General features: G+C 39.1%; 1 protein-coding gene and 1 long non-coding RNA gene across 4 annotated transcripts; one reads left to right on the forward strand and one right to left on the reverse strand.

The window, feature by feature from the left end:
* Positions 1–8,436: 8,436 nt before the first annotated feature.
* On the forward strand, positions 8,437–33,818 carry LOC134797928 (uncharacterized). Of its 3 annotated transcripts, none has more exons than XR_010145134.1 (5): positions 8,437–8,587; positions 9,668–9,854; positions 21,239–21,348; positions 31,646–31,774; positions 33,594–33,818. It is a non-coding gene; the product is annotated as an uncharacterized LOC134797928 (long non-coding RNA). The 3 variants fall into 3 exon arrangements; XR_010145135.1 differs by having other exon boundaries at positions 9,674–9,854; XR_010145136.1 differs by lacking the exons at positions 31,646–31,774; positions 33,594–33,818 and adding an exon at positions 33,486–33,593.
* Positions 33,819–38,232: 4,414 nt separating this feature from the next.
* On the reverse strand, positions 38,233–48,102 carry LOC134797929 (nose resistant to fluoxetine protein 6-like). Its single transcript, XM_063770271.1, has 11 exons — positions 47,906–48,102; positions 47,349–47,494; positions 46,740–46,854; positions 46,151–46,238; positions 44,756–44,922; positions 43,586–43,771; positions 43,022–43,195; positions 40,735–40,888; positions 39,755–39,941; positions 38,944–39,086; positions 38,233–38,451 (listed from the first exon to the last, which is right to left on the reverse strand). Exons 1-11 carry the CDS (start codon positions 47,932–47,934, stop codon positions 38,290–38,292), a joined length of 1,551 nt encoding a protein of 516 aa, XP_063626341.1. The 5' UTR covers positions 47,935–48,102; the 3' UTR covers positions 38,233–38,289.
* Positions 48,103–59,567: the final 11,465 nt, after the last annotated feature.

Here is a 59,567-nt window from a genome sequence, read left to right on the forward strand (position 1 = left end):
TGTCTGTCCATATGTCACAGCAATTTTACTCAAAACTATAAGATAATGAAGGTAAGGTCACTGTGGGCAAGTCCGGCTACAAGGCAAGCCCGGCAACATCAAAGAGATACCTAATCACTACGTTTTAAGAGACGGGACTTCCATACTAGCGACTGGAATCAGTTTTTGTCAGTCTGTGTGTGAGTTTGGTTCTCCAACCATACCAACATGTACGACAAAGAACTGTCAAAGAACAATAGTACCAACATAACAGAGTCCAGGGCTCGGAACCGGTATTGATATACCGGTTAATATCGTTCATAAACCGTTATATTATTTCGTTCATTAATAAACCGGTTAATTGATGGAACGCGAACTTTAAAATTTAGTTCTCTCTTCTAACCGGTTAGTTGAGAGAACCAAATGTTTTCGTTCTCGAGGAACGATATAATACCGGTTAATCTCAGCCGTCTACAATATTAATCTTCGAGCAACACCGGCTTCCGACACATCGGAAGGGAGGGGCCCAAGCGATATCTCACCGTACAAATCTTTCTGCCATTTTTCGCGGGGGGAAAGGTGCACACAGTCGCACTTCTCACACACTTACATACAAAATCCAATCTGTAATGACGACACAAATACATAGGAAATGACACACGTCAAAGACAAATCTTGCAAACCTCGATCTCTTTTTGTGTACGGACGAGTGACAAGTGTCACAACACGCACACTAACAAATTTTCGTTGAAGTATGTTATTGTATTCTGAGCTGAGATGAGAAGTCGGATTTGTCGCTCGACCGATCCGCAATTTGTACTGAGCGAGCAAAATCGATAAATCCAACAATTACATGAGACTAAAATATAATAATTGTGTTTGAATGTAATTAAACGTATGATATGTAAAAAAAAATATTACATGTGAAATGTAACACTTTACTTAAAAAAACGGTCACCTCTCTTTTTTAGTAATTTCTGTATCGATATCCAATTTCCTTATCCAAAAAGTCACGCACAGGCCTACATTGCTAAAATCAATAGATACAAGCTGGCAAATATAAAAAAAAAACACTTTGGAAGCGATACTTCAACAAGTAAGTAAAATTTTTGGCGGTATGGGTCTTACGACAAAATTAAGAACCTTTAATTATGTACTCTTAAACTAATAACGCATAGACTGATAATCTCCATACGGCTAACCTGCCAAAAGTGAAGCCGAAACACGATCGATGTGTGCGTGGAACGCTCGTGTTTTACGCTCAGCAAACACACACATATATACAAAATATGTTGCCAGTATTCATTTACTTCTCTCAAAGTAGGGGAATTTTAACAACATCACACTTGGTTATTAATAATTTGGAAGTGTGTAGATTCGATTTTGTAGCAAAAGCTTTTTGTTTATTTTGGGATTTGTTGCATTTCTGTACTTTGTGAAATAAGGATTAAATAAATAGCTGATAAGTTTTTACTATTTTTATTTATTTAACAAATGTGCATAAAATAATAAGAATAAATTTAAATAGGACAGAGCATATTCGACTGTGTTGAGTCCGTTTCCAATGTTTCCATATTGCGTCATTCCGATTTAGTCTATTTTTTTCCTTCCATCTCGCAGACAGAAGTAGATCAGTCAGAAAACTGAAACGAACATGACACAAAATAAAAATAAGAAAAAAGTAAATACTTACCTAAATAATTAACTTAATTATAATTTTCTATAATTATACAATGAAATTTAATGGAGCGTATTTATTTTAGAATGTAGACGTCATGTCCCATTTGGAGGAAAAAATATTCACTACACTGGCAACATTTAGAAGAAATGGCGGCTGACGAAAATTTGGATTTTTGTATTTACGATTATGTAAAAATATCACATTAAACACGATACTTACGCGTGAAATGTAATATCAAGCGGTTTGTTTTTATTATATGATGTGTTGTGACACCCATTCACTGTACAAACAACCATCTTTCCTGTAGTTTTTGATTTTTAAACGGGAGGTGTACACAGACCGATTTGACTTTGAGTACTGCGAGGGCCGTTCGAATACGATGATGCGAGTGTGACGTGACGTCGCACTTGAAATGGCTTCACTGGGGGTGTACGAACTAGGAATCTATGCCTTATAAATCTATGTATGTACTTATCAATCAATTTAATAGGAACAAAACAAATTTTTTCAAATGTTTTACTTGTTAAAAATTATCTTAGCTTAGCTGTTCACGTGACTTTCTTCCTTCAATTAAAATATAAAGCGGTATTGTCCGTGATTGTACATTTTATTAGCCTTTTGTGGCCACGAGTCACGACAAATCTACTGCCAAGTGCGTACAGTCAGAATCGATGTCGTAAAATGGAAGCATTACCCTCCTTAGATAGGCATTCGGATAAAAAAAGTTATTTAGACAACGCATCGGATACCGATGAGTTACTATTGTGTAGACCTGAAGATGGTCGCGCTGTTATCGTCTGAAATCGTGGCTGTCACTCAGTAACAAGCATGCAAGTGCGAGAGAGAAGTATCATACGATAAATAATAAAAAATGTGTAACCGTTATGTTCCTTTTTACACGACTACCCAAAGGAGTGTATCGTTTTTAGTAGGTAAATACCTTTTTCATATCTCATGCTCTGAATCTCATTTTTGTTCTAAAAGGTGTGCAGAAAATGATACGTTTCTGCACTAGAGCTTTTTAGGTTCCAAGTACGATTTACGTACGAACTACCTCGGCAGAAATGAGTGCCTTTCATCCCTTGGTTAACAATATACTATTCCAGTGCAGGGTCTCTAAAACAGTACCGTATGCGTAATTGTTAGACCGCAGTTGTCTCCTGTACGGTTACCATCAGTTTGTCACTGACATAAACGCCGTCGAGAGCGTAATTTACTTTCTATACATCTCGCTCGCACTCGCATATTAGTGCAAAAGGGACGTATAGAAAGTAAATTACGTTCTCGACGGCGTTTATGTCAGTGACAAACTGATGGTAACCGTATAGATCCTTGTAGCAGGACTCCCAGGATTCAGAAACTTCATGTTGCCAAGTTGCTAAATTGCATTATCTGATTGATAATGATACTAATTTAAAGTACGTTTAATTACGCGTGCCTTTACACAGTTTACAGTTTGTGTTGTAAATACAAAATAATACAATACAATACAATACAATACAATTCAATACAATACAATACAATACAATACAATACAATACAATACAATACAATACAATATAATACAATAAAATACAATACAATACTCTTTATTGCACACCTCACATACACATAGTTTACAATAAATGTACAATAACATAAACAAATACAATAGAGGTAACAACAGGCGGTCTTATCGCTTAAGAGCGATCTCTTCCAGACAACCTTTGGGTATCGGAGACATAAGAATTATTATTTTATTTTTGAGTTTGAGACAGTTGAAAAAAGTTGCACCTCCCTATACTTTTAGTAGATGTATTGTTGTAACCGGCGGCTTCCAAAAAAAAAGAGTAGTCAGAGTGTACAGTCAGCATCAAATAGATAGGGACGGCCAGAGTGGCCAAAAATATCGTAACACACCTTTGTTACCATAGAAATAAGGATGTGCTCCGCTATATTTGGCCACTCTGGCCGTCACTATATATTTGATGCTGACTGTACTCGTAAATCTAAAGTCAATTTCATTCGATAGCGTGACGTGCGTTCGCGTTGCCAATTTTTGTATGGGATTTAGAACAGCGCGCCAAGCGGGACTTTTTGGAAACTCAAAATCCCATACAAAATGACACTTAACGCAAACGCGTACGTCACGTCACGCCACGCTATCGACTACAGGGGGCTTATTCGACATGCCACTTTTGACGTCGCATGTTGAACTTCCGTTGAATCGAATCATTACTTTTCAAAATTTGACATTAGCAATCTACAGTTAGGTGACAACCAAACCAAACGATTATAAACCTTAAAGTAATAATAAAACAAAGTTGTTTTTTGTTAAATTATTGGTTGTACCAAATGAACTTCCGCACTTGATGAACTTCAAATGAACTTCAACAGTTGAATTTCAATTGACGCGAAATCCGACAGTTGTACATGTCGAATATGGCCCCTGCACTAGGTACCCCTAGTGTGCCTTAACAGTGTGGCCGATTATAGAGATACACACAAGTAATACCTTACCAAATACAAATATAGGCTTTCTCGTACATTAAGTGCATTTCCCTCTCTCAATGGTAATGCCAGAGACATTCCGGACTAGAACATCTCTATTAAATAGTGGACAAAAAGTTATGTGTCGCTGACAACATAATAATTGTAGAGGTGCTATTAGTTTGTATCTCTAGCATGCGTTTAGAAGAAATGGAGTAGATTAAGTCATTATTGTTACTAAAAATTAGATATCTTTTTGTATTATTTTGGTTAAGTACCTACCTCCAGAAAAGGCAAAATAGACAGGATAAATTACGCTTCATTAATTTGCTATAGGTACTGTTGTTATTTCTAGAGCCAGATATCTGGCAGTTGTTCATCGGCGATGGCAGGCCAAAATAGCTGGTAAAATCAATTGAATGTGTTTCTTTGGGTTAAAATTTGTTAATTCCAAGTTTGAATTTCGATTCCATTCATTATTCTATTTCCATACATTATCAGGCGTGGCTCACTCCGCGATATCGTCGCTTTGCTACAGGTAGCTAAAAGTACATCCGTTCGGCCCCAATTTTGGGGTTTGCCATAAGCCGCGCGTGGCGCTGTCGCCACCTAGCGGCCATATCTGTCCTGATCGTAACAGACGCGTTTTGTTAGAGAGTGAGTCTTCTGTACCTAGTACTATTATTTATTCTGTGACATTATTTAGTAACGTAACGTAAACGTTTTCTATCAATAATTTAATTTTTATCATCTTGGCTAGACCCCCTGTAATCGCAGATGAGACTCAATGTCATGCTAGGCTTCCGGCTAGTAATGGCAAAGAAATTGAATGACCCGTGGGAACAAGAAACAGAACACAGCAAAAACGTAAATGTATGTACGAGTATGCTGTCACAATTTCAATGATGAACTATCGCCCCATCTCGCTTGCTACAGTGGTTGCTAAAGTGTTGGATAAAATACTGGACGTTCATCTTAGTCAACATATAAAACTATGCAATGCACAGTTTGGTTTTCAAGAAGGATTAGGTACTGAATGCGCAATCCTAACACTGAAGCACACTGTTGATTACTATATCAATAGAAAATCGCCTATATACGCATGTTTCCTTGACTTGTCCAAAGCTTTTGATCTCGTGTCTTATGATCTACTTTGGAACAGGTTAAGGGAGACAGGCGTGGCACCTGAGGTTGTCAGTCTTTTTTCATATTGGTATGGTAATCAAAAGAACAAAGTGAGGTGGGCAAATGTGTATTCTGACGAGTATTCACTCAGCTGTGGGGTAAGACAGGGAGGGTTAACATCGCCAAGGTTATTTAACCTATATGTTGATCAGCTGATTGGCGAGCTGAGTAGCATGCATATCGGTTGCCGCCTGGGGGCCAATTCCAGAAGGCACATTTGACGTTTCGATGGAATATCCAGTTGACGCGGATAATTCGTCACTTGTCGAATTGCGTACACTTGCCATCTGTCAGTGAACTATATCCTCACTAGAGGTGGGGCGTTGTACTGAAATAGTTTTTGGGACAGGTTTTTCTTAATGGACGACTTTTTGTTTGTCGAGTATTTAAAAGCACGGACTTTAATTTTCAAAATATAACAAATATGAAGTTGCCAACACCTCGTACCTCCATTCTTACCTTTACTTTAAGTAAAATATTTTTTTGTTAACTGACAGTCGTACGGGTATCTGTTGGATCAAAAAATAATGGAAATAATTTTTACATTGTTAATATGTCATTTGATTAATGGCCTTGACTCAAAACGTCACGATACGTCGGATCCCTACTAATGAAAAGTCGATATTTGCATAAATAACCCTTATTTGTAAGACGCTTAAGTACGGTAAACACTTAAATTGCCTATTTGGGGTGGTACACGTAAAACTGGTATTTTCATAGAAACGTACTTTTGGTACGCATTTTGCCAACGTGTCCCAGCTCTAGTTAGGATCGCAATGGATCGCAAGTTGTTGCATTTGACAGCGTGCGATCGTAACTGTCAATGAAATCACATCATCACTAGACTTTTTTGTCGATGGGTATGGCCGCCATATTTGGATTTATGACATTCAAAAGGGGATCCTACGGCATAGAGTAAACTGCATTCTTATTTTTCTACAATATTTTGATTCTTCTACTGGACGCAAGATGGAGTTAGCATCTTGGCGTTATAAAAATAAACCGCAAGAACATGACATGCAGTTGCGTGTGGTTGCGTGGGTGTAGATCTATCATGAAAACGAACATGACTGTGACAATTGTCTACGATTAAAAAAATAATTGACAAATATCATAAAGCAATACATATACTCCAAAATGGCAAAAAGAAAACAGATTTATTATAAACATACTTACAAATGATATAGGTAAAAAGTTTGATTTGTAAACCAATGGTCGTGGGTCCTAACCCCGGCTATTATTAACAATGAACTTGTTGTAACTATCTTAACCGATTGCTTTTCGGTGAAGTAAAATATCACGACACGAGGAAGACGGAGTAGCTACTATAAGGTATATATTTTTCCCCTCTGGGTTAGATGGCAGGGAGAGATAGTGAAGAATGCCTGAAAATAAGCATTTATTTTGTTGTTAGACTAGTTTTCTTTTATAAAAATTTTAATTGTCACAACAGCAAGCTAAAAGCCCTAAGCCATGAGCCAGGGTATGTTAGGTGCAGGCTTAGGGGCTAATCTCGAGGAAACCGGAGCTTCGGCGACTAGCTGCCAACTTTCCCAACTCACTTTTACATCAGCTCCTTTGATTAATAAATTCAGGTAAAATTCGTAAGAACTAGTGCCTGTGCCATACTCTACATTGGACGCTATGCCTAATTAGTTGTTATTAATGTTGAATTTTCAATGGCATATAAGACACCGGTCGTATACCGACTTAGAAATTTGGATTTTCTCAGTTTGAATGAATAGCAAACTGGAGAGTTTTAGATTAATTTAAAACTTTACTTATTATTCATTTTAGGTATTTTGTGAAGAAAGGTCTTCACAGACATTGACAGAAAATCGGGAAACACCGGCCAGGTGCGTCAGACCACGCAAAATGGAGGATTCCATGCCTACTTATTTTACCATGTATATCCATATATCATTAAAATACCGTTTCTTCGCAGCACTACACTTCAGTCCTTTTATTAGAAAAGTAATATGTTTACTTGTTTAGGTACCTATATGTAAGTAATTTTGTTCTGTGAAACTTATTGTTTGTGTTACGAGACTTACGAGTAGGTAACTTTGGCACAATAAAGCCTAGATCTCAATAAGGCCTAGTTTACTCTCTGGGTTGGAAGGTCAGAAGGCAGTCGCTTTCGTAAAAACTGGTGCCTACGCCCATTATTGGGATTAGTTGTCAAGTAGACCCCAGGCTCTCTCTCATGAACCGTGGCAATTATGCCGGGATAACACAATAAAGAATATTTGGCTAAATAGTTAAATCCTTATTTGATTAGACTCGTGTATTTAACCTACTCGTATTTTGCCACCTAGAAGGCTCGAATTGGTTGTTATTTGTGGCTTTCCATAAAATAAGGGCACGTCTTTATGCTTCAAGTGCAATAAGGACGTTTTCATCTGAAATTCCAATAGAAATTGGACTAAATTGAACCAAAAGCCACATTTTTACAAGTTTTTATGTAGTTTCACTTTCACCTGTCCCGTTGTCTGTTTGTAACAATCAAACCTAAAGACCCAAGTAATCAAGTTTTCACAGATGTTCCGAATAAATATAGTTTTTTCAAAGGACTGTCTCATTTCAATCGTATACAGAGACAATCATAGGTACTATCTTTGTCTTACACATTACACTAGTACTAGCATCCAAAAGAAAAGGACGACTATAGTTTTCCCGGTTCTTACTGACTGATAAATTGGTTTGACCAACTATATAACATTGATGGATCAAGGCGGTTTGTTTACAGAGGGCTTGCGGCGAAACCCGAAAATCGAAATTTCGTTATCTGCCACTCTATCGCTCGGATATGCAAGAGTGATAGAGAGGCAGTTAACAAAATTTGGAATTTCGTGTTTCACGGTAGGCCCATTGTTTGTGGTATTTTTTCCGCAAAGACGAAGTACGCACGATAAACGCCAAAAAGTTAGTATTTAAATGTTTTTGATATTCATTTAAATCAATTTAAATCGTCGTTGGTGGTTCTTGCTTGTGTGAGTTATAATGTCACTGTACCATTGCTGTACCATCACCTGCGTACTCAACCTTCACGTTATAATTTTTATTTTTTTAAATATTAACGCTGTCATAGTAACGAAAATAATAAACACGTCAATCGAAGTAAAGAATTTAATATCCAAGAAAAAAATGCTGAATATATAAAGCATCATTTATTATAGAATTAAAATGATATACCAATTATACGGGTTACATCTTAAAAAAGATGATTATCTTGGAAAGGATACACAGGTGAACAAAGTTAAGGTAAAATAGGTAAGTACATAATTCACTCGGCTTGAAACGTGGGGGCCCGTAGAGGCAACGCGTGCTAGGCCCCTGGCGTGGCGGCCTAGCACGCGTTGCCTCTATGAGGAGCTGTCAAAGCGCCTTAAGGCCTGCGCAAACCGGCGGAGCGCAGCGCAGATCACTTTAAAATAAAATTATCAATGTATTTTCTTCCCTATTTCAATTACCTTCAGGTATGAATTTAAATGCTTTGAGACCGACTTCGGAGCATCACGGAGGATTGTTACTCCGTGGCATCGAGGAGCACGTTAGAGGATACCACGGCGGTAGGCGCCGGCATGCCGCGGCATCCCCCGGCATGCGCCGAGGCCTCCCGCGGCGTGCGCCGGAGTAGCGCCGGAACGACGGGGGAGAACTCGTGCAAACTAGTCACTAATCCCTTGTGATAGAGTACACGCGGCGGCATGCCGCGGCATTTCCCGGCCTGCGCCAAAGTGCTCTCTGGTGCGCCGGCCGCCAGCGCTTGGGCTGTGCGCGCTCGCGATATCGCGGGGGATTTCACCTCGCCGGTGTGCGCTGCGCGGCGTAAATCCTCCTCGGTGATCTGCGCTGCGCTCCGCCGGTTTGCGCTGGCCTTTATACCTATATGCTTCTGGTAATGCTCTAGGTAATGGGACGAACATCCACTTTGGTGGACACGTTCAGAAAAAGGAGAATATTATACAATGAGCTTTATTTCCATATGACCCAAGACTCTTTCGAAGATTTCAGAAACCAATATCCAGCAAGCACCGTCTGGCTTTCCGCTTGGAAGATATGGAAATACAATGCACGTACCTACATATATAAATATGTGTAATCATGTGCCGAAGCATATTAAGTTATTAAGAGGAAAGGGGATGACCGGTTCTCCATACAAACGTAGTCCCCATTTTCCTCTCTGGATATTTATATTATGGAATATAGGTAGTTAGCCATCAACAAACTGTAGTGCCCAATGCATTTTGCTACATTGTACAAATTTAGATTTCAGCTTGTCAGGTTTTGGCATTATTTTCTTCCATCAATCCCACGTTCTTCAGTGTTCATGTGTACAGATTTTTTCAGTTTCAGGAACGCGTGAAAATCGAAAGTTTAAATAAAAGAGAAGAAATTTCCGATGGCTGTGGGAATGTAACAAAATTTTAAAGTAGCGATTTAAGATAATCAATCATCTACAAACACGTTTTCGGCCACAGCGAATACGTTCACCACTAAGAATGTCGGTGGTGCACTCTCAAAGTAAAAAAAATGAGTAAGTAAATATTAACTATTAAGCTCATTACACTAATTGTCTAACAGTTACAAAAAATAAACTACATACTTATTGGGAAAAATATTTTGTTTGTCGATAATAGGTAGTTGAAATTTACTAAGCACTGTAAGTTTAGGGTTCCGTAGCAATAATGGCAAAAACGGAACACTAACAGTTTCGTCATGCATCTGTCTGTCTGTCCATATGTCACAGCAATTTTACTCAAAACTATAAGATAATGAAGGTAAGGTCACTGTGGGCAAGTCCGGCTACAAGGCAAGCCCGGCAACATCAAAGAGATACCTAATCACTACGTTTTAAGAGACGGGACTTCCATACTAGCGACTGGAATCAGTTTTTGTCAGTCTGTGTGTGAGTTTGGTTCTCCAACCATACCAACATGTACGACAAAGAACTGTCAAAGAACAATAGTACCAACATAACAGAGTCCAGGGCTCGGAACCGGTATTGATATACCGGTTAATATCGTTCATAAACCGTTATATTATTTCGTTCATTAATAAACCGGTTAATTGATGGAACGCGAACTTTAAAATTTAGTTCTCTCTTCTAACCGGTTAGTTGAGAGAACCAAATGTTTTCGTTCTCGAGGAACGATATAATACCGGTTAATCTCAGCCGTCTACAATATTAATCTTCGAGCAACACCGGCTTCCGACACATCGGAAGGGAGGGGCCCAAGCGATATCTCACCGTACAAATCTTTCTGCCATTTTTCGCGGGGGGAAAGGTGCACACAGTCGCACTTCTCACACACTTACATACAAAATCCAATCTGTAATGACGACACAAATACATAGGAAATGACACACGTCAAAGACAAATCTTGCAAACCTCGATCTCTTTTTGTGTACGGACGAGTGACAAGTGTCACAACACGCACACTAACAAATTTTCGTTGAAGTATGTTATTGTATTCTGAGCTGAGATGAGAAGTCGGATTTGTCGCTCGACCGATCCGCAATTTGTACTGAGCGAGCAAAATCGATAAATCCAACAATTACATGAGACTAAAATATAATAATTGTGTTTGAATGTAATTAAACGTATGATATGTAAAAAAAAATATTACATGTGAAATGTAACACTTTCTTTTTGTAAATTTGATGTCCCCGACCTCTTTTTATAACAAAAAACCGAGCAAACAGGCATTTTTGTGCAGCAGTGTTCACGCGCGCGTCTGGACTCGGTCTAGTGAAAAATCCAAGTGCAACTAGTTTTATTACCCGCGCTAGATTAGATTGACGCGCTAATCTTGTACCTCGGCAGAGGGGAAATAGTGCGAATGCCGCCTCCCTTCCGTGTTGCTCGAAGATATTAATACATTATCCGGCTACCCACTCTAAGTACTCGATCTCGATGTTGACTTGACGGTGCTGCTTGCTGACTGAATTGTTTATTTTTAGGGTTCCGTACCCAAAGGGTAAAACTATTACTAAGACTTCGCTGTCCGTCCGTCCGTCCGTCTGTCTGTCACCAGGCTGTATCTCACGAACCGTGATAGCTAGACAGTTGAAATTTTCACAGATGATGTATTTCTGTTGCCGCTATAACAACAAATACTAAAAACAGAATAAAATAAAGATTTAAATGGGGCTCCCATACAACAAACGTGATTTTTGACCAAAGTTAAGCAACGTCGGGCGTGGTCAGTACTTGGATGGGTGACCGTTTTTTTTTGCATTTTTTTTCCGTTTTTTTTTTGCATTATGGTACGGAACCATTGGTGCGCGAGTCCGACTCGCACTTGCCCGGTTTTTCTTATTTATACTTTTTGGGCGTGTGAGTTTTGACTGTTGGTGTTGGTGGTGTTTTGTTACATTTAAAATGGATTCACAAAGTTGTAAATATATTCCGGACAGTCAACCATTTTTCAATGAAGAAGAGACCGATAATTTCGATTCTGACAACTGTAAGTAAAATAAGTGGGTACACATTTTTTTGATAATCCTAGTCTGAAAGGATATAACGCTCTGAATTGTATTAGCAGCTTCTCCTCCTCTCCTCCTTGCATTTTGTATGCAAATTAAAAAGAATATTAAATGTTACGACGTAATTAAGCAAACAATGCTGACACGCTGGCGTGCAAATTATTTATTGTCTATAGATATTCATTTTGAATTTTGTTAATCCTTTTTAACCGAGTTCCAAATCCCAAAGGAGGAGGTTATCAATTCGATTGTATGTTTTTTTTTATGTTTGTTACTCCATATCTCCGTCATTAGTGTCATTACTTAATTACTGGACCGATTTTGAAAATTCTTTTATGATTGTACGTATATGCATACAGATTGGTCCCGTTTTTGTCAAAACCCAGTTCTGATGATGGGATCCATGAGGAATCGAGGGAACTCCTCAAATCTTAAGGGCATACATATAGTGATTTTTGGGTTTTTATCAACAAATTAAGCATATACATCCAAAAAAGTGACATTTGATGAAGTGGAACTGCTGATGATGATCAGAACGGAACTCTTCAACGACGCATAGTTCACGTTTGGCGATTTGTCGTCTTCGTTATGTTTGTTAAGCAAGTTAAGTTTTTAAGCCACATTTTTGTCAAGCTCGAGTTCTGATGACGGGATCCATGAGGAATCGAGGGAACTCCTCAAATCTTAAAGGCATGCGTATAGAGATTTTTGTATTTACATCAGAAAATCAAGCATTTTCATTAAAAACTGTCGCATTTGATGAAGTGGAACTGCTGATGATGACTAGAACAGAACTCTTTAACGACGCATAGTTCACGTTTGGTGATTTCGAATTTCGATTTTGACTTGGACTGCGACCCGGACGCGAAACCAGAACCGGACTCATACCCGGATCCGGTTCGGACCTGGACCCGGACCTGGACTCGGACCCGGATTCGGACCCGGACTCGGACCCCGGACTCGGACCCGGACTCGGACCCGGACACGGACCCGGAACCGGATTCGGACCCGAGCTCGGAACCAGACTCGGACCCGGACTCGGACCCGAACTCGGACCCGGACTCGGACCCGGACTCGGACTCGGAACCGAACTCGGACCCGGACTCGGACCCGGACACGAACCCGGACTCGGAACCGAACTCGGACCCGGATTCGGAACCGGACTCGGACCCGGACTTGAACCCGGACTTGGACTCGGACTCGGACCCGGACCCGGCCTCGGACTCGGACTCGGACCCGGACTCGGACCCGGACTCGGACTCGGACCCGGACTCGGACCCGGACCTTGACCCGGATAACCACTATGATACCTTAGGAAAATCTATTAGAAATGTGCAGTCCAGCGGGAGTCGGACTTAATTACTTCGTTTTTGATCCGACCCTACGGGTTTTTCACTCACGTTTCACATAAAAAATACATTGTTAAAAATTGTGTAATGTTACATTTCTAATGTACGAACGGAACCCTTGCAACGCGAGTCTGACTCGCACTTGGCCGGTTTTTTTTTAAATTTTCAAGCAGATGGGCTAATTGATGGTGGCAAATATGAAACTGATTAGTTTTCTTGTATAAATAAATAATTGGTTGATTTTAATCAATAATATAAATAATTAATAATACCTTCTTCTATAATCATTCTAAAGCTGCTATAAAAAAAATTATTAAATAAAATTATAAAATAAAACATCTGAAACTATTATTTATTAACAAACAGGAAAAACATGTAACAAACATACACTAATTAATTAATAAGTAGAAAAGTAATAAAAAAACAATAAACAAAAAACACATATTTCGGCGCACACAGCGTACTGCAGGACGCAAAAGGATTCCTACGCAGCGATACGCTTCGCTTTTTCGAGGAAAGCACTGATATTCTGCCGGTGACAAATAATAATACTCATTTTATCTTGCTGCGACGTTTTCAATTTAACCGGTTTATTTCGTTCCTCAAGAGAGCGTAATTGGTGTAAACCGTTATTTCAAAAGAACAGTTCTTTAACCGGTAACCGCAAACGGAAACGAAATCCATTTCGTTCCCGGGCAAATGAACGAAACCGGTTTGAGCGTTGAGAACGGTTTCCGAGCCCTGTAACAGACTTAAATAGTGTAGTATGCTACATGCTTGCGTATTTTATCGATATCGATAAATTGGGGAGGGTTGAAACATAGGCCTGGTTAGGCATAGGTTAGAATCGATCACTGCGCACGACGGCCTTTCAGTCTTGCTTGTGACCAGTTAGAACTGTTTGACGGGATGACGAATAGGAACAGATTTGCCGTGTGACCAATAGCTACAAAACTATGATGTGACTTAATGACTGACGCTGACGCTTTTGTGATGATGCTGATGATGTGACTTTTTTTTGAGAACTCAATTTACTTGTGAAGAATTGAAACAAATAATTTCGCTTTTGGCGGTGTGACAGGTTATAACTAGTGTCCGACCGAAGGTTCGGTTTCGGTTTCGGTTTCGGCCAGTTTCGGCCAAAAAATCATGTTTCGGCTGTAGTTTCGGTTTCGGCCAAAAAACGGCCGAACCTTTCGGCCGGGCCGAAACTTACGAAATGGTACTTCAAATCAGACAAAGACCAAAAGTTGGGCAATAAGTAGGCTACGCTCAACTAGTGCCGCGAAGTTGATTTTCTCAATAGTTAATATTTTGCGAGGCTGAACAGCCGACTATTGATTAAAACGAAGAAAAAACCCTTAAAAGTGTCCCAGTACAGTTTTTCATACGAGTGCTCGACCTTAGCCTCACTTTTTACCTCGATTTACCATTTTTTTGTGTTCCACATGTCCTCTACTTCAGCTTAGCCTTTGGCCTCGCTGGGCCATGCTCGGCCTGCGGTCTCGCTTTTTAATACAATGGACATTGGTTGGAGTCTGTGCTCAACTACTTATCCTGAAGCCTGAAACACGGCTTTGACTTCGCATGAAAATTCGCCTCACTGACGCACTTCGGACTTTTAGGCCCAGGTTAAGATCGGTACCCGGCCTTTCAATATTGTCAACAAAAAATTTCGCGCTCGCTACGCTCGCGTTTTTGGTTCATTCTTGGTTGACCCTGTATCTACATGTTAGCATACGCAGCGTAACTGGTGCAAATGTTATTTATACGTCATAATTACATAGAAGTTTTGTTGTTTAAAATAACACTTGCACTGCGTGTGTTATCAAAATCGTTGCAGAATTATCTTGGTCTAACTCTAGTAATTTTCTTAAAAAACTGCTTAAGTATCATCAATTTCAAGGACATTGGGTGTTGACAACCCCATAATATGAGTGTAAAAGCGGTTTTAGGAAATTTTTTCAACGATTTTAACAAGTCTACAAAAGTTTCGGTTTCGGTTTCGGTTTCGGCCGAAACTAGAACCAAAGCCGAACATTCGGTTTCGGTTTCGGTTTCGGCAAAAAAACATGTTTCGGTCGGACACTAGTTATAACAAAATTTTGGTGTGACGAGTTGATGCCTGAATCCTTTTCGCATGGTGTTAGGTACTTTATTAAATTTTGATCTCAGTAAATTAAAAGAAACGATTGAAATTCAGTTTAAATGACTATTGATCCTTTATTTCGGAAATCAAAAAAATAATTACCTACGTGTAATTATTTGCCAAAAAAGGTTTACCACCCCATTTTCGTAGTATATGGCCTATATGGGCGACTTGCCTTTGTATTAGAAAAATGGTGTTTATTTCTAATCTACACCCCATATTAACAAGTTTAAAGTACACTTTTCATTGTCTTGATTCGTTCCTTTTAGGAATTTGACTACGAACATAATATACGCACCCATAGATTGGCTGATATCATTACTAGACGGACTTCCCTTAAACTGCACGGGAAGTCCGTCTACTCGCCAAATTTAAAAAAAAAACTATTGTTTTTGCTTAATTTGTGTTTGAAATGATCTGTCACTAAAGCTAAACTATTAATCGAACGAGCGAGCGAAGCGAAGTACTTACATTCGACTTTGAACACGCGGCTGGCTAGGGGCACGTCCTGGCATTTCGATGTTTTTAAGCTGAACTGGCAGAAGATAGTTTGATACTCAATAACTTAAGTAAATTTGTTCTAATTTAAATGAAATTAGGTAAACGTGTAGTCGAGGGCATTATATTTTAGTCATTAAATTATGAGCAGGCCCGATCAAGGGGTTATTGAGCTAGAAGAGCTTAGAAGGCCAAAAAGCTGTTTGTAAGAGGTCTTGCTATTCTGGTCATTTTAATTGCAAGAAACATGGTCGAGTTTAGTATCAAATGAAAGTGCTTGGTTTACACTTTTATAATATCGTTTTTAAATTTACCAGTTTGGAATAATTAGCAAGATAAAAATAAAATAAACATAAGTATTTGACATTTGACAGGAAATGTTTCAGGGTAGCACAGATACAGTTTATTTTTATCTCTATGGTGGTGACTTAAGTCCAGGGGAGGGACAGCCGTATACAAAGCCCTTTATTCGAAAAAATAGCGCCATCTATATTACTTAACGCTAAACTTTTTTTTGTTAATATGGCTTCACTTTATTTCGTCAGAACGTCTTAAAAGTCTTGTATCCAGGGCATGAAACAAACAAATAAACATCGCGTTGCCATACTTGCCATGGAGGCAATTGTCACAAAAAAACAACTTTGTCGAATAAAACTCAAAATATTATAACACCGTATTTATAGTCTGTACTACGACATAATTCATATAAATAAAAATACTTTCAGTTTTACAATGTTAAAAGAAACAAAGTTTTCATACGCCATCACAGTTGCTGAGAACTTTATTATCAGAAAATTCAGAAAAAATCAGGGCGGGTAGATTCACAACCTGTGCTGCGTTCAATTGTGTTTCGTGGTCAATTGTGTGTTATTCCAGCCGTGTATGATAGGTATTTTATTTACATCAACAGTCAAGTTAAAAGTACCTGTTTTCGTGTATTAATAAATATCCTGAAGCCTTTCTTCAAAGTCGAAGTTTTTTACGTTCGCAACATAGGTCCTTAGACGCTATTTATGCCCCTTCACCCCTGATATTGACGTTGATGTTTCTGGTTAAGAATTACAGATGGCGCTTCAAAATTGATGCAAAAAAGTTCCACGAGAAGGTCTCTTTGTCCTATACAGGGTGTCCCTAGCCATTGGACAAAGCCGAAATGTACATATGCATCAGGGTATATAGAACCAGTATACAAAGTATCATAACAATCGGTGTAGCGGTTACGAATAAATTAACAAATTACAATTTTTTTACTTTGGAGCAACCTCTGTGTTAATAGCTCCTGAGGTAATAAATAGTATAAAACCTTCTTGGACCGTTTTGATTATCTTTTTTATTTATGACATTAATAAGATTCTGACTTTTGACAAATGTCATCATTGTCGCACATATTCAAAAAAAATGCCAAAAGCACTGCCAATGATTAATAACAATTAACACGCGTTCGACAAGGATGACGGTCAGGGCATGAAGTTATCTAGATCCGAATTGTCAAATGTGACAGCGCTATCCTGTTTTGCCAGTAATGTAAACAGAATTACCCGAACGTCTGAAATTTCTTTCGTGAATCGGAAGATATTGCTAACGAATAATTAAAATTGACGTGTTATTGTAAAATTTAAGATAAAATACATTATAAATGAAAATTATAAAATTATAAAGAAATATTTTAACTTATTAACCATAGCTATAATGTACCCATGTAACATGTTATGTTGAAATAAAGTGGCAATGTTATTGTGACGTAGGCCCGTGTCACTCTGGGAATAGAAGACCATGTTTTATTAGACCATGATTAAAATAATAATAACCGTTAGAGCATTTCTGAGAAGTAACCCTACGTGGGATATCAGGGTTTGTCCAATGGCATAGTCTAATAAAACATGGTCTTCCATTCCCAGAGTGACACGGGCCTACGTCACAACAACATGGCCGCTATATATAGCGCTATCGCATATTATCATATAGCGCTGTCGCATGATGACGTAGGCCCGTGTCAGTTAGGTGACCTAAAAAAGACGGGAATGGAGTACCAGGCGGAGTATATTATTATACCATGGTCCAATGGCTAAGGTCACCCTGTATATAGATGGTCAAGCAAATCTTGTCAGTAGAAAAAGGCGTGAAATTCAAATTTTGTATCAGACGATATCCCTTCGCGCCTACATTTTTCAAATTTGCCGCCTTTTTCTACTGACAAGATCTGCTTGACCAACTATTTATATTATACATACTACTCTTTGCTTAAATCTGTCAGTTGCCGCCTATAGTGCGACATAAAATAGTAGAAATTAAATAAAATGGAACTCAAAAATGTCCATACTAAATTGTTGCCATGTGTAAGCATTTTACGTCAAAAATGTGACAGTTACGTAGAAACTGGCGCCCTCATTTATTTTCTATTATTTTATGTCACTATACGAGTACCTAAGTAGGTGCAACAAAGTCAATCGCTATATAATTTTTGGTTAACCGCGATTTCTCAGTTCGGGGCGAACTACTAGTTATTAAATACTTCATCGTATGCGATTACAAGCGTTAATGTAGGTTAATAATTAACGAAACTAGATCACTCCAAAGTGAAAAAAAAATATGCCGGTCTTGCCTACAGTGACCTTAAGTATATTTAATTTTGTAAACCTCTACTTAGGTTACAAGTTCAACCGGTTGGTGGTGGTGAACCGATTTGGAAAATTAGTTTTTTGTTTGGAAGTATATACATAGTTCCAAGTTGGTCCCGTTTTTATCCCAGTTCTGATGATGGGATCCATGAGGAATCCACGGAACTCTTCGAATCTTATAGGCATACATATAGCGTTTTTTGTGTTTTCATCAATAAAGCAAGTAGGTATTTACATTCAGTTTTTATTTATATCAGTTAAAGTGACAATTAACGAAATGGAACTGCTGACGATGATTAAAACGGAACTCTTTAACGATGCATAGTTCACTTTGGCGATTTGTACTCTTGGTTAAGTTTACTAAGCCCGTAAGATTTATAAAGAACATTTTTATCAAGGTTTAGTCTGATGATAGGTTCCATGAGGGATTGAGGGAACTCCTCAAACCTTATAAGCATACATACAGCGAGTTTTGTATTTTCATCAACTAAATAACTAAGCATTTACAGTTACAAAGTGCCATTTGATAAAGTGGAACTGCTGATGAAGGCTTGAAGTCGGTTTTACTTTTTTTAGGGTTCCGTACCCAAAGGGTAAAAACGGGACCCTTTACTAAGACTCCGCTGTCCGTCCGTCCGCCCGTCTGTCACCAGGCTGTATCTCATGAACCGTGATAGCTAGGCAGTTGAAATTTTCACAGATGATGTATTTCTGTTGCCGCTATAACAAGAAATACTAAAAAGTACGGAACCCTCGGTGGGCGAGTCCGACTCGCACTTGTCCGGTTTTTTCTTAATTATCTTAAGCCTTTTTACGTACATAATTATATACTTTTTTCGACTTTTAAATATTTGACGCTGTCATGTTTTTCGAATAGTAAAATAAACATGTCAAGAGAAAAAATAGTGATCTTATTTATAGAAAGCTACTAAAGTATGAATAAATACCTACGCAAGAGTAACATAACAACATAAGATGTACTAATTAAGGTATTTGCTTAAATATGATATGGTGTAGGTTGTTTGTGTTATCCGCCTGTATTTTAGGATTTCGTTATCTATCCAAAACATGCGCACCCAAGTTATTTCCATGTTTTTGTCCCCCAAAACCCTGATCGTGTGAAGAGATTTTATTTACTTTGACAAATAGAGCATTTGCATTAACTACAGATATGAAAAAACGGGACCCTTTAGGTATCACTTCGTTGTCCGTCCGCCTGTCGGTGGGTCTTCCGTCCGTCTATCCGTGTATCCGTCCGTCCGTCCGTCCGTCCGTCTGTCAAGACCCTTGATCTCGGGAACGGGTGGAGGTATCGAGTTGAAGAGGAATAAAGTAAATACGAGTATTATTATTTACTAGGTATACAGTATGTCCAAAGGAAGAGTGCTATGATAAGCAGAAGTAATTTTTTAGGGTCCGGTACCTCAAAAGGAAAAAACGGGACTCTTTAAGGATCAATTCGTTTTCCGTCCGTCCGTCTGTCCGTCTGTGAGTCCGTCCGTCCGTGTGTCTATCTGTCTTTCCGTCTGTCCATCCGTCCGTCTGTCCGTCCGTCCGTCTGTATGTCAAGACCCTTTATCTCGGGAAAGGGTGGAGGTATCGAGTTGAAGAGGAATAAAGTAAATACGATTATTATTTACTGTACAGTAGGTATGTCCAAAGATTTTCAAATCTTTTATATACAGGTACTTATAGTATATTTTTTCCACGACAAAGCATGGTTTCATGAAACATTTCCCGAAAACGCGTAAAGAGGCACAATCCACCTGATGATGCCGACATGGCTCCCAGCTTCAACTGCCACAAATGCGGTCGCAAATGCCGGTCCCGCATTGGCTTATACAGCCACGAGAGACGTTGTTCCTCGCTTACAGACGCTGCATAAATCATCTGTCAAGATGTTAAAGGCCTGAATGATGATAGTATTTTTTTTAAAAAGCTTTTATTAGTTCGACCTGTATGTAACTAACTATGTAATGGAATCTAAGGTAACTAATTTAACCATCTTCCAAGGATCGTAGCGTCATGAAAATTGGCAGCTGTATGTAGTTCTGATGACAATACAATAATATTATGGTACTGTCGAACTGATCTGATGATGGAGACAGCAGGTGGCCATAGGAACTCTGTGATGAAACAAAGCAACCTAATTGTGTGTGTAGGGAACTTGTCCATGACAAGTATTTAATAGGTGTTTGGGCTTAGGCTTTTAATTATTTATTATTTATATCCTCCCGGGTGGGGAGAGACGAAGGAAGAGACATTGACCAAATTCCACACGGGCAAAGCCTTGGCCACAGCGAGTATATAATCACTCCACCTTATAAAACAAAGTCCCCCGCCGCGTCTGTTTGTGTGTCTGTTCGCGATAGACCCAAAAACTACGGATCGAATTTTCATGCGGTTTTCACCTATCAACGGAGTGATTCTTGAGGAAGATTTAGGTGTATAATTTGTTAAGGTATTGTGTAACCCGTGCGGAGCCGGGGCGGGACGCTAGTACCAAAAATGGCGTAGTTGGTGTCAATTTTACGTAGGTTTAGGTAGAGAATCTTCAAAAATAAAACAATAGATACCTACAAAGCAGTTGTTATTGGCCCGTCTTTATACACCTGTATACAGTTATACATACACCATACGGAACATTTCATTTAATTGGATGGGTGATGGGAGGCATGTTTGACCTTATAAATGACTGTGCCCAAACATTTCCGAAACATATCGAACGTTTTAGTTGCAGTTTTCAGTAGTGTAAAATAATTTGTATATTTATAGTACCTCCTGTTATAAATGTAAATATAATATATATTTTTTTAAGGTTCAATGGACTGGCACTGGTTTCACCAAGAACGATGAGCGAGAAGCGATTGGAGCTACAAAATAAGAAATGAGTTGGCGCGCGAGCAGCGAGAAGCGAGTATAGTTCTGGTACTTACTTCTGATAGTTTTGTCGCCCGGCTATAAAGCGAGTGGTCGAATACGAGTTTGACGTTTTAAACACTGTATTTAAGGTTAATAAGGTCTACAAGGAAATATCAGCCTTCGTGAATTAAGTATTAATTGTAACCTTAGTCACAGAATAGAAGTACAATGGAACCTCGATAGCACGGATCTCAAGGGAAACGCCAAAAACTTCGTGTTAACGAGGTTTCGTCTTATAGAGGGCATCGACTTAGAGAGGTTCTTGTAGGTTTTTGTTCGTCTTAAAAACGCATTAAAAATTCGTGTTAGGCAGGTAATTATAGAAACGTAGAAATACAGTTTCTTTTTTTCGAGTTACAGAGGTTCGTTAGTAATATCGATATAGATGTGGTAAAACAATACGACTATTTTTTCTAGTTGCATGGTCTCTCCGACCGCCAAGCGAACATCGCTTCGCGAGTACCTACCGCTGAGCGATTTTATCGTTGACAGCTTTTATCGCTGCGAGTAAAGAGTGTAATAGTGCACTGCCTTATGGGAATTTAGTTCAGATTCGGAAACCGCTACCAACTTTTAGTATGTTGTTGGACATGGCATTGGGTCTCGAAAACTGCCGGGAAACAGCGGCGCCGACCATCTACTTCATTCAGCCTCGATTAGCCTTTTATAGAAGCAAATTTTAACTACGAGCGTAGCGAGTAGTTCGAAAAGTGGAATCTTGAGTGTTGCAAGGGCTTCAAGGCTGTGAAGGCTGGCAGTATTTTCCCTCTGATCCTCTGAAATACATACAGGTCAGACTCTTCTCTTTCCGCACAGAGTTTATAGTTTATATTTGTAGTGCCAGGCAATGATAATAAAGGTCTAATTAATTTTAATCTTTTGCTCGACTACGGCAGAATTTGCTGTCTATGCGTGCATGTACTGTTTACATGAAACTACTGAACTTATTTAATAAATGAGGTGTCAATTCATTCGTGTTTGTAGCCCAGGTGACAAAAACCACATTTTAACCAACTATCAAAGGAGGAAGGTACAGTTCGTTTGCTTGTTTAAGAAGCAAATTCAATTTATAAATTAAGATTCCAGTCGAAAATGTCGTTTTCATGTATTTTATGTAATGTCCTTTCATTTAATACTCGATAATTAGAACAATTCTTTGCATAATAAGAGCGCATTAAGATAGAATTGTACAAATACAAAAATAATAGAATTGTTGGCGCGCTTTAGTTTTTTTTCTACAACTTTCACAGTTTTTATCGGAAATTTAAAATTTAAATTGTAATGTATAGTTGAATAACTGGTTTCTTTAATATTATACGCAACATTTTATTAACGTTTTTAGTTTAGCCAGGGGTGCGAAACTCCTGACTTCGGCCAAACTCGGCTCCACTCGGCTCAGCATTGCTCCGAGCAATTATTAGGGTTGGCACCACTTGACTTCCTTTTGCATGCACGACCACAGATAAGATAATCACTTGAATTTTGACAACCCTAAATAGCAGAAAGAGATAGTGCCATATATTAGAAAGGGATAGCATGATTCGACCCTGAACCGCTGTCAAACTTCGGTTTTCTAGGAAGTTTCCTTTCTGTACGATAGTACTATTATTTGAGTCGCTTAAGTTCAAACTCGGGTAAATCCATCTGTCAGATTATGCGATTTTGGTATTAAGAAAAGGTAATAGGGTAGATATTTGCTGAGAGGGTCGAATGGATTTACCCGAGTTTGAAGTTAAGCGACACATTTATTCTGTGGTTTAGCTATAAAATCGATATACACCTACTTTTTTCATAAAAAATGGTATTCCTGTGTTTATACCTCTTAAACCATTTTTTTTCTGCAAACAATGTTTAGGTGACTTATAATACATTTCATTTCATAATTTCCACATATTTGGTCAAATTTGGATTTTTTTGATATCAGTGTATGCCTTGAGATGTCATCTTTAATGTTGTGGTACATTTCTTTAACGTCCGACTTTTGGTTTGGTTATAAAATCCAAATAATCGAATATTTTTTTACCTCATTTTGTTTATTTTGTAAATAGCTCTTAAACTGTTGTATATTTTGGTACACACTGTATAAATGAAGTATAGAATATTTCATTAGCTTTCATTTAATACCCCACACGTGTATGTGCCATGCATAGTTTGGGTGCAATATGCAATATTCGCAACGAGACGGGAGTCATTTTGATGATATCATTCCGCTGAAGGCCTGAAGTAGATGGCCGGCGCCGCTGTCTCCCGGCAGTTTTGGAGACCCAATACCATGCGCAACAACATACTAAAAGTTGGTAGCGGTTTCCGGATCTGAGCTATCTCTTCGACTGTTTCCCATAAGGCATAGTACTTTAAAGAGAGTCCTCGTGCAATGTGAACAGCCAGCGATCTATCTATCTCTTTTACCGACACGGAATCTCTATCTTATCGCTTACGGGTCATTTTATTTAAAGTTGTCCCCTACACTTTTTTTTTAATATGGGAAATTTTATGTTATTTCTACTCAGAATCACGAGCTCTTTCTATCCTAATAGAAGAAAAAAAGTGTGCCAAGGTTTTTATTTCCATTCCGGTACCATTTTTCATAGACTTTGTATGGCAGTCACGGAATGTAAAGATCGAAAATTTTATGGGAATTTCGGGACACTTTTTTTCTCCTATTAAATTACGATCAAAAAAAGCTCATGATTCTGAGTAGAAATAACATAAAAAATCCCAAATATGAAAAAGAAAGTGTATGGGACAACTTTAAATAAAATGGCCCTTACTTACACGTCCTTGAACTAGTGCATATCCATCCATACTAATATTATAAAGGCGAAAGTGTGGCTGTCTGTCTGTCTGTTACCTCTTCACGCTTAAGCCGCTGAACCGATTTATTTGAAATTTGGTATAGAGATTGTTTGAGTCCCGAGGAAGGACATAGGATAGTTTTTATTCCAGAAATCATCCCTTAAAGGGGTGGTGTTTTGTATGGGGACTTAACACCAACTGCACATCAAACTTTGTCAATAGGAACTGTCCCGCCCGCGCGGTGTAGTACCGGCGCTGGTGCACGATTTAGTTGGGTATAGAATAGGGTTTACTAACGAATGGGCCAAAAACGTTTCCCAAAGTATCACATCCCAAACTATGTTTCCCAAATTATCATTTCCCAAAAAAATGTTTGGCAAAACAACTTATCGCAATTTTTCAGTTAGCAATAGTCTTTTTTGGCAAGTTATTGTTTAGCAAATAATTACTTGGACAAGTTTCATTTTACCAAGTATTATTTAGTCAAATAAGCATAACATTGCATGGCATACAGTTTACATACCAATAGATATTTTTATTTTTGTTTTATTTGAAATACTTAATCCCGACCTTGGTATTTTTATCATTTTGGTTATGTTTTACGCATAGGGGGAAGCGGGGCAGATAGGCACAAGGGGCAGTTTTGAACACCCACACTAATTCCTTAACTAAAAACTTATGTTCACCTTCTGCAACACTAAAACGTGGCTTTGTATGTGTGATTGAGGTACCAGCTTCGGCACATCTCTCCTGCCAGCCGTTGCCGCTTAGTGCGTGAAAACGTGTTTCCGCGGTCGCATAGTAAATAAATTATGATTTTTTTATCGAGTTGTGGTGCGAAATTTTAGACTTTACCGGATGAACATCATAATGAGCGCTTAGTACGTTTATTCAGTAATAGAGTAAGCTTATTATTTTAAAGTACTTAATACTTAATAATATATTTTTAATAAATTATTTTTCATTTATTTGACCATTGGGGTACTTTGGTACAATAAAGATTGGGGCAGTTTTGAACATGTCAAAGTGCCCCTCTAGTGTATCTAAGTGCCCCTGCCAGTTTTTTTGTTGTGAAATTTTTTTTACTGAATAGTGCGAACGTACAAAGAGAAAAAAAAATTACAAAGAAAAGTTAAAACAACCAAAGTAGCTTTTTGTGAAAAACTGACACTGATTTCATTTTTTTGTAGTTTTAGTGCACCTGCTTAATAACTGGTTGTCAGCACTTTTTATTTTACTTCGTGTAAAAAAACGCCGAAATAACTATATACCAACATGAGAAACATAATTAACTTTAACTTACGAATGTAACATATTGAATATAAAATAACTTATTAAAACAAACTAAAACTACAAAGAAATTAAAATTAAAACTAAAATAAAAGAAACTTACCTATAAAATAAAAACCTAATTATAAAAAGAATACCCCCTCTAGCAGGTCCGCCTGTGGCATGGTACCCATTACGCTGGCGGCGTTTCCTCGCTGAACCGCCAGGGCGATTCGTTGCGAGAAATACGCGCCAGCTCTGGGGTCCCCTGTGGCGTCAATCAGCCGCCCCGACAGGGCCCTCACAAAGGCCTGCATGTCGGCTGACCAAGGGCCCAGTGTCTCTACCGCGAGCGCCGCAAACTCGTAGTCCTTAAGTAAGGACGAATATTTGCGGCGCTTGAGAACCTGGGCCTGGTCAGCCGCGCCGCCGGCCTGGGTGCGGGTCGCCTGGATATGGGACTGTGCGAAGGTATCTACGCACGTTGCGTCCCACACCAGGGCCCTACCTAGTTCCACGGCACCAATGTGGCCCCGTCGGGGCGCCTGCCATCGTCCCTCGCCATGCCCGCGGGTTCGAGAATCGCAGGCACAGACGCGGTGGCAAGCGACCGACGGACCAAATCATTGATGGTACCGTGGCGAAATAGGCGGCCGGCGCTTTTGGGGCACGAAAGGCCATGTCGGCCCAGCTGATCGACGTTTTTGCCACAGGCGCAAGTGTGAGGAACACATATTTTGGACCCAAGCCTTAAGCATATAGCTATTCTCAAGTTACTTGGGTCAAAAACGGTGCCTATTTGACGGGAAGGGAGTGCTCGTAGCCAATGGCCCGACTCGGGGGCTGATACGGCTAGAATTCGGGCACGTTCGAAGTCGTCCGGACTATCCTGAAGAAGTGTGGTATGAGCTGCTTTTAAGGGAGGGGAGTCCCAAGCCCGCTGAATGTGACGGGCGACTGGGATGTCCTCACCCGGACACGACTCACACCAGGCCTCCCTGGCCTCACTTAGATTCGCTATCTCATCGTCAGGTATCTGAGGAAGGTTTAAAATAATACCGACGAGAGATAGCGAGCCGTATACTGAGGACAGGAACGCGGGTAGAGCCAAACTGGCCGAAGTGCGAACGCCCAGTCCACCCAGCCTTATGGGTAGAACCGCTTGGGTCCATGAACTATTGTCGAGATGAATGTTCAGTGTTTTGGAAAGGCTTGCCTGAAGGGAGGAGTCTATGGAAGACAGGATGGACGGAAATTTCCAAATTGGGCAACTGCGGAGTAAATACATAAATTTGGGTGTAAATAAGCAAAAACGAATGATGAAAAGAGCCATATGGGGATTTATTTTAAATAGGAGGTCTGATGTATTATTGAATAAATTTAATTTACAGTTAATGACGGGTGCGATTGATTCGTCAAAAATTGGTGAGCCTAAAAGGGTGAGGGATGTTTTTGAATAAACGGAAATATTAGGTAAAACTGTGTTAGATAAATGAATATAATTTTTTTTTTAATATTAAATATTAAAAACTCAAAATTTTATAGTAAATATTATTTTCAAGGCATAACTTGTCAGGAAGTTATTTATTTACCTTGATTCATAATTATGTAAAACTGCTAAATCAATAACTGGATACTATTTAAGTTTTAAGCAAGATAAATAAAATAATAAACAGATGTAATTGAAAATAAAACTGTTTTATTAAATTGAATAATACAATTTATTCACCTTATCATCAACAACTAATATATATACAACCACTATTAGTTTATAATTCAGTAAGAGATTATTTAATTAATTATTAATTAATTAATCCATCTAATTAATCAAGTAGGTACATAATTATTACAATAATTACCAACATAGTATTTACTTAACTTTCAATATTCCTTTGGCGATGATTAACTCAGTGCTGCAGGGCAAGGCAGAATGCAGAATCAGAATGATCAATAATGGATCGGTCGGTCCCTTTTATACCCATTTCTACCTGGCAACTGGTTGATCATGCCACTTGTCATTCGATAAGTGACGTCACAGAAGTAGTTTCTCATGTACCTTGTCCATTTATCGAATCATGCAGAATAAAACTATTAGAATATATTTTCAATAAACTCCGTTATACATAATTATTAATCAGTAATATTAATACAAAATATAATCACTTCAAAGTAGATTACAAATCTTAATAGTAGGTTAACTTACTGTTTCTCTTGTCAACCGTGGTTTCGTATCGTACCCACATAAATAACAAATTCTGTCAAATTCACGTGATGTTGTGTTAAGTGTTTAAATAGTGTAATATATTATCAACATTGGACGTCAAAGAGTAACAGGTCAGTTTCATACGTAATACAATTAATTTGTACATAGAACAACAATATTCTAACAACTGCGTTAAAATTTGTTAGTATATCTATTTTTGTATTCAATGGAACGTGATCTGGAATAAAAATTTCGCATTTAGTGAAATTTAATGCAAGCCCGATTTTCGAAAATTTATCTATGATAGATTGTATATCTTGTAGTACGGTTAGTGCGTCTCCGCCAAGGGAGCCGTCATCTAAGTACCAACAATTGAATTTTGAATTTAGACTAGAGATGATGGGGTGAATGACCAAACTAAAAATGGCAGGCCCAAGCGGATCTCCCTGTTGGCAGCCCATACTTGACAAGATAATATCATTTCCAAAAAGTAATTTTGAAGGTGCTCCGTAGCATTGCCAAATGTATTTGTAAAGTTCTGGTAGCTCTTTTTTTACTTCTGCTAATAGAGCACCGCGGTCGACCGAATTAAATGCATTTTTGACATAACTGTAGTATGTTCTAATAGCACCGCACTTAATAGACGTTTTGTAATGTTTAAAAAGTTTACTACTGGTCAGCTAACTGAGTTGATCTGTAAAGTGTGCTCTGCGGGGCAGTTTGAAACACTTACGGGGCACTTTGATTCACGTGCCAAAGTACCCCAAAACGATGTATCAAAGTGTCCCATGTAATGTATCAAAGTGTTTAGAGTTCATTTTGAGGCCTAAAATCGATTTCAAAAAAAGGTGTACCAAGCTGCCCCGCTTCCCCCTACGGATGTGATTAGTTGAACCATAAACATTATAATTTTTAAGAAAAAAAATACCGATTTCTATGGGGGCCGGTGAAAGATTATTGTAGATGGTGCACTATGTAGAAAAGGAGGTAAAACCACCCACTTTTCTAGTAGCATTTCGTTTCTGTAAGGGTCTTAGTTCTAGCCTAACCTAACCCACTTCTCTGATAGCAGTTCGGTTCTGTGAGGATCGCAGTTCGAACCTAAACAAACCCACTTTTCTAGTAGCATTTCGTTTCTGTAAACCTAACCTAACCCACTTAACGGCTTTTTTGGAATATAATATTAGCCAATAAAAATCGTTTGCTAAATAATTTTTTGTCCTAACAACATTTGACAAAGTAAAATCATGCCAAGTGATAATTTGACCAAATAAATTATATGCGAAGTGTAACTTTGCTAAAGGTTTCTTTGGGAAATGAAACTATTGCGATAAGTTTGTTGGGAAGTGAAATTTGGCAAAAGGTATTTGGCCCAAACGAAAGTACACCATAGAATAGAGATAGTTTGACTCCCGGGGAACGACAAAGGGTTATTTTCATTCAAGAAATCACCCTTTAACTGATTGAATAAAATAATAGCTACCTACCTAAATTAATAATTCCACGCTGACGAAGTCGCGGGCAAAAGCTAGTATATATATAACAGTAAGCTACAGAGATGAGCCACCGAAAATGGGAACACCCAAATATTCCGAAATATGTTTTTCCGACTTTCATAACCTCGATTTTCATAATCACGATTTTTTATACGTCCGAAATATCGAAATCACGACTTTGAAAACCACGAAAGAAGAAAATCACGACTGCGCTATTTCCGAATACTTAAAATCCGATTGTCATATGAACGAAAGCTTAAAGTTCCGATTATTAAAAAATCCGAATTTTTTTTTTCCGAATTTGTCTATTCCGAAAAATCATTGACCGATCGGAAATAAAATAATTCGGAATTCAGAAATTCGATCTTTTGTAAACTCGGAATAATGAAATTCGTGATTTTCAAAAGGAAAGTAATTAAATGGTCAGCCGTTTTTCAAATTGATCTGCAAAAAAAAATGCATTTAAATCATTTGGACATGCTAGAACTGCTACCTTTCGGGTTAAAGAAACCAACTGCTACTAGAAAAGTGGGTTAGGATAGAACTGCAACCTTCACAGAAGCCAACTGCTACTAGAAAAGTGGCTTAGGTTAGAACTGCGACCTTTACGGAAACCACTGCTACTAGAAAAGTGGGTTAGGTTAGGTTAGAACTGCGACCTTCACAGAAACCAACTCCTACTAGAAAAATGGGTTAGGTTAGGTTAGAACTGCGACCTTCACAGAAACCAACTGCTACCAGAAAAGTGGGTTAGGTTAGGTTAGAACTGCGTCCTTTACAGAAACCAAGTGCTACTAGGAAAGTGGGTTAGGTTAGGTTAGAACTGCGACCTTTACAGAAACCAACTGCTACTAGCGAAGTGGTTTAGGTTAGGTTAGAACTGCGACCTTCGCAGAAACCAACTGCTACTAGAAAAGTGGGTTAGGTTAGAACTGCGATCTTTACAGAAACCAACTTCTACTTGAAAAGTGGGTTAGGTTAGGTTAGAACTGCAACCTTCACAGAACCCAACTGCTACTAGAAAAGTGGCTTAAGTTAGAACTGCGACCTTTACGGAAACCAACTGCTACTAGAAAAGTGGGTTAAGTTAGGTTAGAACTGCGACCTTCACAGAAACCAACTCCTACTAGAAAAATGGGTTAGGTTAGGTTAGAACTGCGACCTTCACAGAAGCCAACTGCTACTAGAAAAGTAGGTTACGTTAACTGCGACCTTTACAGAAAGCAACTGCTACTAGCGAAGTGGGTTAGGGTAGGTTAGAACTGCGACCTTCACAGAAACCAACTCCTACTAAAAAAATGGGTTAGGTTAGGTTAGAACTGCGACCTTCAGTGAAACCAACTGCTACCAGAAAAGTGGGTTAGGTTAGGTTAGAACTGCGTCCTTTACAGAAACCAAGTGCTACTAGGAAAGTGGGTTAGGTTAGGTTAGAACTGCGACCTTCACAGAAGCCAACTGCTACTAGAAAAGTAGGTTAGGTTAGAACTGCGACCTTTACAGAAACCAACTGCTACTAGCGAAGTGGGTTAGGTTAGGTTAGAACTGCGACCTTCGCAGAAACCAACTGCTACTAGAAAAGTGGGTTAGGTTAGAACTGCGATCTTTACAGAAACCAGCTTCTACTTGAAAAGTGGGTTAGGTGAGGTTAGAACTGCGACCTTCACAGAACCCAACTGCTACTAGAAAAGTGGCTTAAGTTAGAACTGCGACCTTTACGGAAACCAACTGCTACTAGAAAAGTGCTAGTAAAAAATAGGAATCACGTCAAATCGGAATTCAAAATTTCGGAATTATGACAATTCGGAATTCGTGATATCAAAAATCGTAAATGTTAAATTCGGTGTTTCTCCCTATCGGAACTGTTATATTCGGAATTATGTGGTTCGGAATTTAAAAAATCGTCGGCTTTACTATTCGGAAATATAAAACTTCGTGATTTTCATCGTTCGGTAATTACGACAATCGGAATTTTGATGGGTCGAGCATTTAAAGATCGGAATAATAAAATTCGATATTTTAAAATTCGGCATAAAATATTTCGGAATTATGTAGTGTACCCACTGAAAATATCATTGATACACAATTAGACACCTAACCTATTTTTGTAAGGATATATTATTATCACTGCCAAAAGAAGGTTAAAGGTGCCCTCTAGCGTTCCGGGAGTGGGCAGTCAACGTGAAAAATGTTAAAATGCTGGAAAGTGCAGGGGTCAAAATGTCCATACGGAACCGGCTGTCTATGTGGCAAAAAGTAGGTAGGTTAGGTTCGTTAGGTAGCTTCAGATGCCCGAAGGGCAAACCGCCGAGAAATAGGAGCCCCGCGAAGCGGGGCTCCGTCTAGTTACGTCTAGTTGCATAGACAGCCGGTTCCGTATGGACATTTTGACCCCTGCACTTTCCAGCGTTTGAACATTTTTTAACGTTGACTGCCCACTCCCGGAATGCCCTCTAGTAGTAGAAGGTATTGTCATACAATGAATGGTATTATAATTTTTTTTTTCATATATATACTATGGACATTCCTCGATGGCATCAAGTTGCAACCGGAAAGCGATGATCACACGGCAAATCAAATCCTGAAGACTATAGCAGCCACGTCAAAGAAAGATCTACCTACCTACCTACCTACCTATTAAAAAAAATGTTCATTCTTTCTCGTTTGATATGTAAGAATGTATGTCAATAAGATGTTATTAGTTAAGACTGCGTCGACCGTCCAATGGCACCCTCATTGGGGCAATTATGATTTCTAAAAAATACAAGGCAATTAATTAAACTATCATATAAATGATCATATTAATATAATATGGGATCCTATTTGAAAGCAATTTTACAATCATGATCATACACGCCATATTTGTTAAAATTGTTGTTATTTAATTACCCTATGATTAAAAATTAAATTAAATTGATTTAAGACCAACAAAGGATCAATTTCGTCATTTTAATTTTAATCTTTCAACGAATGTTAGTAGGCATACACACAAATTTATTAACTAACTACATATTTACAGATGATGGTGTAATAACAACAATTTTGTGTGGTACTATACAGCACGTCCACGGATGATTTTATTATTTCTTTTGCGGTACATATTCATGAAAAGAAATGTACTTTTATGTACTTATGTTTTAAAAAAATGTACTCGCACGGTTTTGGCATAGCGACATACAGGTCGTGGTCGTGCTGGGTAGATACTGCCTGGCACGACCACACTATATTTATGGTTAATTTAATGTCAAATGAATACAAAACAAATGTACTCAAATTGTACTATCTACAAGCACATCAAAATGTGACAGTCATACTGCAAAAATCGCTGTCATGATTAAAAAAGGTGAACCTAAGGGCTGATTTAGACGGCGCGCGAACTCGCATGCGACTTTCATTATATTTTTTTTGATCGGCTGGTGGCATCGTTTCCGCCATTATAAACGATGCTCCGATACAAATACAACGCTGCTCGTCGCAGTGCGGCGTAAACGCCATCGACAATAAGGTCCCTTTACATTGATGATCCCACATTTAGCCATTATGCGCGCGCGAACTCTCATGAGATTTTAGTTATTTCAACCAGCCGATCAAAAAAAATGTAATGAAAGTCGCATGCGAGTTCGCGCGCCGTCTAAATCAGCCCTTAGGTTCACCTTTTTAGAGCACCGTACAAAACTTTGTTCACGGTGCTCTTATTTAATCATGACAGCGATTTTTGCAGTATGACTGTCACATTTTGATGTGCTTGTACATAGTACAATTTGAGTACATTTGTTTTGTATTCATTTGACATTAAATTAACCATAAATATAGTGTGGTCGTGCCAGGCAGTATCTACCCAGCACGACCACGACCTGTATGTCGCTATGCCAAAACCGTGCGAGTACATTTTTTAAAAACATAAGTACATAAAAGTACATTTCTTTTCATGAATATGTACCGCAAAAGAAATAACAAAATCATCCGTGGACGTGCTGTATAGTACCACACACAATTTTAACAAATTTGGCGTGTATGATCATAATTGTAGGATTGCTATCAAATAGGGTTCCATATATACGATCATTTCTATGATCTCATTGCGGCCTTTGTATTAGAACAATAATAATCCAACCTAAATTTCGGGTCGACTATTGAGTCCAGGACTGCTGCCAAGAAACTTGATGTCCTAATATTTAAGGTGAGGCGGCACCAAGCATAGGTCCCTTCGTGCATGGAATACTGCTGCAACCTATGGGACGGTTCCGCCAAGTATCAGCTGGCAGCCCTGGACTCGATAGAGCGCCGGGCTCATATACTTTTTGGCGATGGCTGTCAAATCAAAGTTACAAAGTCTTGTTCATATCATCGCGGACAAGTTACATGTCTATCGGTGTTTCTAGGGAGTGCGCAAAAGAATTGCACGACCTGATCCCAGCTTTCCCTTTCCGGACGTCCAGGCGCGAGGAGCGAATGCACCCGTTCGTTGTTAATATTCCATTTGTCCGCAGAAAACGATTTGCCTCATCTTTTTTGGTAAGGACGATTAAGGAATGGAATGCGCTTCCGTCATCTGTGTTTCCTGGGAAATTTGACCTCGGTCTCTTTAAAGCAAGAGTGAATAGGCTATTACTTACTGAGCCGGTAAGCTCCATCATCTTAGGCTCTGTTTTCACTTTCCATCAGGTGTGACTAGAGCCAATGCCCGTTCAGTTTATTATAAAAAATATATATACAAAGAGTACTATTGTATTATTTCAGTAGTTAGTGCCTTTGGGTATAGTGCGACATAAAATAGTAGAAATTAAATAAACTGGAACTATAAATATTCAATACTAAATTGTTGCCATGTTTAAGCATTTTACGTCAAAAAAGGGATAGTAACGTAGAAAGTGGCGCCCTCATTTATTTTCTACTGGTTTCTGTCGCACTGTAGTTTGAGGCAGGAAATAGGCAATATTACGCAAAACCCTGCGTAGAGGGCGTTACCGTCCGTGCATTACATGACATGCACCGTCAAACTATTTGTATTTGTGCATTACCTGTAATGCACGGACGTATCGGTCCATGTCAGTAGTGAAGGCGAGGGACAGTTAAAGTGTTAATAATAATAGCACAACCCAGGGCCTATCACTCTTGGCCATTCGATCGACAGAGAGGCAGACAACAAAATTTCGATTAACGCGTTTTGCGGTAGGCCATCTGTAAACATAGGTACTGTAAACAAATCACCTTGATGCATCAATATCATAGTGAAAATTGTGAAGAAACCCCGGGGGGTCAGGGCTTTGCACATAGCAAGACCGGGCCGGGCCCGCACCGTGCCATTCCCGAGCCCTGCATGGTGATGACATAACGCTTTGCATAGAAAACGAAGCTCCGGAAGCTCCGGCCCGGCCACAGCCCGGTCTAACATGAGTCATCCTAAACTGGAAAAAAACCGGAAAAACTAAATTTTGTGAAATGATCGATAAGCATTTGATTTTTTCCGGGATTTTCATCCCTAATTCCACCCAGTAATAAAAAACGGACTTTTCTAAATATGGTTAAAGTACAACTTGGTTTATGAACGTGAATAAGCATTTTTGAGCGTTCATAGGTGAATGTGTGGAGCGAGCATTATTTGACGTATAGGTGTGGGTTTAACAAAAAGAACGCTTGTCAATAAGGCGTTCGTGCTGTTAAAATTCAATTAATAATAGCCTTTATCGACCATCAACAGTGTAGTCCCCTTTTGATTGATGGAAATTGTCACGTATAGTTCCACTACTCGCCGCCGCACCGTGAATAGCGTGTTAGTTCATCTATCGCTCACAAGATGTCATTAATTCCTGTAAACGTATATACTAAAAAAAAAGCTTTACTCTATGCTATAAAATACCCTTTCGCACGTCAAAAACTCCAAGATGGTGCCCAAGCCCATGGACAAAAAAGTCTAGCGATAGTATCCACACCTGTCAAAATTTGACATTAGCAATCCACAGTTAGGTGACAACGAAACCAAACCGACGTAACCGACATACCCCGAGTTCAAAGTTATAATAAACCGTATAGTAGTAATAAAACAAAGTTGATTTTTTCTTACTTATTTTTTCGATCGCATGTTTGCGATAGAATGCGATTCGACGAACATGCGATACAATCAACTGAGGATATGAAGTGGATTTCAAATGTCAGATAAGTACGTGTCGAATTAGGCCCCTGGATAATATCAGCGTAAATAATATAAGTTATGCGGACGATATGGTGCTGCTCAGTCCGTCTTTCTATGGACTGCAAAAGCTGATAAATATATGTGAAAGGTATGCGGATACTCATGGCTTAAGGTATAACGTGAAAAAAAGCGAGTTCATGATTTTCAAAGGTAGGAACAGGTTGCCACAATACATTCCACCGCTTCTTTTAAACAGTGTACCGTTAAAACGAGTGACAGAATTTAAATATCTGGGCCATGTGCTATCCGAAGACCTTAAAGATGATAAGGATATAGAACGTGAGCGAAGGTCATTGTCCGTTCGCGGCAATATGCTGGCTCATAGATTCACTCGCTGTAGTGTGCCTGTAAAACTATCTCTTTTTAGGGCGTACTGCCAAAGTTTTTACACGAGTGGTCTATGGGTCAGCTTTACGAAGCGGGCGTACAATGCACTAAGAGTGCAATACAATAACGCATTCAGGGCCCTGTTGCGGCTCCCTCGCTATTGCAGCGCGTCGGGCATGTTTGCCGACGCGGCCGTCGACGATTTTTATGCGATAATACGCAAAAAGTCAGCGTCCGTCATACGACGTGTGCGAGGGAGCGGCAACAGTATCCTGCAGATGATCGCGGACAGGCTGGATTCGCCCGTCCTCGGCCGCTTCATGGATCTGCATGTTATGAGGAGGCCATGGGATGCATGAGGCGACGGAGGGGGTGGTCGCGTGTATTTTTGTGTTGTTAGGTACTTGTTATTTTATAATTTAATTTAATTTTAGTTCTATTTTTATGTGCTCTTTCTCTCCTGTCTTTTTACAAATAAACTAACATAGTTGTTAAGTTAAGAGTTACTAACCATATTATGGAACCTGTTTTCTGAAATAAATGATTTTTTTATTTTTTTTTAAATGAAAACGCTTAGTGTTTAATCATGCGGCCATTTTGACAACAGCAGGCGTATTATGGATCGCTTTATCCACATTTATCCACGTGATAAATTAAAATAACTGTTACTTTTTAACTCCGCGGGATAGAAAGTGACGGACACCGTTTTATCACGCTGTCACGTAGACAAAAACGACCATCATATCCATACTGAAGTAGGTACTGATCACTATTTCAAAAACAACATTTTATATGTAATGCTTATATTGTTAACTGCAAATATAAGTTTGAGTTTGTAAGACATTATATTTTATTACTTTTCGTTGATATGAGAGTAGCTAGGCTAGGAAGTAATTGTTTGGATCGTTACTTTTTATTGTAGCTGAGAAAGTGCTGGTCACGAAGTCGTACTATAAACAGTTTGTTACATCATAGACTGGAGCGTAGGTGAATGAAATTCTTTAAAAAACCTTAAATTGTCAATCTTACATGAGTCTTTTGATATACAACTTTCCTAAAAAAATGCGTTTTCTCTGCAACTTTACCTGAAATGCCGGCCTAGGCCAGTAAAGTGAACCCTATCCACACCACACGTTGTAGCAGAAGGAAGTTTTATGGTTTTCAGTTCCCTATAAACATACCTAAAGAAACACTCATCCTTTGGAAGGAGATGCGTAGTTATAGGCAAGTAAACCGACCTCACCGACCTTAGTAAACCGACAACCTTTCGAAAAGAGCACTCATAAGATACAATAAAAAATAACTGAATTCCCGTTGTCAGGGAGGTTTTGGGATGGGATTATACTGAGCAACTTTTACAATGGGATCAACCCCGAAATGGCGAAAAATAAGTTTGGCTGTTTCATACATTTTTGCTGATCCATTTTCTATGGGAGGGTAAATTTTTTTATTCGCGATTTCGGGGTTGGTCACGTAGTAAAAGTTGCTCAGTATACCTAATCCCAAAAGCTCCCTGGCAACAGCAATGCAGTTATTTTTTTAGCCCCCGTGTATATTGTTTATTTTGCTGAGTTTTTTTAAATATTTTAATATGCTCTACATAATTGCACAACGAAAAACCAAAATATAAACTTAAAGATGGCAATCAGTTTTACAACACAATAAGAGGAAGAAGCGTAAATCATCTATGATTCATATTCTTAAGAAGCGAATTCGATAATTCCACTTTTCCTGGCGCCGGCCGTTGCCGGCCGTATTTCTATTCAGTTTGATGGCGCATAAGTTTCACGCCTTAGACACTCACTGTATAACGCTACGTAATTTCTGGCTTGCGGGAATGATATTTTATCACTAATTTATCTATACAGCCTATAGCTGCCAATGCTTATTGGCACCTGCATTATTTATGAATTTTATGATCCTAACGACTACTTCTGTCGAATATTTTGCTATATGTCTACAGATGCAGTGGACAATTATTTTCCATCGTACTTTCACGGAAACGTAAGAACGTGTCTTGCTATTTCAGTCAGTCTCGGTACAAAAAGTATTGAGGTTGACTGAAGTAGCATGACAATTACGAACGTTTCCGAGAAAATACGATAGAAAATAGTTATGCACTACATCTAAGTACAACACTTCTGATCTGAGATGGTTGTTAAAGAAGTTTCGTAGAGATTTCTAGTAGAAGGTAGTTAAGTTTTGGGCCTTAAACTAATTAATACATATACGACTATTACATATTTACTTACATAACGTAATGCAAATCAGCGGCTTCATGCAGCAAAGCTTTCAACTAGTCCGTAGCTGACTATGATAACTTCTTACCAACCGCCTCAGTTAATCGGTAGACCTGTATTAGTTTCTATCCTTGTAACCGGTTTTGTCTCTAAATTTATGTTTTTCATCAGCCTTGAATAGGTTTTCATTATTCGAAGCTGAAACAATTTTATACAAAAAAAAGATGTAAGATTTTGTCACCGTCTGCCGTCTGGACTTTTTGGACTGGACTCTCCTTTCGTGCCAGAGCGCTATTGGAACGGTAGTTGAGTTTTTTTGAAGTAGGTAAGGTCTCAAATAAATTAGTTTGTTTGCATCCTAAGATTTATTGCACTGAAACTATTCAAATCATCAAGTTCATAAACCAGTACAGATTTGTCCAACCATTACACCTTAGTAGTCTCTTCCGTTGTCTCCGCACGTACTTGTTCTCTCTTGGCTGGATTGAATATGTTCTTGACTACAGTAGCTAGGGGAGCTTCTACTGTTACCCACAGGATTGCTGCTCCGGCGAGGGATAGGAAAGCTGTTCCTGCTAGGATCATTACCTGTGAAAGAATAATGGTGCTTAAACAGAAGCTAATTGTAGATAATACAAGCGGACTAGGATAAAGGATATAAAGGCCAAAATCTCAAGAACAGACTTGAAATTAGGTATGGAAGAGGTCCCGTTTTCATGTAATGGCTATTTGACACTAGGGCACATCGGAGAACCGGCGCCATCTTAGAAAATGTGTTTCATTCTGGAGAAATTCGACTTTTACTCTTAATCTACGCATTCTACGAAAGTAATTATGATCCCTGAAACTCTTTCTTAGAGAAAAAAACTTGAAAATGCGAAGTTTTCATAAGAATCTTTAAAAAAATATCTTAATATAAAAATTTGGAGAATACGAAACTCACTTTTATTTAAGCATGAGCTACCACAATATAAATCCTAGGGAAGGTCGCAGGTCAGACCCAGCCGGAAAGTTATGCTTATGTACCTCAGGAAGAGTCCAGCAATCCAGGCATTCTAGAACACAATTTACAGTACGTACCAGAAAAATGTCAGATGCGAAGGTTGGGACCCTCTGTGTACCGATCAATCCGCGTTGAATGATCGTGTGTATCAGGAACGCGCTGTACGAGACTCGAGCTATCCAGGTGAAGCTTCGCCATTCTAGAATACCTCGAACCATGTCTGAAATACACGTTACAGTGAGAAAATAGTAGAAGTTGCATTACATACAGTAGGTATATATGAGTGAAGAGGTCCTGAATCATTTTGATTTCATTTATTTATTTCTATAACAATAATAGATTGTGTTAGATTTAAAAGATGGAGTTAGTATTTTGGAAAAATTGGCGATTTATATGATTTTTCAACAGCAGGCGGCTTAGCACGGTCGCGTTTTTATCCCTTGTCACCATGCCTGTCACGTTCTAACAAGTATGTAAGTGCGAAAGGGACGCGCATAGTGATAGTCGATAAAAATGGAACCGTGCTGAGCCCGCAGGTATGGTAACTCCACGAGTCCACGTATTGCGAATACGCAATCAATAAAGAAGTTTTCCTAAGTATGACATTTTACACTGTAAACCAAGATATTGAGTAGTACGTTAATATTTATTTAACACGTGGGAAATTTGTTCTCCAGATTTTTCCTTTCTGTATAATTCCAGACCTAACCCAAGGTAACCTGTATAATTTTAAGAAGTATTAGGTACAAATTAAATCCACTAGCGTGGCTACCCAAGTGGGCAGGTAAGTGTGGGTGCCCATACGTGTCCTTAACGTGTCCTCTAGTGCCATAAGAGAACCCCTGTGCCTAGTAGTAGTACATATATACGTTGGTGATTACAACATACCTTCTGCCTTAAAGATGCACCCCATCAGAATTACAATGGTAAACAGCTGCATGGCGGGCTTCCTCAGAACGGCGAAGAGGATCTTGGTCGTCATTGACGGCTCGTACCCATCCGTGTAGAGGATGGTGCTGGAAAATATGCAGACCAAGCCAAGCGGGAGGCACAGCCAGACAACCCAGCGGTATCTCTGAAATTATCATATCTATCATCATCTTCCTCGCGTTTTCCCGGCATTTTGCTACGGCTCATGGGAACAGCTCAGCGCGTTCCTGATACACACGATCATTCAAACTAATCCCGAGAATTGGCGTAGGCACTAGTTTTTACGAAAGCGACTGCCATCTGACCTTCCAACCCAGAGGGTAAACTAGACCTTAATGGGATTAGTCCGGTTTCCTCGCGATGTTTTCCTTCACTGAAAAGCACCTGGTATTATCAAATGATATATCGTACATAAGTTCCGAAAAACCCAGTGGTCTGCTCAGAAACTTAATTATACGAATCGGTTAAATATGAACTTTCTTCTAAAAAAAATACCAAAACTGGACTTTATGTGGATGAGAAAGCTCAATAAGTATCAGACCCGATTTTTCGTCCAAATTCAAATATACTCAGCCCTAGTTCATATATTATACAAAATAAAACCTACCTGGACCTTCTCAGAAGAGGCCTTCTCGTTCTTAAGCCAGTGAAAGGTTATTAGGCCTCGGGCGAGGCAATGGCATAGCTAAAACGGTTAGTATTATACAAATGTGTACAGTCAGCTGCAGAAATAATTGACACTCCCTTGCATAGACATTTGTTTGCAGGGTGGTCAACTATTTCTGCAACTGACTGTCCATGATATAAAAGAATACAAGGAACTTCTCAGGGAAGGCCTCGTTCTTGAGCCAGCGAAAGGCCAGGAGGCCTGCAGTGAGGCCGACGACGTAGGTGGATAGGTTGGTGTGTGCACCGATGTACATAATACAACAGAATACCTTGAACTTCTCAGAGAAGGTCTTCTCGTTCTTGAGCCCGTGGAAGGCCAGAAGGCCTCCAGCCAGGCCGACGACGTAGGTGGACAGGTTGGTGTGAGCACCGATGTACATGATGCGGAACGTGTCGTAGTTCTTGTATATAGTACGGAACATTCTGGAGAAAGGTGTATACCTACATTAATCATTTTTATAAAATCTAGGTATCTAAATCAACTCAATGAAGAAAAGACACCGAAAAAGCAGGTCTATCGTCTGTCAGAGTACACTTTTATCTTAGGGTAGAATGCACTTAAACCATCTGTCACCGTTAAAAGTGTCCGCCAAATTTTATTGTATGGGAAGTTAAATAATTCACTGTTGCTGGTTGAGTGACGTTGATCAGTCTTTCAATTGTGGTTGGTGCAACTTTAGTCAGTCCCAGAAATGTTGAGGATCATAAGCCTACCCTGTGTTTTCTCATTACTGATTTATCTCCAGCCTTCACACATTCGATTGCCTTCACAAGTATTTGATATAGTTAAAAGATTTCCATGCTATGTAATATAGAGTACCTACAAGTAATATACCATTGTAAAAGAAAAAGACCACACTGCCATCGCCCACACTGTTAACTGTCAAACATCATCAAACATCAAACATCAACATTTATTCAGCAAATACAGTTAATATCTACAGTACAGAAATTTACAAACTTATAACTAGGTAAATATAAAAATTAAGGGTTTTATATACTATTAGGCCATAGGTACCCGGCTAAATGTACCTAGCACGCTGCTGGCGTTTCCTCTTTGCACGGCTAGCGAAATACGCAAATAGGCCACAAGGGCACTTTTACACGTCATCATTGAATTTACATACATGCAAAAATAATAACATCAACAATTTTATAAAATAAAACTAAGAATTCAATCTAACGTATTACAATTACTAAGAGATGTATATGGTCTCTTAATGTCGAATTACATAAAAAATACAGATACAAAACACAAAAAAAAAATCTATAATATTTAGAGGTGTAAATGTCTCTAGGTGTCAGAACTATAAGATTATATAGTTTATCAAGTTATCCTTAGAGATGTATAGGGTCTCCAAGAGTCAATATCCTGTATAATTAATACATTCATTAAGAGAAAAGAAACATACGAGAGCAGAATGAGGCGTCTCACTGTTATTAATTAATAAAAATAAAGTTACTAAGTATATTCATATTCATATTCATATTCATATTCATTTTATTGGTAGTGTTCAATTACATGTCAACATTAAGATATAAAAATATAATATAAAATATAATATAATAGCTTGTGTTAGCTTAAACAGACCAGTCTCCACAAACAGCACCCGTTCACGAGTATGACGCGTATCTCAGCCATCGCCTCCCTCAACCTTCATTCGGGAAAGTGGCGACCCGATCAACGACGCCACCGTAAGCAAAGACTTTTAAGCGAGCATGACATGTTCAAGCTACCGGCCTATAATAATATTAAAATAGTAATAACATGTAGCTGTAAGACACGGCATTTTGTGCTCGTATGTTACATAAAAAGACAGTATAGCTTCACATAATTACTAGCCTAAGTTGACTTAGAGATGTAAAGGTCTCTAAGTGTCAGAAACATTAAAAATATAGGTATGTACAATCAAAAATAAAATATATAAATAAATACTTAGAGATGTATAAGGTCTCCAAGTGTCCAAAACTAAAATTAAATTAAACAATTTAATCAAGCGAGAACATCTCTCATGTGTCAATTCTACTGGACACTAGCATATTTAATTCACAATGTAAAAAAAAACAATATTTATTTAGCTCTTATTATACTAATGAAATCAAGATACCTGCTTAAAGGCATCTCTATCGTTTATAAAATCATTTACAGTGTAGTACGCCTTACTTAACAAGGAGCGCTTAATGTGCGACTTAAATTTGTGAAGTGGTAAATTCACTACATCAGTGGGGACTTTGTTATAAAAACGTGTACAGTTCCCGACGAAAGACGTACTAACCTTAAGGGGCCCACTGATTAACAGTCCGCCGGACGGTATCGGCCTGTCAGTTAGAACAAAATTTTGACAGTTTCGAACAACTGACAGGCCGATACCGTCCGGCGGACTGTTAATCAGTGGGCCCCTTTACGGAGGCGGTGGGCGGGCACAGCAAGCTTATGTTTGTTTCTAGTGTTATAGTTATGGATATCACTGTTATGATGTCCATCGGTAAACCTTATTACAAAAGGCATTAGGTCCAACGATGACAGTTAAGAATATTGCTGTTTGTACAACTCACTCGGGAGACTGATAAGCCACCGCATCAAAGTCCTGGAAGTACGTATGCGCAGCGGGTATCACTAGTGAGGCGACGGCCAGCACACCGATCACCAACACCTGCGTACGTGGGCGGCGACATACCACGCAAACTAGTAACCCCAGGGCGAAGAGCTGCGTATCCGCTGCTAGGTACCTACACCATAAAAAACATAGTTTCCAGGCGTTGCACAGCGTCAAAAAACGGATGGTAAAATATTTCTTGGTAAACAGTATGTGTCTATAAAACAATTCAAATTCACATGGTAGCTTGGGACGAGAGTCCAAATTATGTTAACAACCGTTAAGTTGTAGAATTTGGAGTTTCTAAAGATATTGGGAGCAGATGAAGTTGATAAAGGCTTAGTATTAGCAGATAGTTCCTTCTCTTTCTCTACACGGTTTTCTACCCAACCACGCGTACCTAACAGTCCTAAAAGCCATTTGTATTTGAAATTTGTAACACGAGATTACGTTAAACAATTGAACGCCTATTCCAATGGCTGGTATGGCGGTAATGCGTGGTGGGGCACTGTTAGACACTCACCAGCTCTGCGGTAAACAGTGCGAGTCATCATAGATATAATTGTTGATGTACAGCAGATGCGCCCACCAGTACTGGCTGCAGGCCTCCGCCTCGCCCGTGACCACGACGTCCCACTGCGGCCCGTCGCCGAAGTGACGGTTCAGGGTCATGATCGTGAACATCACGAAAGCTAGGCACGGAGTTAATCTGCCGGCAAACAAAAAACGGTCAAAGAACTTTCTAGAAAAAATCTTTTAGTAAAGGCACAAATTTTGGCCACATTTTTCTAGAATTTTATTAAGTATTTATTTGAAGACTGTCGAGTCCCACAGCTGGGCAAATATCTACCCCCAATAATTTCTCCACTGATCTTTATCGAGTGCTGTGTTTGGCCACTCCTTCAAGAAGTTCATCTCGTCATCACCGGCGTATCATCATCATCGGCGGGAAATATAATATCTCTATCAGTGAGGCTCAAATGTTTTGTTCGCTCATACAAGATACAAAATCAGCAGCATTTATTTCACTTTGAACTGAGTAGCTTGACGAACTTCTTCCCGCTAGACCTGTTCTCATCTACTTGGGGTCGGCCTTCTTTGTTCTCAATTTCCATCTAGCGCGGTCTTGCGCTACGTCTTTAATTAAATGAGCTTCTTTTAGGTCTTTTTCAACCGTCGTCCACCAGGTGGTAGGTGGTCTGCCTAAGTTGCGTGTAGTGGTTTTAGGGCAAGCTTCACCATATGATCTTCTGAACGCCTTTGGACGTGACCATACCATCTTAAGCGTTTCTCCTTGACCTTTAGGAAGCTACTCTAGGGAGTAGCTTTACGAACGCTATTACTATTATAATTAGGTACCTACTTCGGAGGTCGATTTTGGATCCAATAAAATTACTTCATAGCTTGGCTTAAAAAAAATACAGTGTCATAAAAAACTGCTTCCTAGCACCCTCATAAAAATCCAAAGAGTTTAATTTTAAGCGCTTTGGTGAGATTTTGAACTTGCTAAAAACATGCCGTTCTCAGCTTTCAAGCAGCCCAGTAAAGTAAAGTTGAAAGAAACAGCAAACTGAGGGTCTACCGCGAACCACGTTCGACGTGTTGCCTTTCTGTCACACTTACGTACGAATTCACAAGTGCAACCGAGAGGCAACACGTCGAACGTGGTTCGCGGTAGGTCCTCTGTGCGTACCTTAGATACCGCAACAGCATGCCCTTAGGCCAGTCCCACAGCGTAATCTTCCGCTTCTCCGCCTGCAACTCCACATTGAAGGCCACCAGGAAACCAGACATCATGAAGAAAGTGTACGTCACCACGGGACCTTGGATGAGGATGTTCTTTTTCATGTCGTCGTACGCCTGCAAGCATACAGCCCGATTAGGTACCATCACTACCATCAGCCGCAAAAGTGCATGGCGACTTGAATGAACATGTTATACTTCTTACACGATTTTGACAATAAAATATTATCTTCTCTTATGAATTCATTCATAATTTCTCCATGCAATTTCGCAGCTCACTGTATTCAACTCGGTTGATATTTTTAATTGAAATCTATGACAAACACACGGCGGTATCTTCTGAAATCAGGGTGCCTAGCCACGGTGACAATCGTTTGTGCTGCGATAACGACACGCTGTTGTATCTCTTGTTCACATTAGTACGACAGTGACAGTTGCGTTTCATTCGCTACGGAGCGTACACGATTGGCTTGTTGGCTACGTACCCAGGTAAACGCTTTCAACGCCACGCCTATCGTGCGCGGCGCGTCATTGAACAAGGTTCAATTCCAATTCAAGGTTCAACTCGTCATCTTGAACAATCTTGAATTGTCCTTGAACAAGGTTCAAGATGACGGCTGCAGCTGTGCGCGTCAGTTGACGTCTGTGGCGGTCCAAAAGTTAATGGGGATCAAGCTGCTGCATCATCTCTGCGCAGGCTTTGCGATGATAATAGTTACTTGTTTTACAAGGGGGCAAAGTTGTTGTTTAACCGCTCGTGCTAATATAGATACCCGAGCAAGCGAAAGATCCCTAAATTGAACCACGAGCGTAGCGAGTGGTTCGAAAAATGTAATCTTGAGCGTTGCGAAGGTTTCAAAGCACGAAGGGTTAAACAAAATTTGCCCCCGAGTGAAAAACAAAATTTTTCACCACACCAACCCGAAGCAAATATTAAATGTAAAATATCAAACGAAATCAAACCAAATCAAATCCAAATGAATGTTATTAAATATTTATCATCCAAAATCATCATTTAAAAGTCAATTCTACCAGCAAACATAAGGAAACAACTCAAAATTTGCATTTGGTTACTTTGCCTCACATGTCAATAAAATGCAACTTTTCTATCAGTTTTTGAAGTGCAAAGTAAGCCTTTCCGAGCTGGTGTGGTGAAAATTACATTTATAACTAGTAGCACTTACACTTTGTAACTCAAATTCGGTGCTAAGTTAAACGGACTCTTGGAATGTGCTGGTTTTCGTGAACGTTGGACAACTCGGACGGACGAATTTAATGTAAATATGAAATATGTATTGTTATATATTATGTTTAAGAGTGTATAGAAAACAATAAAATATCTTACCGTTTCGAAGTAAAGAGGGTTCTTAAGGTAAGAGAAGCCAATTGCTAGCGCAGTATGGGTTGAAAACACGCCGAATATCGTCAACGACCTGTCGACAGACAGATATATCAAATAAAAGCCTGTTTAGTCTTGTATATATTTATATATATATAATACAACTTATAGAGAGTACCATTTTGTACCATTTGGAGTTGAAACTCTAGGTCCATGGGGTCCCAGCGCGCATAAGTTGTTCGCAGAAATCGCGAAGCGTCTGGTTGACGTAAATGGTGACCGAAGAGCTGGCGGCTACCTCGCACAACGTATCAGCATTGCGATACAGCGAGGAAATGCCGCCAGCATCCTTGGTACAATGCCTCAAGGGCCTATTTTAGATTTAAGCTAGTTATTAATTTCGTTTAGTAGTACCACTGTAGGTATATATATATATTGTATGTAAATAAATGATTTATTTTATACAACTTTGTATTTTATATAATATGTCCAATCGGCAACGTTTAGGCATGTTCGGTATACCTAAACAGGGGTTTTGTTATACAGTATATAAAGCTTCTGTACTATTATTTATTCTGAGGTATCGTGTACCTACCTCATTGCATCGATGGCTTTAAGCCTCTGCAATCTGTGGTCGGAGCCTGCGCTGCTCGGTGTCGTCAGTCTGCGCCAGTTCCTTTGTAACGAGAACGCCAGCAAGTAGGAGTTTCCTGAAAGCAATGTGTTTTAAAAGTACAGGCCCCTGTTTCACCACAATGACAATTGTCATCTGTGACAATTCAATTCGCGATACGTTGCTGGTTCAACAAGTATTATTACCTAGCGTACCGTCGTTACTTATTCGTAAGTTATCGAAACGAATTTGTCAGTGTCAGCGTAGTGAAATAGGCCGCAGATGTGCTGAATGTGCTATTGCGGAAAGTGCGAAAATCTTGGTTAAAATCTCTAAAGTTTCATTCTTCATACAAAAAGTTAAGAAGTGTTCGAGACTTTTCCGAAGAGTCCCAAGAGTAACAAGTACAATTTATTGTAGGTACTTACGACATTGTAAATATTAATCATAATTTGACTTTTTTCATTCGAACTCCAAAATAAATAGTTCGAGATTTTTTTTTTTTTACTTTTAGGTATTCCTATTGGGTTAAAACTTAAAATATTGGTCCCTTATAGAATAGTATTAGGTAAATAACGTGTATTGGCCCACCTGGAGTTTTCCCTTTAAGCTCGTCGTGCAAAGTCCCCAGTGCATTGAGTATTATTAAAGCTATATAAACTGCTGCCATGACATAATCTCCAATGCTAAAATATCTTATTGTTCCATGTTTCTTGCACGATGATATATTTGACAGTCTGAAATTAAACTTTATTACTTACATTTTTAAGGTGTATTTTTATTCAAAGTTGGACCAGGCAAACTCTGGATCTGGACATCTGGATCTGGATTTGACTCATTTGACAGAACAAAGTATGGAAGAGGGGTGCAGAGTTAGCTTAGAGGGATTAAAATTTTTTAACGTTTTAATTATTTAAGGATTCATGAATGCAAGCATGTATATTTCTCAACGTTTTTAGATAGGTGCCATATAATAGAATCTGACTATAAGTAGTCGTCTTGAAAATCAGCGATATAGAATTTGCAAAGGCGTTTTACAAGAAAATGTGTGTGATTTGTGGATAGATTATGGTCTCAACGACTGACAAGACCCTTATGCAGCCTAAAAATTAAGTATAAGAAGTGATACAAACCAAAGGTTACATTACCTAGCGTTCAGCTTGTATTCACGCCACATGGAAGCATCAACGCATTCCTCAAGGATCAACTTTAGGTCCTCTTCTGTTTCCAAGTTTCTGTTCTTTATGAAGTCCTTACAAGTTGTAGTAACGCATAGAGCCCTGTGTACTTGTGTGTGGTTGAAATGCTTTCTCTTATATTCTGAATACTCCTGTGAATAAGAGTTTGGTTAAAGTATTTTTTTAACAATGTTCGCTTAAAAAGAAAAATACACGTTTAGATAAATTAAATGGTAGAAGAATTACTGCACTTAATTTTTTAGCATCAATCCGAATAAAGTTACATCTCATCATCAACGTTCCTTCTACCATCCCAGGATCATCTTTATGTAACGTACCCTTATGGTCCTCGTGAGTTCGGGGTTATCCCCGGGGTACAGGTCGGCGTCCACCATGCAGTACAGGCCGCCCGGCTCGGCCACACACGGGTCGAAATCGTCCATTTGGTACAAATCCGGCAGCTTGTAATATTCTGTTACTAGAATAAAATAGAGATTTTTATTTTTCTATTTAGGCAAAAATGCACTAATAAATGTCACGTAACTACCATCGCGTAAAGAAAAACCTCAACCGTTGGAAGATCACCAAACCCTATGGTTTCCTATGGTTTCCTATGGCTTCCTATGAAGCCATATTTGCCTATTAAGTTGCTTAAAATGAAAAAAATCCGCTGTTCTACTTATAGAAAACATAGACTCTTATTCATCTATATGTATGAGACGGCAGAAATTTCTTTCGCGATTTCGGGGTTGGCCCCATAGTAAAAGTTGTTCAGTATGACTTACATATTCATTCACTCCTCAGAGTTTGGTCAGTGATAACAAAAGCAACCTGTATATACTTAGAGATAAAAACTAGAAATAATTACTTACAATTTAGGGAATAAATGATACCCGAACACTGATGAACTAAAAATAGTAAAAGTGCTAACTTCTTCATTATGCCCTAAAATAAACTAAATAAATAACGAAAAGAGACAACCGTTGAGCTGGTTGTCGGCGACAGTAAGTCACAAAATGAGGCGTTGGGAAAAAATCATAAAAAACTAGGAACAGTTTTTTATTAGGGTTCAACTTGAAGTTAGCATAACAGTTCTACATGACATTAAAGCTCTCCAAGGGGCATCTACGTGTTGGATCTATATCCCCACGCAAGCCTATCAAAAGACCGGGATTTATAGGCCCGTGAATTCCAAAATGGGTAAAAATAATAGTATACTCATTGGCCTATCGATAATATAATCTAAAACCATGAAGTGTCACATTTGTGATATAGTTTTGTTTTTTTTTTAACTGTTGGAGCACAATTACCCAGTGTGGAACAAAGTACGCACATTTTACGCTACTGATTTTTTTATATTCGTAAGATCAAAACAAAATACAAGATAATAAATTCATTCATAAAGAATGTCAGTTGTTTGAATAGCTACTTACATACAAGTACATAAAAGCAAAATTTTGATAAGTATTTTTAATTTTTTTAGCTTTAGTTATCTTAATTGTAGTAAATTTTAGTTATATATTCATTTTATAACACTTATTATACAATAAACGAGTTCACTGGAAAAAAACAAAGTAAATGCATAACATTAAATGTTTTTTTCGGAACGTGAAAAATACCTGGGCCGCCCAGCAGGAAGACGTCCTATCGGACGCCCCAGGTATCGCTGGTGCGACATGGTGGAGGCCGATCTGCGCGAACTTCGAGTCAACAATTGGGGAGAGGTCGCACAGGACCGAGAAAACTGGCGCTGTCTTATGTCGGAGGCTGTCTCTTTTGGTCTCGCTGAGCCAACTGAGTAAGTAAATAAATAGAAAAAAAATCAAGAAAATTCAAAGAAATTAAAAGAATGGACCCTTGCAACGCTGCAGCGAGTCTTACTATATTTATTTACGTACCCATCAACTACAAGAGTTGCACTCGAGATACACGTGTACATTTTTACTTACAACATGGTAAAAATATTCTGACGATACATGAACATTGTTACCGATGTCTTAAAATATCGATGTTTATGTAAATGCATGTTTAAAATCAGCAAACATGTTTAGAATGCAAATCATTTCATTGAAATGACGGTGGTGCTCATAGCAGGAGATCTAAGGTCCCGTTTTCTAAGGGGACCTTGCATTTTGGAGACAAAGCAAACCGCTTGGAACAGGTGTTCCTGGGGGTGACCTGAGCTGATTAAGCCCGGTTGCCAAAAGGTTCCCCCCAGTAGGTGGGCAGGGGAGGGGGGGGTAAAAGTGCCTCCGGCGCGCCTCACTCTAAGCTTTATATCTGCATACATCTCGCAACTATATCAAGTTTGGTGTCATTTTCGTATAATTCGAGGATGAAGAATTCATTTCTGTGACTAAATTTTCACTCACCCATACAAAAAATTCGAAAAATTCAAAACTCAAAAAAAATCTTTAGATTTTTTTTTCGAAAATCCTCTACAAAATGTATACTATGAGGATTTGCTCTAGAAAAAAAATACCTGTGAATAGCCCAGTTCTCCTACTATACAGAATAGTAAACTTGTCAAACATTTTTTTTCATAACTCTGTTAAAAAAAATGTTTTGTGTCGCGCGGCGTACCTGCATTGTAAGAGTGGTATGCAACGTTTAGGATTTTTAAGTATGTTTAGATGATTTCTGATAAGTTGTTATTCTTCTGGTGGTAGATTACATTAATAAATTACTTCTGGACGTGATATATATACAAATATAGATTAAATATATAAATAAAGATGTTGGGAAAACTTTCACTAATAGAGTTAAGTATTATAAATGTGATAAAATTAACATAGGAGATGTTTGACAAAAAATGCGGGTTAAAATAAGATATATATTATGAAGTATTTGAACAAATTAAATTATTTTTCAGAAAATATTTTAATTTGTTTTTATCAAGTAGAAACACTACTATATAAATTATAAACTGAAATAAATGTCATATACTAAGAAAAAGTGACCAAGGCCTCCAGTGCCCCAGGCTGGAATCGAACCAGCGTCCTCTGCTATCGCGGCAGGTGCCTGAACCACTCGGCCACCGGGCCACAGCGACATTAGTCAAATTTTCCAAGTATATGCACTTCCTACTGAAGGCTTGTGGCGCCCCCTGGCCATCTCTAAGGTAGAACAGTATGGTTCGAACCTTCTATCTGGATCATTTTCATGATGATACCGAGCTAGCGAGAGAGATGGCGCTGCCAATCAATACTATGAAGTATTTGAACAAATTAAATTATTTTTCAGAAAATATTTTAATTTGTTTTTATCAAGTAGAAACACTACTATATAAATTATAAACTGAAATAAATGTCATATACTAAGAAAAAGTGACCAAGGCCTCCAGTGCCCCAGGCTGGAATCGAACCAGCGTCCTCTGCTATCGCGGCAGGTGCCTGAACCACTCTGGAGGCCTTGGTCACTTTTTCTTAGTATATGACATTTATTTCAAGATATATATTGTTCGTAATTGCCATTACATGCCCATGGGACTGTGCATTTTAGGTTTTTTTAACGCAGTTGCACCTCCCTGCGCATTTTGTTTTGCAGCGGCAACGAATAAGCTCTAAACAAGCAGCAGCCGCCGCAGGTAGGCTTGTCCATATGGGCTCCCATTAACCATGTTGTTTGGACCAGCCCCAGTCAGCAGGGCATGGTGGCTGTTGCTGAGGGGCTATAATATGTCCCCAAACATAGACCAAATCCTACACCGGAACATGCGACACAACTGAAAACCGCCGTGTCGCCGAAATAATTTCTGCACCTTGTCAACCTGCAGAAAACCCTAGAGGAAAAGCAAACCGCCCTATGTGCATTCCTTGATGTTGAAGGTGCTTTCGACAATACGCCCACAGAGACCATACTCAATGGTATGAAATCAAAGGGAGTAGACGAAACCACCAGATGGGTACATAGCATGCTCTCGAACAGAGTAGCCACTCTGACCATCAATACTATATATAGAGCATGAATTTTATACCAGTAAAGGGTGCCTACAAGGAGGCATTTTATCCCCACTATTATGGACCCTAGCAGTGGACCAACTTCTTGCAATCATGTCCGGCCAAGACTTTGATACACAAGGATATGCCGACGACCTTGTAGTCATCGTCAAAGGCCCTTACCTCAACACAATATCCAACCTAATGCAAGGAGCTCTAAACACAATATTCAAATGGTGTAGAGAAAATGACTTGTCCATTAATCCGAGCAAGACTGTAATAGCCATTTAACCATTTACAAGGAAACGGAAGCTCGATAAACTCACAAAACCAAGACCTAATGGATAAATAATACCGTTCTCGGCAGAGGTCAAGTATCTAGGGGTCACCTTCAACCAAAAGTTAACTTGGAACCCTCACCTGAGAAGCATTATACAAAAAGCGAAAATGGCCGTGTGGTCATGCTGTCGAATGGCAGGAGCAAGATGGGGCTTAAGACCCACATTGCTATGTGGTTATACACAGCGGTAGTGAGGCCAATTGTCACCTACGCCTCCGCAGTCTGGTGTAACAAAACCAGCCAAAAGACAGCAATAGACACTCTAAACAGCCTGCAACGCAGGGCTTGTTTAACAGTAACAGGCGCCTACTCCTCGACACCGAGAGCGGCCCTAGATGCACTGCTGGACATCATACCACTCCACTTGCAGGTGCAAAAGGAGGCCAAGCAGTGCGTCTACAGAATATGCACGCTAAACAGGCCAAAATGGCGCTCTCAGGCATTAACCAATCTTTTTGTTTTTGCGAATAGAGCCCTTAGCATGCCCACTGATGACACGTACACCGAATGTCATCTCACCAAACTGTACACAGTAGAAATACCTCCTAGAGACAAATGGATCAACAACCAAATGTACGTCGAAGAGGGAAGCCACATCTGGTATACAGATGCTTCCAAGAAAGGCAATGATGTAGGATGTGGGATCTATGGTGAGAGATCTAAGGTCAGAGCTAGCGTCAGCATGGGCACACTGGCCTCAATCTTCCAGGCAGAAGTCTTCGCCATCAACAAATGTGCGGAGATCAACCTGGATAGTAACCTAAGACACCAGCTTATCTACATCAACTCAGACAGCCAGGCTGCTCCGCTGGCACTAGAATCCCTTGAGTCAAACTCAAAACTAGTCCAGAACTGTAAAGCAAACCTAACTGCACTGGCTTACTCCAACAAAGTTACACTTAGATGGGTACCAGGGCACTCCAACATTAACGGAAACGAAGAAGCGGACGAACTTGCTAGAAAGGGCGCAGACACACCTTTGGTCGGCCCAGAACCCTTCTGAAGCACGAAACGAGATGCATATTCTCTGCTCAGCAACTTAGAAAAAACGAGAGCATGCGATTGGTGGAAGTTCGTTAAAGGACAAGAACACTCGAAAGCTCTGATCAAAGGGTTCAACAGCAAAACTGCTAAGGAGCTTTTAAGACTCAAAAGGCACAAAACCTGCGCTGTGACCAGAATACTGACTGGACACTGCAAGTTGAACAAACATATGTTTCAAATTGGCAAGAAACAAGATGCGACATGCAGGTTCTGTCAGGAGTCAGAGGAGACTGCAATGCACATTCTCTGTTCTTGTGGACTACTAATGTCAAACAGAAGTACCTACCTACCGTGACAATCGGCACCCTAGGGCGACACGTAGTGCAACCCTATGAGGTACAAAACATTACGGCCCAAAGAATCTGGAACTTTCTGGATGCAACGGGCATTAGTAATGAACTTAAAGGGCCGCGGGGGCAGCTTGTGGCGAGCTGACGGTGAGTGACGACACCGCGGACCCCTATTCCAGAGGGCCCTGTCATCTGGCCCTCGCCTCTGTGCTTGCCTTGATTGGCCGGCCAGAATGGAGACGCAAGAGCGGGACCTATGCTCCAGGTTGGAAGTGTAAAATGTCATAACGCCGGCGGCCTGCTGAACGGATTACCGGGATCTGGCTACCGCAGACTCACCTCTCGACAACCTCACAGCCACTCCAAAGTGTTGCCACTCCATTGAACAATGAGCCGATGAGCCAATGAGTTGGCGAGTCACCACCTGTCATTTACAATCTTGAGACTGATTGTCACGGCAGGTGTCCGCTAGTCTCTCCCATAGCCCATTAGCCAGTCCATCCAACTTTCAAATCTATAGCCCATGACCTTAGTTCCCATCGCAGCACAAAAGTGCTGCACTGCAATAGTCTTTGCACCTGGCGGGGACCATCTCCGGATGTATCACATTGTGCGTTCGGGGATAGTATCCACCACATGTATCCCTTGCTTTTAGATTAACGTGCCTTAAAGGGCCTCTGCGCTGTTGGCTTCGTCCCCACGTACGCCTCCCAAAGGTCCGGGACCCCATGGTCCCGAGATATTGAAAAGACATACAAATAATAATGTTAATTTTATCACATTTATAATACTTAACTCTGTTGGCGAAAGTTTTCCCAACATCTTTATTTATATATTTAATTTATATTTGTATATATAAATATATATCACGTCCAGAAGTAATTTATTAATGTAATCTACAACCAGAAGAATAACAACTTATCAGAAATCATCTAAACATACTTAAAAATCCTAAACGCTGCATACCGCTCTTACAATGCAGGTGCGCCGCGCGACACAAAAAATTTTTTTTTAACAGAGTTATGAAAAAAAATGTTTGACAAGTTTACTATTCTGTATAGTAGGATAACTGGGCTATTCACAGGTATTTTTTTTTCTAGAGCAAATCCTCATAGTTTAAATTTTTTAAAGGAATTACGAAAAAAAAATCTAAAGATTTTTTTTTTATTTTGAATTTCTCGAATTTTTGTATGGGTGAGTGAAAATTTAGTCACAGAAATGAATTCTTCATCCTCGAATTACACGAAAAAGACACCAAACTTGATATAGTTGCGAGATGTATGCAGATATAAAGCTTAGAGTGAGGCGCGCCGGAGGCACTTTTACCCCCCCTCCCCTGCCCACCTGCTGGGGGGAACCTCTTGGCAACCGGGCTTAATCAGCTCAGATCACCCCCAGGAACACCTGTTCCAAGCGGTTTGCTTTGTCTCCAAAATGCAAGGTGGTGGACCTTAGATCTCCGGCTATCAGACATTATTCGGTTAGTGTTTTCATTTGATTTACTCGTACCTTTTATATTTATACGAAAAAATATGTTAATTTTAACAGTCTACTTATAATAACACTAGCGACCCACCCCGGCTTCACATAGGTTAGGTAACAAATTATACATCTAAACCTTCCTCAAGAATCGCTCTATTTGATACTTCGAGCAACACCGGCTTCCGACACATCGGAAGGGAGGGGCCCAAGCGATATCTCACCGTACAAATCTTTCTGCCATTTTTCGCGGGGGGAAAGGTGCACACAGTCGCACTTCTCACACACTTGCATACAAAATTCAATCTGTAATGACGACACAAATACATAGAAAATGACACACGTCAAAGACAAATCTTGCAAACCTCGATCTCTTTTTGTGTACGTACGAGTGACAAGTGTCACAACACGCACACTAACACATTTTCGTTGAAGGTGGTTGAAGTATGTTATTGTATTCTGAGAGATGAGAAGTCGGATTTGTCGCTCGACCGATCCGCAATTTGTACTGAGCGAGCAAAATCGATAAATCCAACAATTACATGAGACTAAAATATAATAATTGTGTTTGAATGTAATTAAACGTATGATATGTAAAAAAAATATTATATGTGAAATGTAACACTTTCTTTTTGTAAATTTGATGTCCCCGACCTCTTTTTATAACAAAAAACCGAGCAAACAGGCATTTTTGTGCAGCAGTGTTCACGCGCGCATCTGGACTCGGTCTAGTGAAAAATCCAAGTGCAACTAGTTTTATTACCCGCGCTAGATTAGATTGACGCGCTAATCTTGTACCTCGGCAGAGGGGAAATAGTGCGAATGCCGCCTCCCTTCCGTGTTGCTCGAAGATTTGATAGGTGAAAACCGCATGAAAATCAGTACTTTTTGAGTTTATCGCGAACAAACACACAAACACACAATACAGACAGACGCGGCCGGGGTCTTTGTTTTATAAGGTGTAGTGATGATATATATAGATAAACATGACATGACATAAATTTATTAATTTCCGCTACCTAAAGGTTGTCTGGAAGAGATCGCTTTTTAGCAATAAGACCGCCTGTTGTTTAACCTCTTCTTCCTGTATTATTTGTATTGTTATCTGTAATGACGTGTGCAATAAAGAGTATTTGTATTGTATTGTATTGTATTGTATTGTATTGTATTGTATTGTATTGTATTGTATTGTATTGTATTGTATTGTATTGTATTGTATTGTATTGTATTGTATTGTATTGTATTGTATTGTATGTATATACCTACTTACATGTATTTATGCAAATGACCCCTCATGATTTTCAATACTTACACTATATTTTAACGAATGCAGGCAGAAGCAGAAGCCAGTTACTAACCTAATATTATGTTGTTACCTAGTACCTTATATTATACCTATTATTATATTATTTATTTTTCTTTTTAATGTTTGTATCTACCTGAAAATGAAAATAAAATCATCTTTAATCCAAAAAAAAATTATAGGTACCTAGTGATATCGAGATATAGATTTTAAATCCTCATTTTTGTCAACACAAAAATATTAACATTCACCATTTTTTAAGTACTTCTTAGGTACCTTTTTGTGGGAGTGAAATTAAGTGGAAAATCTAATAAAAAAAAATCGGGCAAGTGCGAGTCGGACTCGCGCACGAAGGGTTCCGTACCATATAAAAAAAAAACAAAACAAAAAGCAAAAAAAAACGGTCACCCATCCAAGTACTGACCACTCCCGACGTTGCTTAACTTTGGTCAAAAATCACGTTTGTTGTATGGGAGCCCCATTTAAATCTTTATTTTATTCTGTTTTTAGTATTTGTTGTTATAGCGGCAACAGAAATACATCATCTGTGAAAATTTCAACTATCTAGCTATCACGGTTCGTGAGATACAGCCTGGTGACAGACAGACGGACGGACGGACGGACGGACGGACGGATGGACGGACGGACGGACGGACGGACAGCGAAGTCTTAGTAATAGGGTCCCGTTTTACCCTTTGGGTACGGAACCCTAAAAAACGGTCAAGAGCATGTGGAGCCATGCGCAGTGTAGGGTTCCGTAGTTTCTACATATTGGCAAGTATCATGCACATTACAAGCATTAAGGGAGTACCGTAAAATGGGGTGAGTAGGGTTCGCGGGGAGAGTTGGGTTATGAATGGTAGAAAAGGGATGAAAGGGGGGTGAGATGGGATTTTAAGGCTACTGCTACAAGAATAATGTATTTCAATTTAAAATGGAGCTATAGTAATACTCATAATAAAAAAAATCGATTCAACAATCTTCCAAAATCACCTTTGTATGAAAACCCAACCCACCCCAAATACGAGAGACTACGGGGTGAGGTGGGATTTCCTGTTTATCGTCAAAGTTATGAAATGGAACTACCCAAAATAAAATAAAAACTAAAATACAAACGTCCGGAACACTTATTATATACACCATTCAGTTTGCATATGTAAAAATAAAATGTTATCGAGGTTTGAATGTCAGTTTTGCACCTACTCACCCCATTTTACGGTACCTTCGCAGCGCATTTTACGTGGTTTTACTAAGAAGAGAAGACTTTTTACAATAACTCAAAAACGGCTAGACCGATCATGTTCGCTATAATTTTCATTGAACAATTTACTAAGCTTTTGTTTTACGATATTTTTTATATTCTTTGGACCCATGGTTCAAAAGTTATATAGAGGGGGGGGGGGCACATTTTTTTTTCTTTCGGGGCGATTTTTTCAGAGAATATTCACTTTATCAAAAAATGGTACTTATTCGGAGGCCTTATTTTGAAAGACCTATCCAAGGATAGCCACACCATTGGGTTAAAGGAAAAATAATTATAAAAAAATAACATTTTGTATGGGAGGTATAGGTACCTTAAAAAATGTATTTTTTATTTTGCCTTTCTGTCGCCATGCATAATTTATGTATCCATGCCAAATTGCTTTCTAGCACTAACGATTGCTGAGCAAAGCCGCGGACGGACAGAGAGACGGGCATGAAGGGTTCCTAGTTGACTACCGAACCCTAAAAGCCTTTCTCTTACTATATCTCCCACAAATCTTTATCACGCTGCGTACAAAATGGCCTCGAAGAATTTACCTTACAATAATCACTTTCCAAAGTAATAGAATACTAATAAGTACTTAATTAGAAGAACGTGTAAAATAATACAATTTACATATAAATTGTTATTTCCGATGTGAAGGCACTTATTCTCAACATTTTAATAAAGCATTGGTTGAAATTAAAATAACATTTGGAGTCAGACTGCACCAGTGTTACTGCGGCGGTATTGCAACATGTCGTTGCTGCCGACTGAATTGCTGCTGCACTGCAAATGTCAAAAATCCGGTCATCGACATTGATTCTGACATTTGCAACATCAATTAATTGGCTACTTTCCTACTAGTCAAATCAGCTTCTTTTTTAGAACTGTCAAAACGATTTGCTAATATGGAATTTATATGAAAACGTGTGTAGTGACGTCACAGTCAACTCACCTACTTTTTATACTTCCATCCGATTTATTAAATAGAAATTGTGTTTAAAAATAACTGCTATCTATGTTTTTCTAATAATGATCTGGTGCTTTATTTCGTGCACGGTGTGAAATAATTTATTTTAAGTAGAGGAATGTACCCAACGGGCAGCAATGTCGCATCGCTGCCACAGGTTAAGGTGACAGTCCATTTCCAACGACAGCTGAACTACTGTTGCGACGTTACTGTCATTCATTGTCTTGTCATTCATTTTACTATGCATATTGACAATAACATCGACGTGTCGGAGCAGTAGTGCAGCTCTGCGGTCAGAAATAGAATGTTACCTGATGCAGTTTGAATCCGAAAGTTTTATTTACAAGATCAAGTACGGTTTAAACATAGCTATGACCGATCGTTTGATTTTGGTCGATTTTTACTTTAAGAGTTAGCGTCTTTTAAAAATTTGTATGAAACCTGTTTTTCGCTCCTAACTCTTATAATAATTAAAAAATCGAAAAAATCAAACTGTTGGGCATAGCTATGATTAAAATACATCAAATTATGTAAAAATATTTTCCATAATGTTAATATCCAGAGAAAAGGGGAAATATGTTTGTATGGAAAACCGGTTTGGAGCTACCTACTATCTACTAATTTCAATTAAACTTTTCTCGGCAGACTTTCACCTGCAACAATGGGCGCTTGTGGCGGGTTCAGGGCACACAGAAGCACCGGTTTTATGTCTAATCTTCTTGGCTTCGACTGTTTGCTTTTCCTCTTAAGGCCGCGGCGGGGCAAGTTCGAATCAAGGTATTTATTTGGTTGGCTATTTCTATTAAACTTTTATCAGTTTAATACTAGGCAGTCAGTAAAACAATCATCTCTCTCCCTCTCTCTCTCTCTATCTCTGTCTGAAACGTACCTAGAAAGTAAGGTGTAAAACAAAAGGTGACTTAACTACACTATTCGAAAGAGATTATGACGATTAGTACGGCTAATACCACCAGTTTTAACATTGACATAACGCTCACGTTTACGTAACTTACTTTCTATGC

The sequence above is a fragment of the Cydia splendana genome, chromosome 16 (assembly GCF_910591565.1).
Source record: "Cydia splendana chromosome 16, ilCydSple1.2, whole genome shotgun sequence".
NCBI classification, from domain to species: domain Eukaryota; kingdom Metazoa; phylum Arthropoda; class Insecta; order Lepidoptera; family Tortricidae; genus Cydia; species Cydia splendana.

Coding starts and splice junctions, on each gene's coding strand:
- LOC134797929 (XM_063770271.1), bottom strand. CDS start 47,934: ATGTGGCGTGAATACAAGCTGAACGCTAG. Junction 43,196..43,585: donor CACTGTTTACCGCAGAGCTG/GTGAGTGTCTAA, acceptor TTTATGGTGTAG/GTACCTAGCAGCGGATACGC. Junction 39,942..40,734: donor CCTTCTCTGAGAAGTTCAAG/GTATTCTGTTGT, acceptor TGATAATTTCAG/AGATACCGCTGGGTTGTCTG.